Source organism: Episyrphus balteatus, chromosome 2 (assembly GCF_945859705.1).
Source record: "Episyrphus balteatus chromosome 2, idEpiBalt1.1, whole genome shotgun sequence".
In the NCBI taxonomy this organism is placed as follows: domain Eukaryota; kingdom Metazoa; phylum Arthropoda; class Insecta; order Diptera; family Syrphidae; genus Episyrphus; species Episyrphus balteatus.
In genome coordinates this window covers 102,457,266-102,529,354 of record NC_079135.1, presented here as the reverse complement: position 1 = coordinate 102,529,354, position 72,089 = coordinate 102,457,266, and the positions used below count along the sequence as shown (strand labels likewise).

The 72,089-nt window shown below is 34.8% G+C and overlaps 6 protein-coding genes across 6 annotated transcripts; 3 read left to right on the top strand and 3 right to left on the bottom strand.

Moving 5' to 3' along the window:
• Positions 1-25,167: 25,167 nt before the first annotated feature.
• Positions 25,168-25,998, top strand: LOC129908766 (uncharacterized). Its single transcript, XM_055985519.1, has 3 exons — positions 25,168-25,479; positions 25,556-25,720; positions 25,784-25,998. The coding sequence occupies exons 1-3, from the start codon at positions 25,377-25,379 to the stop codon at positions 25,831-25,833; spliced, it is 318 nt and encodes a 105-aa protein (XP_055841494.1). The 5' UTR covers positions 25,168-25,376; the 3' UTR covers positions 25,834-25,998.
• A 2,849-nt stretch (positions 25,999-28,847) lies between these two features.
• On the top strand, positions 28,848-30,085 carry LOC129908761 (DNA excision repair protein ERCC-1). The gene is made up of 3 exons (XM_055985509.1): positions 28,848-29,425; positions 29,481-29,654; positions 29,710-30,085. The coding sequence occupies exons 1-3, from the start codon at positions 28,961-28,963 to the stop codon at positions 29,896-29,898; spliced, it is 828 nt and encodes a 275-aa protein (XP_055841484.1). The 5' UTR covers positions 28,848-28,960; the 3' UTR covers positions 29,899-30,085.
• A 1,398-nt stretch (positions 30,086-31,483) lies between these two features.
• Positions 31,484-32,704, bottom strand: LOC129908760 (probable cytosolic iron-sulfur protein assembly protein Ciao1). Its single transcript, XM_055985508.1, has 2 exons — positions 32,335-32,704; positions 31,484-32,272 (listed from the first exon to the last, which is right to left on the bottom strand). The coding sequence occupies exons 1-2, from the start codon at positions 32,606-32,608 to the stop codon at positions 31,536-31,538; spliced, it is 1,011 nt and encodes a 336-aa protein (XP_055841483.1). The 5' UTR covers positions 32,609-32,704; the 3' UTR covers positions 31,484-31,535.
• Positions 32,705-34,995: 2,291 nt separating this feature from the next.
• LOC129908754 (BLOC-3 complex member HPS1) lies at positions 34,996-37,014 on the top strand. The gene has a single exon (XM_055985502.1). It carries the CDS (start codon positions 35,138-35,140, stop codon positions 36,920-36,922), a length of 1,785 nt encoding a protein of 594 aa, XP_055841477.1. The 5' UTR covers positions 34,996-35,137; the 3' UTR covers positions 36,923-37,014.
• Positions 37,015-37,043: 29 nt separating this feature from the next.
• Positions 37,044-42,259, bottom strand: LOC129908756 (U3 small nucleolar RNA-interacting protein 2). The gene is made up of 5 exons (XM_055985504.1): positions 42,150-42,259; positions 41,325-42,097; positions 41,068-41,265; positions 40,751-40,887; positions 37,044-37,290 (listed from the first exon to the last, which is right to left on the bottom strand). The coding sequence occupies exons 1-5, from the start codon at positions 42,198-42,200 to the stop codon at positions 37,061-37,063; spliced, it is 1,389 nt and encodes a 462-aa protein (XP_055841479.1). The 5' UTR covers positions 42,201-42,259; the 3' UTR covers positions 37,044-37,060.
• Positions 42,260-47,818: 5,559 nt separating this feature from the next.
• LOC129908752 (uncharacterized) lies at positions 47,819-54,752 on the bottom strand. Its single transcript, XM_055985496.1, has 4 exons — positions 54,221-54,752; positions 49,484-49,695; positions 48,937-49,423; positions 47,819-48,871 (listed from the first exon to the last, which is right to left on the bottom strand). Exons 1-4 carry the CDS (start codon positions 54,711-54,713, stop codon positions 47,853-47,855), a joined length of 2,211 nt encoding a protein of 736 aa, XP_055841471.1. The 5' UTR covers positions 54,714-54,752; the 3' UTR covers positions 47,819-47,852.
• Between the last annotated feature and the right edge of the window lie 17,337 nt (positions 54,753-72,089).

Below are 72,089 nucleotides of genomic sequence, written 5' to 3'. Positions count from 1 at the left end.
CATTTCAAATGCCCCACGTGGGTCATTTCCAAATGCCCCACGTGGGGCATTTCCAGATGCCCCACGTGGGGCATTTCAAATGCCCCACGTGGGTCATTTCCAAATGCCCCACGTGGGTCATTTCAAATGCCCCACGTGGGTCATTTCCAAATGCCCCACGTGGGGCATTTCCAGATGCCCCACAAACTACCGTTATCAAAATGATGCCCCACGTGGGTCATTTCAAATGCCCCACGTGGGTCATTTCCAAATGCCCCACGTGGGTCATTTCCAAATGCCCCACGTGGGTCATTTCCAAATGCCCCACGTGGGTCATTTCCAAATGCCCCACGTGGGTCATTTCAAATGCCCCACGTGGGTCATTTCCAAATGCCCCACGTGGGGCATTTCCAGATGCCCCACGTGGGGCATTTCAAATGCCCCACGTGGGTCATTTCCAAATGCCCCACGTGGGTCATTTCAAATGCCCCACGTGGGTCATTTCCAAATGCCCCACGTGGGGCATTTCCAGATGCCCCACAAACTACCGTTATCAAAATGATGCCCCACGTGGGTCATTTCAAATGCCCCACGTGGGTCATTTCCAAATGCCCCACGTGGGTCATTTCCAAATGCCCCACGTGGGTCATTTCCAAATGCCCCACGTGGGTCATTTCCAAATGCCCCACGTGGGTCATTTCCAAATGCCCCACGTGGGTCATTTCAAATGCCCCACGTGGGTCATTTCAAATGCCCCACGTGGGTCATTTCAAATGCCCCACGTGGGTCATTTCCAAATGCCCCACGTGGGGCATTTCCAGATGCCCCACGTGGGCCATTTCAAATGCCCCACGTGGGTCATTTCCAAATGCCCCACGTGGGTCATTTCAAATGCCCCACGTGGGTCATTTCCAAATGCCCCACGTGGGGCATTTCCAGATGCCCCACGTGGGTCATTTCCAAATGCCCCACGTGGGTCATTTCAAATGCCCCACGTGGGTCATTTCCAAATGCCCCACGTGGGGCATTTCCAGATGCCCCACGTGGGGCATTTCAAATGCCCCACGTGGGTCATTTCCAAATGCCCCACGTGGGTCATTTCAAATGCCCCACGTGGGTCATTTCCAAATGCCCCACGTGGGGCATTTCCAGATGCCCCACAAACTACCGTTATCAAAATGATGCCCCACGTGGGTCATTTCAAATGCCCCACGTGGGTCATTTCCAAATGCCCCACGTGGGTCATTTCCAAATGCCCCACGTGGGTCATTTCCAAATGCCCCACGTGGGTCATTTCCAAATGCCCCACGGGGGTCATTTCCAAATGCCCCACGTGGGTCATTTCAAATGCCCCACGTGGGTCATTTCAAATGCCCCACGTGGGTCATTTCAAATGCCCCACGTGGGTCATTTCCAAATGCCCCACGTGGGGCATTTCCAGATGCCCCACGTGGGGCATTTCAAATGCCCCACGTGGGTCATTTCCAAATGCCCCACGTGGGTCATTTCAAATGCCCCACGTGGGTCATTTCCAAATGCCCCACGTGGGGCATTTCCAGATGCCCCACGTGGGTCATTTCCAAATGCCCCACGTGGGTCATTTCAAATGCCCCACGTGGGTCATTTCCAAATGCCCCACGTGGGTCATTTCAAATGCCCCACGTGGGTCATTTCCAAATGCCCCACGTGGGGCATTTCCAAATGCCCCACGTGGGTCATTTCAAATGCCCCACGTGGGTCATTTCCAAATGCCCCACGTGGGTCATTTCAAATGCCCCACGTGGGTCATTTCCAAATGCCCCACGTGGGTCATTTCAAATGCCCCACGTGGGTCATTTCAAATGCCCCACGTGGGTCATTTCCAAATGCCCCACGTGGGGCATTTCCAAATGCCCCACGTGGGGCATTTCCAGATGCCCCACGTGGGGCATTTCAAATGCCCCACGTGGGTCATTTCCAAATGCCCCACGTGGGTCATTTCAAATGCCCCACGTGGGTCATTTCCAAATGCCCCACGTGGGGCATTTCCAGATGCCCCACAAACTACCGTTATCAAAATGATGCCCCACGTGGGTCATTTCAAATGCCCCACGTGGGTCATTTCCAAATGCCCCACGTGGGTCATTTCCAAATGCCCCACGTGGGTCATTTCAAATGCCCCACGTGGGTCATTTCCAAATGCCCCACGTGGGGCATTTCCAGATGCCCCACGTGGGGCATTTCAAATGCCCCACGTGGGTCATTTCCAAATGCCCCACGTGGGTCATTTCAAATGCCCCACGTGGGTCATTTCCAAATGCCCCACGTGGGGCATTTCCAGATGCCCCACAAACTACCGTTATCAAAATGATGCCCCACGTGGGTCATTTCAAATGCCCCACGTGGGTCATTTCCAAATGCCCCACGTGGGTCATTTCCAAATGCCCCACGTGGGTCATTTCCAAATGCCCCACGTGGGTCATTTCCAAATGCCCCACGTGGGTCATTTCCAAATGCCCCACGTGGGTCATTTCAAATGCCCCACGTGGGTCATTTCAAATGCCCCACGTGGGTCATTTCAAATGCCCCACGTGGGTCATTTCAAATGCCCCACGTGGGTCATTTCCAAATGCCCCACGTGGGGCATTTCCAGATGCCCCACGTGGGGCATTTCAAATGCCCCACGTGGGTCATTTCCAAATGCCCCACGTGGGTCATTTCAAATGCCCCACGTGGGTCATTTCCAAATGCCCCACGTGGGGCATTTCCAGATGCCCCACGTGGGTCATTTCCAAATGCCCCACGTGGGTCATTTCAAATGCCCCACGTGGGTCATTTATAAATGCCCCACGTGGGTCATTTCCAAATGCCCCACGTGGGGCATTTCCAGATGCCCCACGTGGGTCATTTCCAAATGCCCCACGTGGGTCATTTCAAATGCCCCACGTGGGTCATTTCCAAATGCCCCACGTGGGGCATTTCCAGATGCCCCACGTGGGTCATTTCCAAATGCCCCACGTGGGTCATTTCAAAAGCCCCACGTGGGTCATTTCAAATGCCCCACGTGGGTCATTTCCAAATGCCCCACGTGGGTCATTTCAAATGCCCCACGTGGGGCATTTCCAGATGCCCCACGTGGGGCATTTCAAATGCCCCACGTGGGTCATTTCCAAATGCCCCACGTGGGGCATTTCCAGATGCCCCACGTGGGTCCTTTCCAAATGCCCCACGTGGGTCATTTCAAATGCCCCACGTGGGTCATTTCCAAATGCCCCACGTGGGTCATTTCCAAATGCCCCACGTGGGGCATTTCCAGATGCCCCACGTGGGGCATTTCAAATGCCCCACGTGGGGCATTTCAAATGCCCCACGTGGGTCATTTCCAAATGCCCCACGTGGGTCATTTCAAATGCCCCACGTGGGTCATTTCCAAATGCCCCACGTGGGTCATTTCCAGATGCCCCACGTGGGGCATTTCCAGATGCCCCACGTGGGTCATTTCCAAATGCCCCACGTGGGTCATTTCAAATGCCCCACGTGGGTCATTTCCAAATGCCCCACGTGGGTCATTTCCAAATGCCCCACGTGGGTCATTTCCAAATGCCCCACGTGGGTCATTTCAAATGCCCCACGTGGGTCATTTCAAATGCCCCACGTGGGTCATTTCCAAATGCCCCACGTGGGGCATTTCCAGATGCCCCACGTGGGTCATTTCCAAATGCCCCACGTGGGTCATTTCAAATGCCCCACGTGGGTCATTTCCAAATGCCCCACGTGGGGCATTTGGAAATGACCCACGTGGGGCATTTCCAAATGCCCCACGTGGGTCATTTCCAAATGCCCCACGTGGGTCATTTCCAAATGCCCCACGTGGGTCATTTCAAATGCCCCACGTGGGTCATTTCCAAATGCCCCACGTGGGTCATTTCCAAATGCCCCACGTGGGGCATTTCCAGATGCCCCACGTGGGGCATTTCAAATGCCCCACGTGGGTCATTTCCAAATGCCCCACGTGGGTCATTTCCAAATGCCCCACGTGGGGCATTTCCAGATGCCCCACGTGTGTCATTTCCAAATGCCCCACGTGGGTCATTTCAAATGCCCCACGTGGGTCATTTCCAAATGCCCCACGTGGGTCATTTCAAATGCCCCACGTGGGTCATTTCCAAATGCCCCACGTGGGTCATTTCCAAATGCCCCACGTGGGGCATTTCCAGATGCCCCACGTGTGTCATTTCCAAATGCCCCACGTGGGTCATTTCCAAATGCCCCACGTGGGTCATTTCAAATGCCCCACGTGGGTCATTTCCAAATGCCCCACGTGGGGCATTTCCAGATGCCCCACGTGGGTCATTTCCAAATGCCCCACGTGGGTCATTTCAAATGCCCCACGTGGGTCATTTCCAAATGCCCCACGTGGGTCATTTCCAAATGCCCCACGTGGGTCATTTCCAAATGCCCCACGTGGGTCATTTCCAAATGCCCCACGTGGGTCATTTCAAATGCCCCACGTGGGTCATTTCAAATGCCCCACGTGGGTCATTTCCAAATGCCCCACGTGGGTCATTTCAAATGCCCCACGTGGGTCATTTCCAAATGCCCCACGTGGGTCATTTCCAAATGCCCCACGTGGGTCATTTCCAAATGCCCCACGTGGGTCATTTCAAATGCCCCACGTGGGTCATTTCCAAATGCCCCACGTGGGTCATTTCCAAATGCCCCACGTGGGTCATTTCCAAATGCCCCACGTGGGTCATTTCCAAATGCCCCACGTGGGTCATTTCCAAATGCCCCACGTGGGGCATTTCAAATGCCCCACGTGGGTCATTTCCAAATGCCCCACGTGGGGCATTTCCAGATGCCCCACGTGGGGCATTTCCAGATGCCCCACGTGGGTCATTTCCAAATGCCCCACGTGGGTCATTTCAAATGCCCCACGTGGGTCATTTCCAAATGCCCCACGTGGGTCATTTCCAAATGCCCCACGTGGGTCATTTCCAAATGCCCCACGTGGGTCATTTCAAATGCCCCACGTGGGTCATTTCAAATGCCCCACGTGGGTCATTTCCAAATGCCCCACGTGGGGCATTTCCAGATGCCCCACGTGGGTCATTTCCAAATGCCCCACGTGGGTCATTTCAAATGCCCACGTGGGGCATTTCAAATGCCCCACGTGGGTCATTTCCAAATGCCCCACGTGGGGCATTTCCAGATGCCCCACGTGGGGCATTTCCAGATGCCCCACGTGGGTCATTTCCAAATGCCCCACGTGGGTCATTTCCAAATGCCCCACGTGGGTCATTTCCAAATGCCCCACGTGGGTCATTTCAAATGCCCCACGTGGGTCATTTCAAATGCCCCACGTGGGTCATTTCAAATGCCCCACGTGGGTCATTTCCAAATGCCCCACGTGGGTCATTTCCAAATGCCCCACGTGGGTCATTTCAAATGCCCCACGTGGGTCATTTCCAAATGCCCCACGTGGGTCATTTCCAAATGCCCCACGTGGGGCATTTCCAGATGCCCCACGTGGGGCATTTCAAATGCCCCACGTGGGTCATTTCCAAATGCCCCACGTGGGTCATTTCAAATGCCCCACGTGGGTCATTTCCAAATGCCCCACGTGGGTCATTTCCAGATGCCCCACGTGGGGCATTTCCAGATGCCCCACGTGGGTCATTTCCAAATGCCCCACGTGGGTCATTTCAAATGCCCCACGTGGGTCATTTCCAAATGCCCCACGTGGGTCATTTCAAAATGCCCCACGTGGGTCATTTCCAAATGCCCCACGTGGGTCATTTCCAAATGCCCCACGTGGGTCATTTCAAATGCCCCACGTGGGTCATTTCAAATGCCACACGTGGGTCATTTCCAAATGCCCCACGTGGGGCATTTCCAGATGCCCCACGTGGGTCATTTCCAAATGCCCCACGTGGGTCATTTCAAATGCCCCACGTGGGTCATTTCCAAATGCCCCACGTGGGTCATTTCCAAATGCCCCACGTGGGTCATTTCCAAATGCCCCACGTGGGTCATTTCCAAATGCCCCACGTGGGTCATTTCCAAATGCCCCACGTGGGTCATTTCCAAATGCCCCACGTGGGTCATTTCCAAATGCCCCACGTGGGTCATTTCAAATGCCCCACGTGGGTCATTTCCAAATGCCCCACGTGGGTCATTTCCAAATGCCCCACGTGGGTCATTTCCAAATGCCCCACGTGGGTCATTTCAAATGCCCCACGTGGGTCATTTCAAATGCCCCACGTGGGTCATTTCAAATGCCCCACGTGGGTCATTTCAAATGCCCCACGTGGGTCATTTCAAATGCCCCACGTGGGTCATTTCCAAATGCCCCACGTGGGTCATTTCCAAATGCCCCACCTGGGTCATTTCAAATGCCCCACGTGGGGCATTTCCAGATGCCCCACGTGGGTCATTTCAAATGCCCCACGTGGGTCATTTCCAAATGCCCCACGTGGGTCATTTCAAATGCCCCACGTGGGTCATTTCCAAATGCCCCACGTGGGTCATTTCCAAATGCCCCACGTGGGTCATTTCCAAATGCCCCACGTGGGTCATTTCAAATGCCCCACGTGGGTCATTTCCAAATGCCCCACGTGGGGCATTTCCAGATGCCCCACGTGGGGCATTTCAAATGCCCCACGTGGGTCATTTCCAAATGCCCCACGTGGGTCATTTCAAATGCCCCACGTGGGTCATTTCCAAATGCCCCACGTGGGGCATTTCCAGATGCCCCACGTGGGTCATTTCAAATGCCCCACGTGGGTCATTTCCAAATGCCCCACGTGGGGCATTTCCAGATGCCCCACGTGGGGCATTTCAAATGCCCCACGTGGGTCATTTCAAATGCCCCACGTGGGTCATTTCAAATGCCCCACGTGGGTCATTTCCAAATGCCCCACGTGGGGCATTTCCAGATGCCCCACGTGGGTCATTTCCAAATGCCCCACGTGGGTCATTTCCAAATGCCCCACGTGGGTCATTTCCAAATGCCCCACGTGGGTCATTTCAAATGCCCCACGTGGGTCATTTCAAATGCCCCACGTGGGTCATTTCCAAATGCCCCACGTGGGGCATTTCCAGATGCCCCACGTGGGTCATTTGGAAATGCCCCACGTGGGTCATTTCAAATGCCCCACGTGGGTCATTTCCAAATGCCCCACGTGGGTCATTTCAAATGCCCCACGTGGGTCATTTCCAAATGCCCCACGTGGGTCATTTCCAGATGCCCCACGTGGGGCATTTCCAGATGCCCCACGTGGGTCATTTCCAAATGCCCCACGTGGGTCATTTCAAATGCCCCACGGGGGTCATTTCAAATGCCCCACGTGGGTCATTTCCAAATGCCCCACGTGGGTCATTTCCAAATGCCCCACGTGGGTCATTTCAAATGCCCCACGTGGGTCATTTCAAATGCCCCACGTGGGTCATTTCCAAATGCCCCACGTGGGGCATTTCCAGATGCCCCACGTGGGTCATTTCCAAATGCCCCACGTGGGTCATTTCAAATGCCCCACGTGGGTCATTTCCAAATGCCCCACGTGGGTCATTTCCAAATGCCCCACGTGGGTCATTTCAAATGCCCCACGTGGGTCATTTCAAATGCCCCACGTGGGTCATTTCAAATGCCCCACGTGGGTCATTTCCAAATGCCCCACGTGGGTCATTTCCAAATGCCCCACGTGGGGCATTTCCAGATGCCCCACGTGGGGCATTTAAATGACCCACGTGGGGCATTTGGAAATGACCCACGTGGGGCATCTGGAAATGCCCCACGTGGGTCATTTCCAAATGCCCCACGTGGGGCATTTCCAGATGCCCCACGTGGGTCATTTCCAAATGCCCCACGTGGGTCATTTCCAAATGCCCCACGTGGGTCATTTCAAATGCCCCACGTGGGTCATTTCCAAATGCCCCACGTAGGTCATTTCAAATGCCCCACGTGGGTCATTTCCAAATGCCCCACGTGGGTCATTTCCAAATGCCCCACGTGGGGCATTTCCAGATGCCCCACGTGGGGCATTTCAAATGCCCCACGTGGGTCATTTCAAATGCCCCACGTGGGTCATTTCAAATGCCCCACGTGGGTCATTTCCAAATGCCCCACGTGGGTCATTTCCAAATGCCCCACGTGGGTCATTTCCAAATGCCCCACGTGGGTCATTTCAAATGCCCCACGTGGGTCATTTCCAAATGCCCCACGTGGGTCATTTCAAATGCCCCACGTGGGTCATTTCCAAATGCCCCGCGTGGGGCATTTCCAAATGCCCCACGTGGGTCATTTCCAAATGCCCCACGTGGGTCATTTCAAATGCCCCACGTGGGTCATTTCAAATGCCCCACGTGGGTCATTTCCAAATGCCCCACGTGGGTCATTTCCAAATGCCCCACGTGGGTCATTTCAAATGCCCCACGTGGGTCATTTCCAAATGCCCCACGTGGGTCATTTTAAATGCCCCACGTGGGTCATTTCCAAATGCCCCACGTGGGTCATTTCCAAATGCCCCACGTGGGGCATTTCCAGATGCCACACGTGGGGCATTTCCAGATGCCACACGTGGGTCATTTCCAAATGCCCCACGTGGGTCATTTCAAATGCCCCACGTGGGTCATTTCAAATGCCCCACGTGGGTCATTTCCAAATGCCCCACGTGGGTCATTTCAAATGCCCCACGTGGGTCATTTCCAAATGCCCCACGTGGGTCATTTCCAAATGCCCCACGTGGGTCATTTCAAATGCCCCACGTGGGTCATTTCAAATGCCCCACGTGGGTCATTTCCAAATGCCCCCCGTGGGGCATTTCCAGATGCCCCACGTGGGTCATTTCCAAATGCCCCACGTGGGTCATTTCCAAATGCCCCACGTGGGGCATTTCAAATGCCCCACGTGGGTCATTTCCACGTGGGTCATTTCCAAATGCCCCATGTGGGGCATTTCCAGATGCCGCACGTGGGTCATTTCCAAATGCCCCACGTGGATCATTTCAAATGCCCCACGTGGGTCATTTCCAAATGCCCCACGTGGGTCATTTCAAATGCCCCACGTGGGTCATTTCCAAATGCCCCACGTGGGTCATTTCCAAATGCCCCACGTGGGTCATTTCCAAATGCCCCACGTGGGTCATTTCAAATGCCCCACGTGGGTCATTTCCAAATGCCCCACGTGGGTCATTTCCAAATGCCCCACGTGGGTCATTTCCAAATGCCCCACGTGGGTCATTTCCAAATGCCCCACGTGGGTCATTTCAAATGCCCCACGTGGGTCATTTCAAATGCCCCACGTGGGTCATTTCAAATGCCCCACGTGGGGCATTTCCAGATGCCCCACGTGGGGCATTTCCAGATGCCCCACGTGGGGCATTTCAAATGCCCCACGTGGGTCATTTCAAATGCCCCACGTGGGTCATTTCAAATGCCCCACGTGGGTCATTTCCAAATGCCCCACGTGGGGCATTTCCAGATGCCCCACGTGGGGCATTTCAAATGCCCCACGTGGGTCATTTCCAAATGCCCCACGTGGGTCATTTCAAATGCCCCACGTGGGTCATTTCCAAATGCCCCACGTGGGTCATTTCCAAATGCCCCACGTGGGTCATTTCAAATGCCCCACGTGGGTCATTTCAAATGCCCCACGTGGGTCATTTCCAAATGCCCCCCGTGGGGCATTTCCAGATGCCCCACGTGGGGCATTTCAAATGCCCCACGTGGGGCATTTCAAATGCCCCACGTGGGTCATTTCCAAATGCCCCACGTGGGTCATTTCAAATGCCCCACGTGGGTCATTTCCAAATGCCCCACGTGGGTCATTTCCAAATGCCCCACGTGGGTCATTTCAAATGCCCCACGTGGGTCATTTCCAAATGCCCCACGTGGGTCATTTCCAAATGCCCCACGTGGGTCATTTCCAAATGCCCCACGTGGGTCATTTCCAAATGCCCCACGTGGGTCATTTCAAATGCCCCACGTGGGTCATTTCCAAATGCCCCACGTGGGTCATTTCCAAATGCCCCACGTGGGTCATTTCCAAATGCCCCACGTGGGTCATTTCAAATGCCCCACGTGGGTCATTTCAAATGCCCCACGTGGGTCATTTCCAAATGCCCCACGTGGGGCATTTCCAGATGCCCCACGTGGGGCATTTCAAATGCCCCACGTGGGGCATTTCAAATGCCCCACGTGGGTCATTTCAAATGCCCCACGTGGGTCATTTCAAATGCCCCACGTGGGTCATTTCCAAATGCCCCACGTGGGGCATTTCCAGATGCCCCACGTGGGGCATTTCAAATGCCCCACGTGGGTCATTTCCAAATGCCCCACGTGGGTCATTTCAAATGCCCCACGTGGGTCATTTCCAAATGCCCCACGTGGGTCATTTCCAAATGCCCCACGTGGGTCATTTCAAATGCCCCACGTGGGTCATTTCAAATGCCCCACGTGGGTCATTTCAAATGCCCCACGTGGGTCATTTCCAAATGCCCCACGTGGGGCATTTCCAGATGCCCCACGTGGGTCATTTCCAAATGCCCCACGTGGGTCATTTCAAATGCCCCACGTGGGTCATTTCCAAATGCCCCACGTGGGGCATTTCAAATGCCCCACGTGGGTCATTTCCAAATGCCCCACGTGGGTCAATTCAAATGCCCCACGTGGGTCATTTCCAAATGCCCCACGAGGGGCATTTCCAGATGCCCCACGTGGGTCATTTCCAAATGCCCCACGTGGGTCATTTCAAATGCCCCACGTGGGTCATTTCCAAATGCCCCACGTGGGTCATTTCAAATGCCCCACGTGGGTCATTTCCAAATGCCCCACGTGGGTCATTTCCAAATGCCCCACGTGGGTCATTTCCAAATGCCCCACGTGGGTCATTTCAAATGCCCCACGTGGGTCATTTCCAAATGCCCCACGTGGGTCATTTCAAATGCCCCACGTGGGTCATTTCAAATGCCCCACGTGGGTCATTTCCAAATGCCCCACGTGGGGCATTTCCAGATGCCCCACGTGGGGCATTTCAAATGCCCCACATGGGTCATTTCCAAATGCCCCACGTGGGTCATTTTAAATGCCCCACGTGGGTCATTTCCAAATGCCCCACGTGGGGCATTTCCAGATGCCCCACGTGGGGCATTTCAAATGCCCCACGTGGGTCATTTCCAAATGCCCCACGTGGGTCATTTCAAATGCCCCACGTGGGTCATTTCCAAATGCCCCACGTGGGGCATTTCCAGATGCCCCACGTGGGTCATTTCCAAATGCCCCACGTGGGTCATTTCAAATGCCCCACGTGGGTCATTTCCAAATGCCCCACGTGGGTCATTTCAAATGCCCCACGTGGGTCATTTCCAAATGCCCCACGTGGGTCATTTCCAAATGCCCCACGTGGGTCATTTCCAAATGCCCCACGTGGGTCATTTCCAAATGCCCCACGTGGGTCATTTCCAAATGCCCCACGTGGGTCATTGCAAATGCCCCACGTGGGTCATTTCCAAATGCCCCACGTGGGGCATTTCCAGATGCCCCACGTGGGGCATTTCAAATGCCCCACGTGGGTCATTTCCAAATGCCCCACGTGGGTCATTTCAAATGCCCCACGTGGGTCATTTCCAAATGCCCCACGTGGGTCATTTCCAAATGCCCCACGTGGGGCGTTTCCAGATGCCCCACGTGGGGCATTTCCAAATGCCCCACGTGGGTCATTTCCAAATGCCCCACGTGGGTCATTTCCAAATGCCCCACGTGGGTCATTTTCAAATGCCCCACGTGGGTCATTTCCAAATGCCCCACGTGGGTCATTTCCAAATGCCCCACGTGGGGCATTTCCAGATGCCCCACGTGGGGCATTTCAAATGCCCCACGTGGGTCATTTCCAAATGCCCCACGTGGGTCATTTCCAAATGCCCCACGTGGGGCGTTTCCAGATGCCCCACGTGGGGCATTTCCAAATGCCCCACGTGGGTCATTTCCAAATGCCCCACGTGGGTCATTTCCAAATGCCCCACGTGGGTCATTTCCAAATGCCCCACGTGGGGCATTTCCAGATGCCCCACGTGGGGCATTTCCAGATGCCCCACGTGGGGCATTTCAAATGCCCCACGTGGGTCATTTCCAAATGCCCCACGTGGGTCATTTCAAATGCCCCACGTGGGTCATTTCCAAATGCCCCACGTGGGTCATTGCCAAATGCCCCACGTGGGTCATTTCCAAATGCCCCACGTGGGTCATTTCCAAATGCCCCACGTGGGGCATTTCCAGATGCCCCACGTGGGTCATTTCCAAATGCCCCACGTGGGTCATTTCAAATGCCCCACGTGGGTCATTTCCAAATGCCCCACGTGGGGCATTTCCAGATGCCCCACGTGGGGCATTTCAAATGCCCCACGTGGGTCATTTCCAAATGCCCCACGTGGGTCATTTCAAATGCCCCACGTGGGTCATTTCCAAATGCCCCACGTGGGTCATTTCCAAATGCCCCACGTGGGTCATTGCCAAATGCCCCACGTGGGTCATTTCCAAATGCCCCACGTGGGTCATTTCCAAATGCCCCACGTGGGTCATATCAAATGCCCCACGTGGGTCATTTCCAAATGCCCCACGTGGGGCATTTCCAGATGCCCCACCTGGGGCATTTCAAATGCCCCACGTGGGTCATTTCCAAATGCCCCACGTGGGTCATTTCAAATGCCCCACGTGGGTCATTTCCAAATGCCCCACGTGGGGCATTTCCAGATGCCCCACGTGGGGCATTTCAAATGCCCCACGTGGGTCATTTCCAAATGCCCCACGTGAGGCATTTCCAGATGCCCCACGTGGGGCATTTCAAATGCCCCACGTGGGTCATTTCAAATGCCCCACGTGGGTCATTTCCAAATGCCCCACGTGGGGCATTTCCAGATGCCCCACGTGGGGCATTTCAAATGCCCCACGTGGGGCATTTCAAATGCCCCACGTGGGTCATTTCCAAATGCCCACATTTATCTATCCACATATATCTATCCACATTTATCTATCCACATTAATCTATCGACATTTATCTATCGACATTTATCTATCCACATTTATCTATCCACATTAATCTATCGACATTTATCTATCGACATTTATCTATCCACATTTATCTATCCACATATATCTATCCACATTTATCTATCCACATTAATCTATCGACATTTATCGATCGACATTTATATATCGACATTTATCGATCGACATTTATGTATCGACATTTATCTATCAACATTTATCTATCCACATATATCTATCGACATTTATCGATCCACATTAATCTATCGACATTTATCTGTCGACATTTATCTATCCACATTTATCTATCCACATTAATCTATCGACATTTATCTATCGACATTTATCTATCGACATTTATCGATCGACATTTATCTATCGACATTTATCTATCGACATTTATCTATCCACATTTATGTATCCACATTTATCTATCCACATATATCTATCGACATTTATCTATCCACATTAATCTATCGACATTTATCTGTCAACATTTATCTGTCGACATTTATCTATCCACATTTATTTATCCACATTTATCTATCCACATTTATCTATCCACATTAATCTATCCACATTTATCTATCCACATTAATCTATCGACATTTATCTATCGACATTTATCTATCGACATTTATCTATCCACATTAATCTATCGACATTTATCTATCCACATTAATCTATCGACATTTATCTATCGACATTTATTTATCCACATTTATCTATCCACATATATCTATCCACATTTATCTATCCACATTAATCTATCGACATTTATCGATCGACATTTATATATCGACATTTATCGATCGACATTTATGTATCGACATTTATCTATCAACATTTATCTATCCACATATATCTATCGACATTTATCTATCCACATTAATCTATCGACATTTATCTGTCGACATTTATCTGTCGACATTTATCTATCCACATTTATTTATCCACATTTATCTATCCACATTTATCTATCCACATTAATCTATCCACATTTATCTATCCACATATATCTATCCACATTTATCTATCCACATTTATCTATCCACATATATCTATCCACATTTATCTATCCACATTAATCTATCGACATTTATCTGTCGACATTTATCTATCCACATTTATCTATCCACATTTATCTATCCACATTAATCTATCGACATTTATCTATCCACATTTATCTATCCACATTAATCTATCGACATTCATCTATCCACATTTATCTATCCACATATATCTATCCACATTTATCTATCCACATTAATCTATCGACATTTATCTGTCGACATTTATCTATCCACATTTATCTATCCACATTTATCTATCCACATTAATCTATCGACATTTATCTATCCACATTAATCTATCCACATTAATCTATCGACATTTATCTATCGACATTTATCTATCCACATTTATCTATCCACATTAATCTATCGACATTTATCTATCGACATTTATCTATCCACATTTATGTATCCACATATATCTATCCACATTTATCTATCCACATTAATCTATCGACATTTATCTGTCGACATTTATCTATCCACATTTATCTATCCACATTAATCTATCGACATTTATCTATCGACATTTATCTATCGACATTTATCGATCGACATTTATCTATCGACATTTATCTATCGACATTTATCTATCCACATTTATGTATCCACATTTATCTATCCACATATATCTATCCACATTTATCTATCCACATTTATCTATCCACATTAATCTATCCACATTTATCTATCCACATTTATCTATCCACATATATCTATCCACATTTATCTATCCACATTAATTTATCGACATTTATCTGTCGACATTTATCTGTCGACATTTATCTATCCACATTTATTTATCCACATTTATCTATCCACATTTATCTATCCACATAAATCTATCCACATTAATCTACCGACATTTATCTGTCGACATTTATCTGTCGACATTTATCTATCGACATTTATCTATCCACATTTATCTATCGACATTTATCTAGAGACATTTATCTAGAGACATTTATGTATCGACATTTATCTATCGACATTTATCTATCGACATTTATCTAGATACATTTATCTGGAGACATTTATCTAGACATTTATCTATCGAAATTTATCTATCCACATTTATCTATCCACATTTATCTATCCACATTTATCTATCCACATTTATCTATCCACATTTATCTATCGACATTTATCGATCGACATTTATCTATCCACATTTATCTATCGACATTTATCTAGAGACATTTATCTATCCACATTTATCTATCGACATTTATCTATCGACATTTATCTATTGACATTTATCTATCCACATTTATATATCGACATTTATCTATCCACATTTATCTATCGACATTTATCTAGAGACATTTATCTAGAGACATTTATCTAGAGACATTTATCTATCCACATTTATCTATCGACATTTATCTATCGACATTTATCTAGAGACATTTATCTATCGACATTTATCTTGAGACATTTATCTAGACATTTATCTATCGAAATTTATCTATCCACATTTATCTATCCACATTTATCTATCGACATTTATCTATCCACATTTATCTATCGACATTTATCAATCCACATTTATCTATCGACATTCTACCAAATTTCAAGGTTCTACGATAATCAGAAGTGCTCTATAATATTTTATGAAAATTCAGCGGAAATGGGCGGATACCACGCCCCCTGAATTGAAAATCTCAAGTTTTCAATTTTTTCCTTTGTATACCCCACAAGTCCTATCACCGTGTAAAATTTCAAGTTTCTACGATATCGGGAAGTTCTCCATAATTTTGATGATCTGTCAGTGAGTCAGTTACGGTTTTTGCGATTTTTAAAGCCCTATATCTCAGAAACTACTCATCGTAGGAGGCTGAAATTTTGCGAGGTGTTTGGTTTTGACCAGCTCAACAAATGTAGCGAGTTTGAAATTTCTAGCATCTTTGGTGTGGAAGTTAGAGGGGGGTCGAAAATGGCCTGAGTTGTTTCCTGTAAATAAGGGTGTAGTGCCAAAGTAGCTAGAGAACTTGGCTGGGCACTACCGTGCCCCTCGATCGCGAGACATTTATCGTGAGACATTAATCGTGAGACATTTATCGCGAGACATTTATCGTGAGACATTTATCGAGAGACATTTATCGTGAGACATTTATCGAGAGAAATTTATGGCGAGACATTTATCGAGAAACATTTATCGTGAGACATTTATCGAGAGACATTTATCGAGAGACATTTATCGAAAGACATTTATCGAGAGACATTTATCGAGAGACATTTATCGAGAGACATTTATAGCGTGACATTTATCGAAAGACATTTATCGAGAGACATTTATCGCGAGACATTTATCGTGAGACATTTATCGAGAGACATTTATCGTGAGACATTTATCGAGAGACATTTATCGAGAGACATTTATCGAAAGACATTTATCGAGAGACATTTATCGAGAGACATTTATCGTGAGACATTTATCGAGAGACATTTATCGAGAGACATTTATCGAAAGACATTTATCGAGAGACATTTATCGCGAGACATTTATCGTGAGACATTTATCGAGAGACATTTATCGAGAGACATTTATCGAGAGACATTTATCGCGAGACATTTATCGTGAGACATTTGTCTCGAGACATTTATCATGAGACATTTATCATGAGACATTTATCATGAGACATTTATCTCGAGACATTTATCTCGAGACATTTAACTCGAGTTATTTATCATGAGACATTTATCATGAGACATTTATCATGTGACATTTATCATGAGACATTTATCATGAGACATTTATCTCTAGACATTTCTCTCGAGACATTTCTCTCGAGACATTTATCATGAGGCATTTATCATGAGACATTTATCATGAGACATGTCCCATGAGATATTTCTCAAGAGACATTTCTCATGAGACATTACTCATAAGACATTTGTCATTGGACTTGTCTCATGGAAGTGAGACATGTTTTCAGAAATAAAAGCAGGAACATAACGAAGCGCTCTTTTGATGAGTTGACACAAGTAATTAAATAAGAATTTCAAATCCAGAATCTTACTGTAAATTCAACGTATACATATTTCGATGGGTTAAATTTAACAAGGATTTTAGCGTTTTGCAAAATTTAAATTTTTTTTTGCAGATTTTGAAGTAACCTAGACCGAAATGAATCGCTTACATTCCCGATTTTGTAGAAAACTAATCCAGCTGCAAAATCGAGGTTTCAGCATTGCATTTCCGTCTGGTTTACTTCAAATTTCTGCAAAACAGTCCGGAAAACTATACAAAAATGCGCTTGCAAATTTTCGCTTTTCGAACAGTGGGTACCACCATAGGTCAAAAATAAAAAAATTAAATATCAGTTTTTTAAAATCCAATGATTAAACAACATTCTACAATCTCCCATCGAACCAAAACCAAAAAAAGTTTTACGGTTACCCCTTTTTTCATTTTTTAATAGCCATTCAAAGTCGGTATATAAAAAAGGTACAGTTTTCTTATCGCTGCAGATATAAGGTGTGAACTTGCGGTAGTGATACCAGGTGTTAAAAAGTTGTTAATAGTATTAAATTGTTATGGATATTAAACAAGAAGGTTAATACTTCCTAAAAACATTAATTATATTGTTAAATAACATTAAGGCTAATTGTAATGGGGCTCGTTAGCGAAGCAATTTTAATCATTTGTATTTAGCTTAATTTTCACTAAATTGGAGATTTAGTTGGTTTGCCTTCGAGTGCCCTCTACAATTTAAGTTCTCAAATGAAGAATACTGTCCTGCCTCTTGAAATAATATCGCAGTTTTTTCCCTTTTTTTCCCCCTTTCCGAGTAATACGAATATATGACGATACACGAAGAAAAAAAATTACAACGTAAATCTAAAAAATTTACTTTTTGGAACTATTATTTTTTTAAAAGACTGAACTAGAGGGTAAGGGTAAGGTGCTCGACTGATAGTCAGGTTCCATTTCCGGCATTAACCATTTTTTTTTACCTTTTTTATTTTTCTTCAAAATGACAAAAATTTAAAAAAAAACTGACTTGATGTATTTTTTTGCAATAATAAATCATATAAAATGATAATACAGGCGTTTCATTAAAAAAAAATGGTCATTATATTTTTGACCACACTTTGTATGGGAGGGTACCCACTGTGCAATGTTGTTAAGGCTTAAGGCTGTATCCAAGTCTAGGAGATGAAGGGGGCCTCCAAGAAAATGTGGATACAGAGCCCCCAAAGGGCTAGTTCTCGGTTGGACAAGCCTTCTTCATTCTATACCTTAAGGGTGCAAAATTTAGTCTTTAAATAATATAATAGAGAGTGAATAAGTGGGGCCATTAAAGTCTATTATTTTTCTATTCAAAATACATTTTCTTAATTTTTTCGTGATAGCGTTTTTGTTATGTCTCAAATATGTATTAAAACGGTGCATTTTTTTTCAAGGACTTTTCTCAATATCAAAAGAACAAAGAGTGCTAATATGCATTTTACTATGTTTATTTTTTCAAAGTTCCAGCTGATTTAACTATTTATTTTAAACATGACCACTCATTTCAACAGCGATTGAATTCTACCTTCAAGTAAAATTTATTATTAAATAGAAAACCAACTTCTTTAGCCAGTTACTCTTAGCCCACTCAGATTTTATGAGAGTCATATTTTATTACACAAATAGAAAAATATTTCCATCTAACAGTTGTTGTGATCAAGTTTTCCAGTCTGAAGGTTGTCGAAGGCGACTAGAAAAGCGGGAAATTGTTCCATTTCGTTGCTCAAATGAAACTGAAAGTTTCGCTCGCTATTGCAGTGCTGCACTACCATTACCACTGCGCCACCCGCCACTGCATCTTTGTGATCTAATCTGGTTCTGGTGTGGTGTTGGGGCGCATGTTATTGTTCCATGCTGCAAACTATGGTGTATATTGCGCGCAATAAGCACGTCACGATTAGGTACTTTTTTATGCGAGATAATTTGCGCAATCAATGATCACAAAAGAAGGAGGGAAAGAAGGTGATGGAAAGCGGAGGGTGTGTGTGTGTGATATAGTTTTGTTGAAATTGTGGAATGTGGAATAAAGTTGTTGGCTGATCCGTTGATATATGATCATGCGAAATTTCCGTAACCAAAAGTTTCTCATTCTCATATTTTTTTTTTATTCTAAAGAAAATGCGAATGCCTGAGAGTTATTGTTATTTAATGTTGTAATTATTTGGACATAGTTACAATAATTGGAGAATGATAGGCTTTAATATCATGCGAATACAGTTAATCATGCCTATTACCGAAGACGCAGATGCACTGCGGCGGGAGTGAGAGTCACTTTCACAAGATTTCTCATTACCGAAGCCGCCGGTGCGGAAGTGATAGAATGACATTTGGCTATGTAAGTGTCACCAATGACATATGTCGGTAAGCAGTTTAGTGTGTTTTCGTGGATCGATAATACAGTTCATCCCGGGGAGTTCACAGATTGAAATTTGATTCGGTTGCGGATCGAGTAGATTCCCGGGGACTGAGTCACTGCGTCTTCTGTAATAGGCATGAATACTATTTCTGTTAATGTTTATTGTTGTTGTAGTGTGCTTTTACTACTTGTGATGTGCTTTATATAAAAAGATAGCAATTGGCAATGAATAAATTATATAAATTAAGAATTAGACTGCGGCCTTGAAGTCTTTTGTCATCTATTGGATCTTCGATACTTAATAAGAAAAAGTTTACAGCACTAGATCTAATTACATGCCAGAAATAACATTCAGTTTAAGTGTGAAAAAGAAAGTGTTTAATATAGCAAAAAGCTTGTTTTCATCGTTACGGGTGTGACAACCTCAATTTCGAAAACTCATAACACCCATACATCAATTTTGTTTAAATTGTAAGCAAATTTTTTCTCCTCAACTCCAGTTTACTAGTGAATAAATAAATAGTTGAAAATATACTTGATTTAATTTCAATGTCCAGTCTATTAGTTGCGTTACGGGTGTGTTAGTAAAAACCCCTAACTTTTAATAAATCAAATTTCGCAAAAGTATAAATTAGTCTAGATCCGAAAGAATACAAAAAACTTGGTTGCCAGCTCTCAGTCAGCCGTAGAGCTGGGGTTTCCAGGTTTGAATAGGTACACTAACGGCCATATTATTCACTAGTTTAAAAATACATCTGCATGGATTGAAAGAAATTGAAATGTCAAAAATAAATCCAAATCCTTAATATTCACTGTCACACAGAGAAAAAAATAGTCGTTTTTAACTATTTTTCAACTATTTTTATAGTTGAAATCGGGATAACTATTTTGGATTTAGACTTATTTTTGATATTTGACAATTTTACATCCTGATGTATTTTTTAAACTAGTGAATAATATGACGGTTAGTGTTGTTAAAATATCAATTGAAAAAAATCATTTGAGATTAAAAAAAATATTTATTGCAAATAAAAAATGTTTGCATTAAAAAAAATTATATCAAATAAAAAATTTTCTGCATTGAAAAAAAATTCAATTCGAAATGTGTGCATTAGACTGATTAAAAAAAAAAATTGTTTTTTTTTGTTCAAAGCATTCCCGAAAATATTGTTAGAAATGACGAAAAAAAAATACTGTAAAAGTTTCAACCCTTAATATTAACATTAAGTACAGCCGCATCGCAAATTTTTATTTCCCATATGATTTACATGGAAAAGATTGTGTTTTTGAGTTTGGAATTTTATAACTTTTTAATGGTTCATCAAAAAGGCTAGATTTAATAATTTTCTTGTATAAAATTGAACGCTCAACAAAATTGCATTTATAAAATTTAAAAAAAAAAAACGACGCGAAAAATTATTTAAAATAATTTTTAGTTGAAAAAATGAATAATTCGAATTTATTGAAGAAATCTAATATGATAGTATTAGGGGTTTGAGAGTTATATAAAAGGATCTGTGAAACCAAAAGACAACATAGAATACAAATATTCGAAAAGTTTGCCAAATTTTTGAAAAAACCTAATAGTTTCGTCAAAAAATTGAACAAAAATGAAGAAAAAATTACATTTTATATTTTAAAGTTGAATAACTTCGAAACGGGGCAGTTTATCAAAAAAATTAAAAGAGCTTTTTTGTAGAACGTTCAATTTAATACAAGAAATGTATTAAGTCTAGCCTTTTTGATGAACCATTAAAAAGTTATAAAATTCCAAACTCAAAACCACAATCTTTCCCACGTAAATCATATCCATATGGAAATTTGCTATGCGGCGCACAGTGTGTCGTCCCCTTATGATAAATCACTTTTTTTTTTGTTAAAAATTAATATTTTTGCTATTAAAATATAATTTAGAAGTGTCAACTCATATGAAAATATATTTATCTTACAAAATAACCCAGGTTATGTATTCAAAATAAGCTCCGAAACATGAGTACCTCGGAAATCGAAAATATTTTGAGGAATTTATGGGAATCTTTGAGAGTATATATTTCACGTTTGGTAATTGTTTGAAAAATTTTGTTAATGTTATTTTGTTTATTTGAGTGTTGTTGTAAAACGTATAACAAAAAAAATTAAATTTATAAAATTATATATGAGTTATTAAAATTTCTTTGATAAATGGCCAAAAAAAAAAAAATTAATTTTTAAACTTAATTTAAAAAAATACTTATTAAATCATATCGATAATTTTTTTATATTATTTTTCCTTATGCCTATACTTAATATTGGCAAAGTTTGGTCTGCTTCTGTTTGCGATTACCAGAGATATTCACATTTATGTGCTACGAGTCAAGTACTCAAAATAATTCATTTTTTGAGAAACATCTTCAAGGGGATCACAAAAATGAAAAAATCGATGTTTTTAATAATTTTTAGCCATATGCAAGTAACAAAAAGCTGTTTATGTAATTACAAATATTTTAAATATTGTTTTCAACAAAAAAAAAATTATAATTTTCTGCATACTAAATTTTTAATATAATTACTTGACCCGGCCACGCTCTACTGTGTATTATAGCGTATTTACCAACCTCATCGATATAAGAATTTACGAAAATGCAAATAAAACGTTATTTCAAAATTTGAAAGCGATTGACAAAAAACTATTCGAGATTTGCTATGAAACGCAAATAAACATACGATTTTTTTGTATAGAGAAGATAAACAAAACAAGTTGACTTCAACTTAAGATTTCTCAAAGTAGAAAAAAGATATTGAAAAGATTTAAACGGGCTTTAAAAGAAAACATTTAGTTCTTTTAGAAACTGTCACAAATTTATTTGAAATAAATCACCACGTTCAAGAACATAACCTCAAAAACTGTTAAAAAACGACATTTCAGATTTTCTAACGGGAATATTTCAAAAACGCGATATGATAGAATTTTTCTGACTTCGGATTCGAGTTCAGCACACCAAAAACCTTACGAAAAGTATATTTTTGTTTATATATAAAAAAAAAATTAATTCTGCTCACAAGTGGCTTCTTCAATAAATGTTAATTTCATAAATTATACTAAAAAAAATAGTAATAGGTTGTTTAATTTGTTAATTTGTAATTTTTTTTTTCTATTCCTGCCATAAAAACACAAAAAAAGATATTAAAACTCCAAAAACTTAGCTGCAAGTATTTATGATAAACTTTTGTATGGGCTCGACACACTGTGCGGCGGCTGTACTTAATGTTAATATTAAAGGCTGAAACTTTTATAGTATTTTTTTTCCCCATTTCCAACAATATTTTCGGCAATGCTTTGAACAAAAAAAAAAATTTTTTTTTTAATCAGTCTAGTGTGCATAATATTTTTTTTTATATTCGTCGAAATTCTTAAAATTTGGACTGTTTTGCCATACATTCTGTTCAATGTTATAGTTTAAATAGCTTATGTATGGCCGAAAAGCCAAAATTGTAAGAAATCTGCTGAATACTAAAAAAAAAAGTCTTAATGCACACATTTTGCATTGAATTTTTTGTTGCAATGCAGAAAATTTTTATTTGCTATACATTTTTTTTAATGCAAAATATTAAATAGGTATTAAATTTGAAAATTTTATGTCAATGAAAATATATTTCAGTTGTTTTGTTTTCAATTCAAAATTTTTTTTATTACAAGAATTTTTTTTTAATGCATATATTTTTCAGTTGCATTAAAAAAAAATTAGTAAATGCAAATTTTTTTCATTCGCAAAAAATATATTTTTTAAATGCAAAAATTTTTTACTTGGAATAAATATTTTGTTCGAGAAATGAGATCCTGTACTCTGAAGGAGTTAAGTGAGCTAGGAAAGTGTGCATTTAGAATCAGAACGAGCTTTTCAATAAATCCCGCTATATAGTATAAGTGAGAGGCGTTGACATGATTTAATTTTGTAGTTCTACCCTTAAAGTTACTTGAAGTGTACATTTTTGAATTTTTTTTATTCGGACAGAAAAAAATAAAAAACATTAAACTGGTGATTTCGTGGTGTAGTGTAACCACTAGGAATCAATTGGTTAGAGGAAAAATTGGTACATGACTAAACATGGCAACCCTACTCATATGAAAAAACACTATAAAACAAAAAACTACTATTTTGAATACATACATAAGCTTTAATGTGGGTCCCTCTCTTCTATCTTAGTAATCATTTTTATCAAAAAAAACCGACTTACATGGGTTTTATGGTTTTTCTCATAGTTTCTATAGCCAGAACTGAACGAATTATCAAAACTGGTTCACTCAGTCCAAAGTTATGAGGTCACAAACATACCCAAAAAAAAAAAAACAAATACAGACAAATTGAATTCCTATTCCTTTTTGGAAGTCGGTAAAATGTGGTTTGCCATTCCAAAAAACACGAACAAGTTCTCGGACACCCTGCTCAACAATATCGAAAAATAAAATCATTTGAGTGTTGGACTTGACCACCAGAACAACATTTCCATTAATACAGTAATGGAAAAATTTGGACCACTGTGATCTCCATGCAATGGAAAACTACTCCTGAGCTTGACCAAAATCATTTTAGACTATTTAAAAAAAACACGTTGTTTTCCACTATTTTTTTCTTTTTATTTGTCTTTATTTGAAAAGTAGTTCCGATTCAGCATTTGATTTTAGAATATAAAATCAATGGAGCAAATTCATAGTCATTTTAAGACTCGCCGTTTATCATAGACTAGGGTTTATCCAAAGTTATTTGAATAGGATAAGCTCCAGTCTTTTTTAGAAGCGGTTTAGACCGCGTCAAGAAATATGGCCCAATGTTTTCAGTTATTTTCGCCTTAAAAAATTAGAGTTCATTACAAAAATCTAATATTATTTTCGAATTTAGGAGATCATTTTTACTAGAAATCATCATAATGTGTTATTTATTCAAAATAAATTTAAAAATATAGACATTTAAGAATCTTCTCACCATTAAAACATAATAAACCCAACTACATATTATTATCAAATCAAGTCAAAGAAGTATAACTTGCAAAGCTTATTTTTTTAATTAATTCATTAATGAGTTATTTTCAAGTGCAAAAAGTGAATGGCTGTTAAAAACATAACAAATAACCTGCCAAGACGTGCATTTTTATAACGCCATCGCCATACGTTGGCCACAACTTAACGTTTCGCAGTATTCACATAAAGCATCTACTCCACAACCAGAACAATTAAACTAAAAAAAAACACTCACAAACATAATACAACTAAACTCTTAAGCCACTTAAAAAAAAAAATAATAATCATAGCAAAACACAATAATTATGTTGCTCATACACCCCGTAGCCCGCATTCTTTTACAAATTGAAGAAAAATCTTCATATAGTAAGACCGAAGACTAGCTATAAGCTTTCATCTCGCTTTCATCTTCTATTGGACAAATAATAAAAAATGTGCAACAAATACCAAGATCAAGCAAAAAATATAAAAAATGAAAAAAGCTTACAACAAAGTAAAAAACTCATTGAATGGCGATATGGGATAAATTCATGAATTACGAATTGATCAATTCAATAAATTACGCTCACTTCAAAACTTAGACCCAAAAGACTTTGTGTGTATCTAGCAATTTTGTGTGTGTAGGTATGATCGCATTATGGGGAGCTCAAAAGCTTGACTTTACCACTCTAATTTGTTTGGATTTCTTCAACTTGATCAACAAAACTAAAAGTTATAACTATGCTAGTCACTTCATATGCCATGGCACTGTAATCCGCCAAGGTAACGAAACGCCTCTAGACCTGGTTTCCATTTAGTTTGCAATTTCGAGTCGTTACGTGAATACAAGTTTCGTTTTTTTTTCTTATGATTATTTTTTGATCGCTGCTTTTGTGCGGAATAAATGATTTGAAATTTATTCTTTTTATTATTTTTGTTTGTTTGTTAAAAAATAAAATGAATAATCCTTGTGGAGTTTTTGTCCTTGTGCTTTTGGTGGGATCTGCTTTGGCTACCCCAATGCTTTACAAAAAGAACGAACAAGATAAATACGAACCAGGTGCGTTTGTGATTAATAAAATTTAGATTTTTTTGGTGAAGTTATAACTCTGGATGGAATATGGTTTTTCTTACAGATCTAATAGCCGTTTCCTCGACTGTGATTCCTTTAACGGTTTACGAAGTTAGCTATGGTTTGGGAGGCAAACCTAGCGAGGAATATAAAATGGCTTATTTGAAAAAACTACGAAAGAAGGTCAAACATACTGACGAGGAAGAGGATCCTGATACTTTAATAACAAGTGAGTGATATTTTTGTTTAATAATTTTGACAAAGGTTACCATTATTTTTATTACCATTTCAGTTAAGAAGAAATATCAAGATCAAAATAAGGCTAAGGTTAAGGGAATTTAGAAACGAAAAGTTATAATATGCTGTGGAATGCTGAGTGTATTAACGTAGATTAATAAATATTAATTTATTAATGACGTTTATACGGAGCTATGTTAAGTTGATGTACCTACTTTAAAATAAAATTGTTGGACCTGATGAAATATGTGAAAATATATAATTAAGTTAATCCGTGGGAGTTTTTGTTTTTTTCTTTTGGATTTTAACAAGAAATTGATTGTTTCCCAAAATTATTTTTTTTTTTTTCGTATAAGGACAGATTGATGATCGTGACAATTTGCGTGGGAAGAGATGATTGCATGTTAAAAAAGATGATCTAAGAGTTAAATTTCTTTTTTTTTGTGTGTTTTTTTTCATTTGTGTTAACTTTAAAAACCATAAAAAAATTTGGGTTTTTATTCAAAGTCCAGACAAATTGTATTTCAAGTGAAAAGTTCTGATAAGATTACAACTTTATAGTTTTTGAAGTGTTGAACAAAATGAGAAATTAACGACAAGTAAACAAAATGTTATTACTTGAAAAGTGAACATTTCCACAAAAATTGCCTATGTAGAAGAAATGAAGAAAAAAATGCTCGGACGTATTTTTTTTTTTTTTTTTGTAGTTCAATTAATTTGTATAGTTTTTATTATTTATTTAAAACTAAAGCTTTTGGTAAGAGTATCAGAAAAGAGAAAATCGAATGTAAAAAAATATTTAAAAATTTTTTTTTTAAAAGTTCAACTAGTTAAGATGAAAAGAAATATTTTTCTTTAAATTTTGAACAAAACTTGACGTGCAATAGAGAACATGAACTATGTCGTTTTTTAATAAAAGCGATATATAACGCTATATTGTAGTTTTTCGATTTTTTTGAGAAAAACAAAAAACGCAGTTTTTTTAGAATCACTTAGATAATCACGTTCACCAAATTTAATCGAAATAGTTAGATCGATTTTCGAGGAATTCGCAATACCTTGAAACCGTTATATGGGAGATATTTATTCTATTGGAGATTTGAAAAAAAATTAAAAATATGAACCCTATTGGAAATAACAAAAAAAACATCTATGCAAATTTTAAGGGAAATCCATTAACCAGTTTAGGCACTACTTGTTTGGTGTACAAATGGACTCACAGACCAGCAGACCTAAAAGTATACCCTAGCCCAGACCGATGCACGGTGACGGATAGCATGATTAAAACCACTATTTTGGAATTCTCCATCGCTGTAATGGATTTTTTTCACATTAAATGGATACTTACCCCTAAGGGTAAAAAATTACAATTTTCATAAGCCTGTTTTCCATTTCAATGGCTTTAAAATATTTATGAAAACTTCAAAGGTCAGTTTTTAGGCGTTATCAATGAAAAAAAAAGGATATAGGATAGAGTTGCCTATAATTGCGGCCCTCTCCAGTTTCCTTCCACCTTTCGGAAAATCGTTGTAACTAGTGATTTCGTAGAGTTTATTCCTTGCTCTTATGCTATTCTCTTATATGTTAGAATAGCATAGGATTAAAAATTTGGAGAAACTCTACGAAATCTGTCAAATGGCACGAATTTTAAAATTTTTCATTTAAAGTGGCGACAACTAATTTACTATAGGGCCTCACTAATAATCAAATTTAGTGCTTGGGTTGAAAGAAAACCTCAATATTTTAGAAAATCCGCATACCAATAATGAATTCAAATCTCCACTTTAGTTATTAGCATATCAATACGTCAAAATTAAATACACGGAAATCCATGAGTAAAGTCCACGAAATTAGATTACGAAAACAAAAAACGAAAATTTTTTTATTTTTAGTACAAAATGTTAGACACAAAAAAGCCTAGAAACGGAGGTTTGAAAATTAATCTCAATTGAAAAATTAAATGAAAAATTGTTGGACATGGTTGCATTAAATTGTTAATATTTTGAAATTTACACAATGCACATTCCAGATAAAGGCCATAAATGAATATTATTCTGATAATATGAGATAATTACTTAAATTATCTCATTTCGAATGTTAAATTCTATATAAAAAAAATTGAATTTGAAATCTGAACTGACCTCATTTCCGAAATTATATAATTTGGGCTCTAGCGAAAACAGGCTATGATCACTATTAATTATTTTTTTCTCTTGCGTAAAGCCTACGTTGCTGAAGCGAAACGAAAAATTTTGAAGTCTCCAAAGTCAACAGCGAAAATGTTAACAAAAAAATACCATCGGGTATTATAGAATATAGTAAAACTATTAAATATACAAATAAAAAAAATTCAAGAAAAAACATGAGAAAATAAGTTTAAAAGCAAAAACAAAACAAATTTTATTTCGTTCAAGATTTCTCTAACGAAATTTTGTATATGGGAAATTTCGTTTCGCTTCAGCTGCGTACTAGGCTTTAAACTGACACATCAACGTTCAGGTTCTCATTCATTCATTCATTTTTTTAGTACAAATATCGTTACCGCTATACCGCATACCCTCCGGTGTGGCCAAGCCTTTACGCAAATATTTCTTGTGGGGTTTCATGTAAACCATTTGCGGAAATTTATATTTTTGTACAAAGTGGAAAATTATTGTTACATTACTCTGGTAAACGTGGTAAAGGTGGTAAAACTATCAAAATTTTGTGTGGATTTGACAGTTCGTTATCATTTTATCAGGTTTGCCCAGAGTTTGCACCGTTTCATTAATACTCCTAGTACCTTTTTATTGGCACTATTGTTTTTATCGGGACAAAAGTAAACTCCGGAGTCTGGATAGGTAATTATATGGAATTTTCAAATCTCTATACAAATAAAGATGTTGTTGTTTTTATTTGTTTTGATTTGATGTCGTTTTTTCACACAATTTTATACGGACTTTCAAAAAAAAAAAAAAAACAAATCTATTATGTAATTGCCAATCACTTGAATGTGATCCGTCCCTTATGAAAAAATAATTCAAAATTTAACCGGAAACAGACATGATTAATGCATCCTATTTCTCTGAACGCTGCCAATATGGTTTGAATCATGGATAAGTAAACAAATTGTCAAATTAAATGTCAAATATTTTTTGTTGTTATCTCTCCATACGCTATTTATTTCTATTTTTTGTGAAATAAATTTCAAAATTATTTAAAAAAAATAATAACAAATAACCATCACAAAAAAATGGATGATGATGATTTTGATGATTTAGATGATGTTCTAGCCAACATCGAAATACCATCTGCTCCCAAAATACCAAAAATTCAACCAACAACTTTTGCCGCCGCCGATGAACCAAGTACAAGTTCAAGTTCAATTGCACAAAGTCAAACTGCATCAGCTAGTGGAACAAATGCCACTTCTGCTGCTGCTTCTAATGAAGAGAAATCTAAACTACAAGGTCCATTTAATTCACATTGCATTCAAGTTCATCCAAAACAAAGAGGCAATCCTATTTTAAAGACAATTTTAAATTGTCCCTATGAATTCCGAGACATTGTTCCCGATTATATTGTTGGTAAAAATGCATGCATTATCTATTTATCATTGCAATACCACAATCTACATCCCGAATATCTTGTTGGACGTTTAAAAGAACTCGGAAAAGCATTTCAATTAAGAGTTTTACTTGTTCAAGTTGATATTCCAGTAAGTTTATCAAAAATGTTTTCTAAACAGACAAAATGAACAATTCTGTTTTTAGGAACCACACAAAGCCTTAAAGAGTTTGACTAGAATAAGTTTACTAGCTGATCTTACTTTAATGTTGGCTTGGAATGCCGAGGAAGCTGGAAAAATAATTGAAACCTACAAATTGTTTGAGAATAAACCTCCAGATATGATTATGGAGCGCCCTGATGCAGATCCTCATGCGAAGGTAGGTTTAGAATAGAAAAATATTTAAGACTTTGACTAATCTTTGTAGTATTCAGCTTGTGACAGCTTTAACCAACATTAAACCAGTTAACAAAACAGATGCCGTTTCGCTGCTTCAAAACTTTGGCAGTCTAGCAAACATCATTAATGCCAGTCAGGATAGACTGTCGCTGGTAACTGGGCTCGGTCCACGCAAGGCCAAAAAACTTTATGAAACTTTGAATGCTCCGTTTCTTAATGAATAAAACAGAAATATATGTATAAAAAAAACGTTAACTTCTTAATCAATTTAAATCTTATTTTTAACCTTATTGATTACCAGGGAAAGGATTTGTATGACCTAAAAAATCAAAAAAAAGGAAAATAAAAATTGAATAAAAGGCAAAAAAGGCAATGTTATTAAATAAAAAGAATAAAGAGCTTGATATTTAATTATGAAAGTATTGAACTACCAAAAGTTTTTCAAGTTTCAGAAAACAGCCTCCTGCGATTGTCTCTAAGAAGCATCTTATATGAACTGAAAGACCTCTCTCTACTTGAGCAGTAACGAGTAAACTCAATTCAAAACTGTTGGAAGTTATTCAAATAAGAAATTTAATTTATAAAAGAAAAATACCTATTCAATCTTGCGATACTTTCTTTTTCTAATGTGTTCAGTTCAAGCAAATTTATTTTCTTAAGACAAAAAAGGTACTGATGAGTAAAAAATGCAAAAAAGGCACTAACGGGTAAATAGAGTTAAAAAAAAGGCAAAAAAATATACATATTTGGAATCAGGGGGACATCCCTACAAGCAATTTTGCTTCTATAAGGCTTTACAGAAGCATTATAAGCAGCTTTATAGAACCAAAATTGTTTGTCGGCAAAGTTAGGCATACCTGTTCCCTGTTTAACAGGTAGAAATCAAGCTTTAATATAGCTGGTAGGAAATCGTTTGTCTAATTACAAACATACATCCATGGGGGTCCCACAAGGATCAATTTTACGCCCTCCTTTTTTTAATGTTCATTAATGACCTTCCTGATAGTATTTTGTACTGTCCTGTCAATATGTATGCAGCTGATGTGCAGATGTATTTGAATTGCAAAATAGGTCATATTAGGGATGATATCTTTAAAATTAATCACGAAAGCCTCCTTCAGTGGTCAAAAAGTAACGATCTCTCTTTAAACCCAAAAAAGTCCGAGTACATGCTTATATCTAAAAATGGCTTAGATCCCAGTGGTTTTTCACAAGTTTATCTTGGAAACTCAAAAATAGAATTCGTTGACAAGGCTTAAAACCTTGGAATTTGGCTAAAAGTAACAACTCCAATCTTCATGTTCGTATTATTGTTGGAAAAAATTCATAAAATTATGACTTCAGGAAAACCTGAGTATTTATATGATAAATTAACCTTTTCTAATTTGTCTCGCATAAATTGATTAAAATCTTGTTTTTCTTGTTATAATCTTTTTTCCAGAGACCACAAATATCAGTTAACCTTTCTTTTCAATTGGTTTCTCTCTGGGAGTTACCACATTACTTTAAATAGGTTTCGGTTAAAGTATGAGATTTATTTATTAAATTTCAATAATAAAGGTAATTGGTTGAGATTTATTTTTTATTTTTTTATAGTAGGGTAGAGTTGCCTATTTTCGGCCGTCTCCAGTTTCCGGCCACCTTTCGGGAAATCGTTATAACAATTTCGAATATTTCAGGAGACCGATATTCTAATAACATTTTCTAACATTTTCTTTATCTATTGTAATCTTTGTAAATCGTTGTTAAAATCGATTAATAAATATCAAATATTAAATCAAAACAAATAAAACAAAGTACAAATTTTCCCAATAAAAATATATATATTTCCCACTCTCTTTCTCTATTTTGGACAAAAAAACTACTCAACAAAATTCCAAATTTTAATATTACCATCATCACTACACGACAACAACTGACCAGCTACTGACGGATTCCATTTCACACAATTGACATCCTGCAAATGTGCCTTATCCACAGAAGTGACCAGTGAAAAAGTTGGTTCATTCTTTGACGAACCTTCGTCTTCTTTGAATATGCGAATGGAATCATCTCCACACGCTGTCGCAATCAATCCCGTCTGATGACACCAACTTATATCATAAACCGCTCTCGTATGCTCCCCAGAAATGGTACACACACACTTCCAAACGGTTTCATTGTCAGGTGTATGGATGCCTTCTTCGTTGCCGGGGAGGTAAGCTTGCCATATTTTGACTGTCTTGTCATCAGAACAAGAAGCTAGTCGTTTACCAAATTGATCAAATGCAATACTCCAAACTGTCGACGTGTGTGAAGCTAAAGTCGCTGTACATTCCCAGTCACTATCTAAAGTATTCTCTTTGTATAGTTTGATTGTGTTGTCATAGCTTGCCGAAGCTAGGATCTCTTCATACGGATGCCAGACAACTTTTTTAACATCTTGCGAATGTGAATTTAAAACAGCGGCGCATTCGAACTCATCATCGCCAGCGACTTCCCAAATCCAAACGGATTTGTCACGACTGCATGTGGCAAGGAGGGAACCCGAAACAGACCAACTGACACTTTTAACTTCGTTTTCGTGTCCTTCGAGAGTTGCATTGCATTCAAACTCTCCTGGGATTCATAAAATGACTTTAATCGAGATGACATTTGATTTATTGTGACAACACACTTACCTGATGTTTTACTCCAAATGGCAGTTGTAGCATCAAAACTAGCCGAAGCTAGGAATTGTCCACAAGGTGACCATGAGACTTCCCGTATTGTTCGTTGATGTCCATCAGATAGAATTGTTTTTGTTGTCCAATTTTGTCCATTTTGTGACCAAATGCGTATTGTTTTGTCTTCACCGCAGGAAGCGAATGCATTGCCTTTGTGGTGCCAGTCGACGCCCCAGATTCGGCCTTTATGACCTTGTAGGGCGGCGAATTGTTCAATTAATTTTCCCATATTTTACTTTTTTTCTATAAAATTAAAATAATGAGGATTTATCGGAATTTTTTTGGTTTTGATAAAAATGTCAAAGTGTCAGTCAAGTAATTTTTGTAAGATCAAGATGCGGTTACGGTAAAGTTTTTAAATAACAATTCACAATGGTTATCATATGTGTTTCATTTAAACCAGTGATGGTATATTTTTTGAATAAGGAAGTATTTAAGTACACATGTTTTTTTTAAGGCATAGTACGCACTTAAACGAAAAGATCATAACTCGACAGCGAAAATACTAACAAAAAATATCACATCAAAATAAAAATATTCCAAATTTATAATATAATATCAAAAAGAAAGAAATAAATTAATTTAAACTGAAAAAGTCGTCATCACAGCTCTTTGAAGCATGAAAAATGTCTGGGATAATAAAATATTAGTGATTAATGAATGAAAACTCTCCACATAATCTGGAATATTTCACTTCACCTACGTACTAAAATCAACCATGAACAGTTAGCATACATCGCTCGTCGCTCAGCGAATTTAATGAAAGCCATAAAAAATGTGAACTTTTTTTAGAAGTCTCCACTCGGCAACAGAATGCAGTCGCTCGTCGCTCAGTGATTCGCTCAAAGTTGAAAATGTTCAACTCAGTCGTGTGACGAATTTGTCGTTTATATTTTTTAGCTGATTTTTGTTCACGGTTTTCGGTACCATGTTTACCAGGTTAAAGGTATAACTAAGACGGCCACTTTTTGCAAAATGTGAAAATTTTCAAACTTAGTTTTTCCGACCACGAAATAAAAAATAATGGGTGTGTTTTCTATTACAACCGGTCTTAACTGGACAAAAAAAAACGCAGTCGGGGCTAAGCAATTTATAGCATTCGCACTTTTATTTAAACTAAACACAAATTAGTTTCACCTTTCACAAATATATTTCACCTTTTAGCAAATATATTTCACCTTTTAGCAAATATAATTAAACTAAAAGCAATTATAATTAAACTAAAGCAAACTATTTAAACTTTTCGCAAATCTATTAAACCTAAACGCAAAATGATTTAACCTTTTTTAGAAAAGGCTTTTGATATCGTGCTATGAAGAAGGGATAAGAATTTAGAAGGTGAAATAAGTTTGTGTTTTGGTTAAATAGAATTGCTAAAAGTTTAAATAGTTTGCTTTAGTTTAATTATAATTGCTTTTAGTTCAATTATATTTGCTAAAAGGTGAAATATATTTGCTAAAAGGTGAAATATATTTGTGAAAAGGTTAAATAATTTGTGTTTAGTTTAAAAAAAAGTGCGAATGCTATACATGTTAAATGCAACAACACTTTAGCCCCTTGGGCTTAGTTGTTTAGCCCGGAGATTTCTCTGGGGCCGAACCACGGCATACGCGCGTTAAAGTATTGACCCTACTTTTTTCTCCATTATTTTCTTTTTATTAAATAGAGACAGCAATATTATCAAAACGTTAACGTATGATCGTAATCGTATGCCGTTATTCGACCCCTGAATTTTTCATCGAAAGAAAAAAACGATTTTTTATAGGCATTTTTCTTTTATATATGTACTTTGATAGCCCGTCTCGTGACTACTTTCTGTTCTCTCGTTCTTTAGCGATTTAGGAAAACGAATGTTTTGGCAGCTGTTATTTAAAATATCCTGTTTTCACTCCTGTCTAAATGAGATAATTTCGCAAATTAACATCTATATATTCTGGCAAATCTCATTGATACCTCACAATTCACAAGAACCTCACAAGGTGAAGCCGGTTTTGTGACAAATTTCAAATTTATTTTTTTTCTATACCACTCGATATTCGAAACGAAATAATTTGCAAAATTATCTCAATTGGGCTCTAGTGTAAACATGCTATAAGGCTGTCCAACACCAACAACGTTGACGTTTCTAGTTTTCTTTTTCATATTTTGTTCTCTAAAGCTTTACAGGTGCTATAGTTGCTTCTGTAAAGCTTTAGAGAAGCAAAATTGTTTGTAGGGCAGCTGAAGCGAAACGAAATTTTAAATACAAAAATTCGATAATGCCGACTTTTCACGAGTCGATTTTAGCCGCAAGATATGTCGGTCGACGAGGATTTTTCTATGGGGAATGTCACTTTAGTCGCCTGCGACTTGCGTTCACACGAGTCGAAAAGCTTCGCCGCACGGCAAAAATCGGCTCGTGAAAAGTCTCCATAACGAAATCTTGAACGAAATAAAATTTGTTTTGTTTTTGCTTTTGCTTTAAAAACTTATTTTTTGATGTTTTTTCTTGAATTTTTTGATTTTTATTAATTTAGTGTCACACTCCCCTAAAATAAAAATTATAACTCACTGTGAATGGGTCACATTTCCCACCCTCATACCATCCCTGTACTTACCAAAAGTTACGTCAAAATTTTTGTCAAACTCCAAACACGAAAAAAAAACTGTTTACGTGCATAAATTTTCTTATCACTAAAAAAATTATTACAAGAAAAAAAACCAAACAAAAAAATAATGAACTAAACTTCTAAAATCACAAACCAACAAAATCTCCATCATGAACGGCATTATCGTCTTCAACAGCTCAAACGATGTTGTCTTTAAAAAATTCAACCACGAACTTGCTAAAAAAATCCACGAAATCGCTAAAAAACAAGGTCTCATCGATGACAACCCAGACACTCCCATCGATACAAATATTATTTTACAAATTTTCTCACCAATGATAAATTCACAGCGAATTATGTTTTGTCAATTTGATAATACTTACAGCAACATTCAATGTGAAGAAAATTTAAATTTTACATTTGGTGATTTTTTAGGATTTTCATTTATTAAAATCGGACAGGTTCCTATTGAAATAATGCGCAGAAATTGTGACATTGCCATATCATTGGCTAAACATTTATATGGACCAAATTTATTTGCAGCTGACAAAGTTCAAGAAGATTTATTTGATCAATTAATTGAATCTTATGAGACTTTGGCGCAAGATGATCAGGGAATTCATGTTGAAGCTATTCCTCAACTAATGATTAATTCAGAAATTAAGAATTCCATTAAAAGAACTTTAGAGGTGACCACAGAGAAGCTAAACGACGTTGGTTCGAATCGTTCTCATGCTCTTCTTTTTATTAGTAGCAAATTTATCGGTTCGTTCTCTTCTCGCTCAGCTCAGGCTTTGAGTGCTTCTGATATTCTCTTCTTGTCTCTTTTGGGAAGAACCTTGCAGAAAAACAAGAAAACTAAACAACTTAATCGAACTGTTGTGGTCTTTTTGGAAGGTGACCATGTCAGTACGGTATCAGGCTGTATTCCCTGCATTGTTCATTGTTCCGAGTTGGAAAAGGGAGTCATTGTCACCTTTGTCATTGAATTCTGCAATCTTCCTGTTGCCAGTAACATATTCGATACATTCTTTGTCCTGCAAAAGATTCTTAATGTGCAGGTTCAAGGTGACACTGATGCTGTTAAAACATCCTTTGACAATTTGGAAGTCTTTGTCAAACAAACATTGGATGCTTTGAAAAAGGCAAAGCTTCGTGGCGATGAAATTGAAGCAAGTCACAAAAAATTCGCTTCCAAATGGGAGAATATTAAAAAAATGTATAGCGAATATTTTAAAAACTATGATAAGGAAATAGCTGTACGCATTGAATCGAATATTCCACCGTTTTTAGAGGATCTCAAGTCTCTATTTACTTGCACCTGTTGCGACAGTAGTCAAATAGCTCTGGAACAGATTCCAGAAGTTGCTTCGTTTGTCGAAGGGAAGTTACTTGAATTCTCGGAGTTTCTCAGTGTGAAAGCCGAAAGGAATCTTAATATAGAATCTTATTTGGAGGAATTTCCTGGCTTGGTTCACTTTATTTACATCAATCGTACCAAAGGCACAATGATTGCACCAGATTTGCACCAGAAAGAAGAGAAGATGATACCGGTAATTCCAAGAATTTGGTCAATGGTAGAGTTTCCACGATCCTATCTCCAGAAAGGACACACAACAGTTATGTGGAAGGATAAAACATTCAACTATTCATATTTTCTATGGTTTGAAGATCAGAATTCAGTTGCAATGAGACCAATTGATTTGCAGAGTCATTTTTATAATCATTCGGCAGTGAAGCCACAACATGCTCCAGGACTATTGGCATCAGATTTCTATCAGCAATTTACTGAAATTGGATTTCCAAAGACGTCGCCTGGGAAGATTAAATGTTATGAAATATACTGCATGCATTTGGGTTTGGTAACGACAACTTGTGCAATTGAACATTGTCGGCGATTGGTTGCAACTATTGCAGATGTAGTCGGGGAAGGAGGAGGTCCGGATTTTGGATAACCACCTCATATTATAGTTTAAGACATTCCATAATAAATTATTGTAAGCGTATCATGTTTTCTAGTCTCAAGAGTAAAAAGTTTTGAAATAAAAAAAAAATTTAAACAAATTTAAAATCTTGTTTTTTTTTACTTAAAATCAACTTGTATTTGTTTTTAAATCAATAATTAGAATTTGATTTTTTGATTCCTTTATTCGCCACCAACGACCTAGGCGATGTTCTTGACCAACAGCAGCTATTAGTGTAAGGCCATCGGGAGTGAATGTTAGACTATTGATGAAACCAGGCACAGGAATTTGATGGATTTGTGTTAGTTTACGACCATTGTCACTCATTTGCCAGAGTCGAATGAAGCCATCACATGAACCTGAAAGTTAGAAGAAGAAAATATATAATCATGAAATTGTTGAAGATAATTTGGTAACTAGGGTTTTATTTTATTTTTCATGCTATTCATATGCTTATTTTAATGAAAAATGCTTGGTTTGATAAATCCAAAAAAGGCATGCATGTCCTAAAAAAAATGGTTTATACCTTTTTGAAAAGGTGTTTAATATAGATAAGAACCTCATCAAAATGTTTTTTACATTAAGGCTATATCTAAAAAATCGCCATAAGTACACATATACCTTTTTCAAATAGAAAAAATTTTAAACCTTCTTGGGGCGCCATCGTCAAAATGAAAATCTGTAAAAATCAGGGCATTTTTTTTTTATTATTTAGAAACAGTTTTTCCATTTAGGAACTTGATTCAAAAATAACGAACGCCGTAATCCATATAGATGGTTTGTGTTGAGTGTAAATTATTGAGTTTTGACAAAACTACAAGATTTCTTCATCGGGAAAGGTTTAAAGGGGTGTTGGGAAGAGTTGTAATTTTGTCGTTAAAAACAGTCTCCATTCTAACACATTGAGCACACTTTTTATTCGTTCTTTTCTCTTTTGTGCAAGTAGTTCTCACATTGTATGAGCGTCTCAGAATTGTCAACTCAACGGCAGAAAATTGTGGATCTTCACACTGTCACTAGATCTTTGTTTTTAAGAAGTTCTTCGTGGCAAAAAAAATTTATTTTTATCCAACGCTTAAGGTTGGGTCATAAGGAGAAATTAACACTACCATTAATTAAAACGAAAAAAATTGTTTAGCAGTTATATCATTTTAAACCTCAATGTTCTTGAGCTTTTTTATTCAAGTTAACCTATTCAACGTCAAAGAATTCGGCATACAAATCATGTTGCAAAAATTGGAAAAAAGCATTTTCTTTGCTGGAATATATTCTCAACAGATGTCTGATCCTCAATCATATACCCCGGTTGTAGAAAGAGGTTGAAATAGTTTTTATGCTGAAAATTGTAAACCAACAAGACGAATCTGCAAATATTTACGTTCAATCAGCCTAAAATAATTTGGAACCTCAACACTTAACGGTACAAAAAAAAATGTAGACAGTACTTCAAATCATTTTATTTTTAATTTTCAATATTGCACTGCATCTAATGTGATGAATGAAATTGTGTCATTATTTGATGAATGATTGTTTTAATTAGGTTTAATGTCCGAAAGCTGAGGTACCTACCATTGTTTGATATTGGTGGTTTTTATAAGGTTTGATGGTGAAGACATATTTTTGTCCATCTGTAAAACATTCGACTCATCGTGAAGCTCATACAGCCTGAATAAAACTTGTCATATCGAAAGCCATTGAATTTCAGTGCGAAATAGAAGTTTTTTTTATGACTTTCCATATCTTAACGCACCTGCTTGACTGAAGACGACAATTTTTTACGAAATAAACTATTTTTACAGCTTCAACAAAACTCTTTTTTTAATTAGTTTTGCATTCATATTCAGCCCTATTGGCAACACAATTTCCCTGGAAAAATTTCTCTCCGAAAAATCGGTATCGGCAATACTTTTTGAATGGAAAAATTTACTAGGAAAAAATTCCCACACAAAAATACCTATCGGGAATGAAGTTTCTCCCCCGAAGTATTTCTATCATATTTTTTATGGAGAACAGATTTTTTGAAGCCAAAATGTACGTGTTTTTCTTTCAAAATATTCTGTTAAAAATATTTTATTATTTACTTCCTTAATCCAACAAAAAGCAAATGATATTGCAACTGGATAACGCAAAATAGTAGACAAAAATAAAATATAAGAAAACCTTAAAACAAAAGCATGGAACTAAAGGAGACCATTCCGAGAGCATTAGTTTGCTGCTTTGGTCGAAGAAATGATCAAATTATGTGGAATGCCTGAATTTATTTCAGTTATTTGTTTATCATGTCAAAAAAAAACAAAGCTTAAGAAACTTTATTAATTGATTCTTGAATTAAAATTACAAACACAAAACTAATAACATGTCCATCCGAAGAAACAAACAAAGTAATAAGTTGGGCAACAAATTAAAAAAATTATTGAATAAAAATCCACAAATCAACACCAAAGAAAAAAATTATATAAATATTGACTATTAAACATTTTAATTGTTTTTGTGCACAATCATGTGTTCGAAGGTTTTTTTATTTGTTAAGTTGGCTGTACTTCTTTCCCGAAAACGAAATTCCGATGGAGATTGCCGATAAGGAGAAAAATTCCCGGGAGAGAAAACCTACTCCCGGGGAAATTTCTCACATGAGATTGCCGATAGGGCTGATTACAATGATTGTCAAGGGAGTTGGCACCAGTAATTAGTTGCGGAAGCTGTAAAACGAACATCTAACGTCCATACCATAGGGGCAATCAAGTCCTTTTGAATTTATGCCCTTAGTCACCACCTTCTGTCACTAGACTTTTCCTTAAAATTCTTAGTGCGGAATTCAGAATCGTCACTCAAGTAAAAATTTTACTCAAGTGAACATTTACTGTTGGGTTTGGCCCACTTCTTTTACGTGAAGAAAACCTAAGCGTTTGTTTAATTTTAGCTTATGAATACCCACTGAGGAAATTTTGAAGTAACCGCTTGAGCAAACACTCAGAAAATTCATCTCAAACTTGGACTTGAGAAAAAATTTTACTTGAGTCACGACTCTGAATTCCGCCCTTACTCTCCAAACCTTGAATGGAAAATAGCATAGAAGTGACCAGTTTTCGATATCGTCACCGATTGCTTAAAGGTGATTGCTAGAGATTAGTGTTTTTTCTGAAAACTTGAATGTATTCAAACTTGATTTGATAACTTTAATCTATGAACCAGGACACAGTGGTATTGAAGGAAATAAACAAGCTTATGAATTAGGCTGGCAAAGATTAGGACTTCATGAGTCCTTGAAGAAAGGGTAAAATTTTCTCTAAAAATTACGAAGTGCAAAATTTTTCTGCATATTGACAAACGGTGTTATATTTAGGAATACATCCTTCACATTCAACAAGATTCGAAAATATGATCAAAATTATAGCAAACTGTATAGCACACCGGCCGATAGTGGAGCATGCGGTATAACTAGGCATTTTCCTTAACATTATCTGTTGTAGTTATGGAACCGGCATCAAAAAGAAACAATTATTGATTATTAAATATAATAGCGTAATCGTATGGTACTCTTGTTAAAAGCGAACCATTTAATTTGTACAATACAGGGTAATCAGATAAAATAAGATCGTATAAAAGGTCAACTATGTGGCTGTTAGAATGTTAATATGTCGATTTAAATTCAAAACCAACGCTCAAATTTAAGGAAAGGAACCTGAACTTTGCCAGTAGCAGAAATGGCAAATGGTCAAAATTTTCCTAGTTTTGAAAAATGGGAGATATAGAAATAAGAAAACCGAACATAAGTTTGAAATGAATTCTATGAAATATGATTTTCGTAAATAACCTTACCTGACGCAATTAAATCAGCATTAACAACAACAGCCATCGCTGATATCCAATTGGCATCTCCATTTGTTTGCAAACCATGTACAGTGGGTTGAGTAACAAGTGCTTTCTTTTTTAACGCACTCCATAAGCAAAGCGAACTGAAAAGATAAATCTCAAATTAAAAATGTATTCTTTATTAATCTATAGCCCTTTTCCATTGGAGGTGGTCATTTAATACAAACACTAAACATTCATCTTCTCGAGAAGAAGATAAATTGTAGTACTAGACTCATGAGAAAACTACCACCTCCAATGAAAGGGGGCTTCTTTAACCTTACCCATCATTGCCACAAGAAACAAAATTTTCATCGTTGATAAACTTAACTCCTTCTATACTACCTCGATGGCCATTATATATCAATTGGGACTCTTCTGTTATCTTCCATATTCTCAGACTGCAATCGATGCCACCTGAAGTTATAGCTCGTTCTCTTGACAAGGCATCAATTCCTGTCACATGTGCTTGATGACCAAATCTGTTAGAAAAGTATTTTATCAGAACAAATAAGACAAAACTGGGAAAAAACAAACTTACAAACTTTCTATGTATGCCATTTCATCCACCGACCAAATCTTCACCGATCTGTCTTTACTCCCAGAATAAAGGTCATGTGTGTCTTTTCTAAAGACAAGTGCCGTCACAACATCTCGATGTCCCTTAAAAGTTTTCAAATGTTTCAGTTCTTTCGGACACCAAATTTGAATATTATTCCCGCCCTCGGCAAGAGCTAGGAATTTCGAATCTGTCGACAGACAAATCGCAATTACATGCGACCGTCTACTTTTTCCATTATCCGGATCTTCAGTGTGCGGATTGACATCGAAAGTACCAATTGGCCGTAGAGTGGCCAAATCCCATTTAATAACGTATTGTGTTTTAGCGCCGGTAAAAAGAAACTTTCCATCGGAAGACAATGCCAACGCTGTCACTGGAAGATATTGCTTTTTGTGTTTAAGAATTTTATCTTTACTATAGCCAACAATTGAGGCTGCAATTTGACGACGCAACTTGCCAACACTTTCTAAATAATCTTCTTGCAATCGATGTGACACATGGTCATAGACTTCTTTATCTTCTGCTCGAGATTGTTCTTCTTTCTCGATCTCTTCGAGGTATTTTTTAGCCAAACGCAAACGTTTGTCTTGTGCAGTTTCTGGAATTTCTTCATCACTTACATAGTTTTTGTTGGCATGGCCTTCTCCTTCGGCACTATCGAAAGCATCATCGCTGTCGATTTCTTCATCGTCCTTGGAGTGGGTAGATTTTTTTGGTTGTTTGGGATCTTTAGAGGATTTTGGTGTTACTTGCTGGAGGGTAAATGAATTAAAGTTAATTGGATATGTGGAGGATTATAATTACCTTTCGTTTTTTTGATGTTTTTGGTTTGTTTTTAAGAAAAAACGATGACATTGTTGAATAAAATTAGAATTATTAAATAAAAACGCGCTTAATTTTTAATAAACTGTTCTCTGCTCAGTGTACACGTGAGAAATTCGTTTTTGTTTTGACATTTCAAACTAACCTCTTTTAACATCAATTCACAATATGAATAATAAATGACAGTTGAAAAGTGTTAATTCACAATGATATCAAATGTTTATTTTAAGGAAGAGATCACACTATACATACTTTAAGGGCTAGTGGTTGCTATAATAAGATAATTTTTAATTAAATTTTTTTGGTGTGTTGCCATGTAGAGAAAAATAGAGTAATGGCTAAAACAGATGTGCGGCACATTTGCACGCATCGCTGCATGCAGCGCTGCACCCAAAATACAAGTGCATCACTTTTTAAATTATTGATGCCGACTTCTGTAAAAAAAAATTGCTAACCTTGATATTTTTTATAATTTTTTTTTTGTAAGAAAACGATAAAAATGGATTATAAGCGGTTAAAATGGAAGAAATTATTAAATTTATAAAACAAAAAAAAATGGTTATTTTTTTTTATGAATTCAATTAGTTCTTCCATTAAAAACAAAAAAACAAAACGAAAGTTATTTGAATTTTTGAATGATAGATTGTTTCAACTGCCAATATCAGTGATGCCAAATAGCAAGTATTTTGTATTTTTGTTGAAACTTGGAATTTAGAAATAAAGACATGATGCAGCTCTGCGCTGCATGCAGATTTTTCTCCCATAAAAGCCAGAGTTATTTTATTTTGGTGCAGGGAAAAAACTGCACGTCTGTTTTGACCATTACGCACTGGAGAAATTTGAGTGTGAACAAAATTCAAACACTTCCCAACTAACTTCACTAACTAGTGTGATACTATAAGCACTTCCCAACATAATTATAGTGTGAAACTATACAGAGCTCTAGAGAAGCGTTATACAATGCTTACAGAGACTATAAGAGACTTCTAAGAATATTTTTAGAAGAACTATATAAGCGTTTAATGTTAATTTCTTACCGTAGGTAGTATAGCAGCTTTGTAGGTGCGAATAGCACTTTGGGATCAAAATTTTTAGTTGCGATGCTAGTAGTGTGAAAAGTCCATACAAAAGTTGAAAAAAAAAAATGGTTTCACCACTGATCTCAATCAATCGCGATCTGCATGGAGAAAACAGACCACATAAAATTAAGTGGATCCTGCCTTAAATTAAGCGGATTTCTGCATGGTTATTTGCTAAGATGACTTTCACCTTAAATTAAGGTGACAAATCACATTAATTTCTTGAATGCGCAAATAAAAAAAAAAAAAGAACTGGCAGCCACTGGGGATCGAACCTACAATTGAATGTAAGTATGAACTGCAACTAAAGCTAAAGTGTGACTGTAATTTTAAAATTTTAATTTTTGTTCGGTTTTCTTAAGATGAACATTCACATTAAAATAAGATGAAGTTTACATTAAATTTAACCAAGTTTAATTGGAATCATCTTATTTTAGGCGGATATCACCTTATTTTAAGGTGGTGAAATTTAATGTGCGCATCATCTTATTTCAAGGTGGCCTTTTTTTCTCCGTGTACACAGAGAAAAAATAAGGCAGGGATGACTATGCTTCTGGTATATTTAACTTTATTTCTGGTATATTCAACTTTATTCTGATTAAATATACTAGAAGTAAAGTTATCCCTGGCGTTATGTTTTCTCCGTGTAGGTACAAGTAGTGGTACAGTCAATGGGACATCTTCCAAAAGGTAAATCCATTCACTTTTTTGCTTGTTGCTTGAATACTGAGCTAGGAGACCATAAAATAAATCTTTTAAATAAAAACCATGTTGAAAAATATTACGTTCATGCAAAGTTTATCAACTTTAATTTATTTTTTCAAAATCGTATTTTCGAACTATTTTATTCAAAACTGTTAAAATCTTCAAATTAAGTTTGAAAAAAATAATAGAAATCTTTTTAAAAAATCGCTCTTTATCAGAAGATGATGTTAATGTTAAAAACACAAAAAATTTCACGTGGTTTCTCGTATCAATATCGAAGCAGCTGTTTTTGAGATTAATGATTTAAAGAGTAAATACAACATCCATTTAAAGCTTCAACATTTATTTTTTATTGGAATAATAATGATGATATAATTTTTCCATTTATGTCTTAATTTTATTACAAAACATATTATTTTTGAACCAGAATTTTATTTTTTAATGAATAAATTAAAATATTATACATAGTATATAATGCTTATGAAAAAATAGTTACATATTTTATTCTTAACAATGTAGACATATACAATATACATATACTTTAAATCTTATCTATTCTAATCAATTATTTAGGTACGTATAAATAAAACACAATTATGGTTTTACTTACAATCTAAAGTATACTCTACGAAGAAGGTACATTTTACTCTTTTTAATATTTTTTTAATGTGATCCATAGTGTTATGGTTTTATTTTTATATAAATAAAATTAAATATTTTCTATAGATTTTAATACTTGAGCAATTCATTAACTTTAGAAAATCAAAAATGAAATAGGTATGTGATGTAAATATAAGATGTCATAATATGTTCTTTTTATATTTTGGTTTCTGTATTAATAATATTTTTAAAATTTGAATCACATGCTTTTTCTTTGATGTACCTACATAGAAGATAACTAACTTCATATGCACATTTGTAGTATACAATGGTTTTGAAACCTGAGTGTTGAAATTAGAATAATGAAAGTCTGTGTTACTAAATTTTACAAGAAAACAAGATCTATAGCTAACTACTTCTGTTTTGATTTTGATAACCTTGATTTTGAAACCTCGTTGTAACTCAGGTGCCTCTGACCACCTCAAAACTTTCCAAATTTCCTTTTCGCCGTTGTTATTTATCTTCGAAATCACATGTTCTGTAATATCAACTCTTTTGGAAATCGGATTTTTTGCTCCAATTTACTTTTATAGACTACTGCACTCTTTTGAATGTTCAACTTAGTAATTTATTGTCATGAGCCACAGTTCATTTGTGACAAGTTGGCACTCGTTTTAATGATCGTTATAACCTATAAATTCTGTTCCTTTTGAGGTGGTTAAGTATTCTAGTACTTTTCTAACGATTTTTAATGGAAAGTACTTCCCATAGATTAAGTGCAATTCACATGTACTTGGGCATATGAGCATGAGTAGATCTAGTAATAAATGTACTAGTTCATCTACTCATAAGTAATAAATGTACTAGATCATCTACTCATGAGTACCTACCTAGTTTAATAACGGGGCTATAGTTGTACTTATAAAAATTAGTTCTGTTCGTTCGAAGTTGTTAAACTACGTACTCATGATGAACTAGTACATTTACCACAAGATCTAAACATACTCTTCTTCCAGAGTAAATGGGAATTGCATTGATTTCATTAAAAATGCATTCCATTGAAAATCGCTTGTAAAGTATAAGTACCCTTTTAGAAACAGGGCATTCAACTTTAGATAGACCATTCTAGTACCTACTTCCTGTAAGACAGTTTAAATAAATAAGGAATTGTTATCCCCAGTCGTATACGACGAAGTCAAAAGTGCTTAAAACGGCTTTTTAGTTTTCACGTGAGATTTTATACCAGCGGAAAAGCTGAATTTTTAACTAATTGACGGCAACAAAGAGAAATCGGCCTTCGAAAAATAATAAAATGTGGGTAAATGTTGAATAAAAATTCAAATGCGATCATTTTTTGGCATCACACAGGAATATAAAATCAGCAGTGAAAGCCTTGATAAAGGCTCAATAGAACTTATTTTGTATAACATGAATTCGGTAGTTGTTTGTTTTTTTGAGGTAGTTTTTTAATCATGACTAGATCTAGTACTACAATTAACACACGATTTCTACTCGAGGAGATAGGAATGTTGTACTAGATTTCTAGTCACGAGTAAACTACCACCTCCAATGGAACAGGGCTAAACTCTTGAACTATTGAATGGTTTAATTAGACTTATTGGTCTGCAAATCGTCCGAGTCTGAATGAAATGTAAAATAATAAGAATAGTGACCTTTCACTTTAATTTTTTTAGAAACGTAAAAAAGTTTTTTTTTTTTAAGGTGCCACCCCATTAAAAAAGAAAAAAATGGCGGATATTTTTGTCACTTGAAAATACTTGACTTTTTACTGAAGCTTTGATCACAGGTGATTTCAACTTTATCAATCGCCAACAGTGAAAGTAAAATGGCTTTTAACAATGTGTAATTAATTCTCCAATTAATCTTGTACAATCATCAATTTTGGTCTTTGTAGGTGCTTAACTACTCATGAGTAGATGATCTAGTACTACAATTGACACATGACCTTCTCGTCGAGCAGATAGTAGGTATGTCTAGTTGACAGAACCAGATTTCGATCTCCAAAGGAACGCAGTCACGGCTGATGTGTCCTTATATTTCAGAATGTACAAGAAATTGAGAACTTCCAGCAAATGTCATTTCTGTTCTGGTGAAGATGTAAACTAACGTTTTTTTGTACTGAAAAATAGCTTTTTTGTTGTAATTAACATTGGAAAAAATGATTGTTTACCTCTTCACCAGTGGAGGTTGACCAATGAGTAATAAGAAAGAAGTTCTCATTGTACTTTTCCACTTGGAAAAGCCCCATTAAAATGTCTTTTCTAGTACAGTTGACAGTTGTTAAGTACAAGATTACTTGCAGAAAACTTGATGTCACTTTCAGCCAGAGATCAGAAATAAATCTCAACCTTTTGAAAAGTTCCTTTAATAACTGTTATTTGTCGCCATTTTCAATAAAGGTCATAAAATAACCTTTATTTTTTAAAATGAAAAATTTCGGTCAAGGTCTGAGAGAAATCTTTATTTAGTATTTTTTTATGTTTCGGTCAACCAGTGAGATTTATCGCTGAGAGAAAAAAATAAGTCTCATCTGCAAATGTATCAATTCCTAGAGACATGGGAGTGGTATGAAAGCTTATATTCTCAGCTACCCGATAGTGGTATAATCGGGTTTTTGGATTTTTTTTTCAAAATTCCGAGAAAATCGCGTTTGAAAGTTGGGGTACATTTTTTTTTTGAAAAATCCCCAAATCTTTGAACGCTCCTGGAAGCTAAACCGCTTGAAAGCAATTTTTGGGAGTGATGCTAAATGATAGCTTGTGTCATGGGCCTACGCTTTGCACATTGTCAGATTTAAAAAAAATCATTTCCATGTTAAACCGCCACATCATGCCTATTTTTTCAGAATCGGGCTTAACTTTTTTTTTACCTTTAAGTTCTCCCGTTTTGAGAACGCGTGCACCTACAGGGATGGGAGTTGTACCCAAATGTAGATTAGAGTCCCCTCCACCTTTTGGCATCAAAAAAAAATTTATTTTTGATTTTTAAAAATAAATCTTAAACCTTAACCGAAACTATTTAAAATAAAAATAAAATAAAGAAAATAAAGGTTGACTGTTATTTCTGGTCTCTGCTTTCAGCTACGCACTAGAGCTAATTTAAAAAAAATGCTATGTACCTTATTACTGAGTTATTTTTTCATGTCGAATAACTAATTTCTTATCGCAATATTTTGTATGTGAAAAAATTCTTAATACTAACTTAAACAAAATATAAATCTCTTTTTTATAACTTTGAATCTGAGTATTCTTTGGAATCACTTATACACCAAAAACCTCCTTTAACTATCAGAAGTTGGCCTTTGTCTAACTATTTTACAATTACCACTATTCGAAGCACAACTCTCCACTATTTGTTGTTCTTGATGATTTTCATCTTGCCCAGCAGTACTTCCAGTAAAAATATGAACAAAACTAGAATTGGAATGTTTAACTGGTGGAAATATAAAATTGCTCATCGATTTTAGTGGACTAAATCTCTCTCCAAAACTATTACTAGTATTGTTATTTGTATTACTACTACTTAAAATATTTATACTATTATTACTATTTGACGATATTAGTTCTGTGTCACCGGTACAGCTGCATGATCGAGTTATTCTACATTTAGCACGCGTCCCTACCAAACCCACCGACAAACGTGGTGATTTTCTAAATTTCGGCTTATGTCCCGGCGATAGCGGATTTGTATCATTTTCTATCACAAAGATATTTGGCGAATGTCTGCTATCAGTGTTCATAGTTAAAGGTGGGCAGTTTTCGAAATCAACATTCGATGGGCTATAACTGACTGTTGTTTCACTGGAAGCAGGTATCAAATGACTTCGGGGAATTTCAAAGTCACTTATCGACGAATCGGTTAGAGCACTTTGTGCTAGTTTGTACTTTTCATTGATGGAATCATCATCCGAACGAAATCTGTCACGAATTGATGTGGCAGTTGTTGTTGTAGGTTGACAATCATTTCGTTCAGCGTTAAGGAAGACTTCATCGTATTCTAGGTCGTCGGGACTGGATGAGTAGTTGTGATTATCATAGGAATATGGACTTTCACGTCCTTCGATTGAGGATGATGGATGTTTTTGGTGATGGTTTTCATCTTTTTCTGCACCGCTAGAAGCTTCGATAATATTCCAAACACCGCGATCTATTTCAGCTGTAGCCGATGCTACTGCAGCAACAGTTTGATGGACCCCAGCAAGACTGTTGGTAATGATGGAAGGACTTCGGGGACACTTTTTAACTGTGAGATCGTTTTTCAAAGTTTGTTGTTGTTGTTGACGAAGCCATATTGGAGAATCTTTAAAAAAAAAGAAGAAAAACTTACAAAATTTTTTAAGACCTTAGAGACATTTTAGGACCTACCAATATAAATCCTCGCTTGCAAAGAAGACCTTTTAGTATCAAGCGATTGCAGGCGATGTTGACTAGCCAACGAAAATCGATGCGCTACTTCTGCCGGCTGCTCAATTTCCACCCCAATAACTTTCAAAATTAGGGTCTTTAGAGCTGCCCTAAAGTCTTTTAAATGATAAGCATACAATACCGGATTGACAGCCGAATTCAAATGCGATAAAATTATACAAAAGAACGTTAACTTTGGATGAACAAAACAATCAGGACAGAAAGCTTTTATACAATTGATCGTATACAGAGGAATCCAACAGATCATAAAGAATAAAACGATAATTGAGAGATTTTGTGTAGCTTTAACATCTCTTTTTCTAGCTGCACCCAGGACTCGCAGCATTGTCCCACCATGACATATTCGATGATGTACTGAATGCATTTGTGTTGAGGAAGATCTTCGGCTACAATCACCAACTGGATTCATTGTTACAATTTGTCTTAGCTGTAAATATATAGCATCTGGTAAAAATAACATGATTTTTTGGTTAATTTTAATACACACCTGTTTGATTATAACTCGGTATATATGAGCATAGAATGCCAACATTAGGAGAGCTGGAGTTATTATTGTGGCAAAATATAGAAAAACGAGATAATTGTAGTCCATAACTTTTACAAAGAGGCAGGATGCATTGTGTTCTACATCAGCGTGCCAGCCAAAAAGTGGTAGGAATCCGACAATCGTTCCAGCCATCCAGCACATTGAAATTATACCTGAAAAAAAAATGAAGGAAGCTTTAGGTTTGTGTATCAGATAAAAATAGGCTTCTAAGCTATTTATGTCATTGATGTAAAGAAGGCTAATAGGAAAATGAAAATATTAATAATTTTTTAATCACTTAAAAGGTTTTCCAGAATTTTCTTTCTTTTTTCCCTTTTTTTAATGAAAGAAACTTACCTACTCTTTCTATAATTACGACTAAAGTGTTCATTTGGTTTTTCTAATTTAGAACTTTAAAGCTCACGCTGTGTGTGCTGTTTTCGCTTTTTCTTACAAATTAATTAATATTTTCAACATGCGACTAAAAAAGTTTTTTTTGCAAAATAATGAAAATTGCAACTGCTCCTCTAAATTAACTTTCTCTCTTTGCTTTATTAACGACACTAGTGCACGTAATATAATAATGACCAGAGCCGGCAAAGACCTTCCTAATCATTCATTGAAAATATAGCAGCCACACACCCCTAAAGTTACACCCATGTTATACTATGAGTTAACTATTTTCTAACGTATTCTCGTAAACTGTACATTCCCAGACGAAAAAAGTTGATTTATAAAAAGACGATGTCCTTAATAATATTCCAATATCCAATAAGCATAGATATTGTAGATATAATTATCATGGAAATAGTACGCAACTAGTGTAACTTTTTCTTGTATGAATGTAATTGCTTCCGTCAGTAAAGAGTAAAGTGGTTTCTTGGAAGGAAAGGAGGCTTGGCTATATTTGACGTAATTCTCCGATGTGAATAGAAAACTAATTACTTAAAGTCAAGGGCCTGCAATGAGGTTTTTCGATATTTCATTGGTTATAATAGTAAGGACGTCATGTTTCAGTTTCATGTGATGTTTAGCTTGGGGAATACTTCTAAGTATTCATCTGTATAAGGCTTTATAAATAAAACGAAAAGTATTTTTAGAAATGATATGGAGCATTTTTTTGTATATAATTGCGAAGTAATTTTATTTGCGTTTCTAAATTCCAAGCAAATATGTTTGTATTTTAAGGAGTCATTGCATTCATTTATTGAAGCTAGACAGGGTTAAAAAACTATTTAAATAACTGTTTTTTTTTTTAAGACATCAATACTTCGACAGTTGTAGAGTGTTATTTTTTTGTTATTAAATTTTCATTAAATAAAATACTATCATCATCTGGTATTGAAATCATGTTTGTGGAAGTGTCGAAGTGTTGAAATTTTCAAATATAAAACGATTATATATTAAAGAATATTTCACTTAAAGTTAATTTCCTTGTGGGGGCAACCAAATTGGCAGGCGATTGCTTCCAACTGAGATTGGGAGAAATTGTTAATTTATTTGTGAAATAAGCATTTTTCTCAGCATGAGGTTTGAATATTATTGGCAGAATACCCTTGTAACGAATCAAGAATCGAATCGATAACAGCAATACCAATTAAAAAGAAGTAATGGTTAATATCGTTACTTTGTCTGGAGAAAAAAAAATAGTTTACTGGGTCAAATTTGGATGAAACAAAAAGTGATACATAAATGTTAATATTTTCAATAACCAACATAAAAGTTCATTTAAATCTTGATGTGAGAATGAAAAATTCAACGGTCGTTTTTCAGGCATCATCATTGAAAAAAATGAAAATTTTTGTTGGTATCAGAAAATTTTTGTTTTTAAATGATTTTTTTTCTGCAACCCTTGACAATTTTATTTTTAAAACAAGTAATAGAAATAGTTTTTCTATTATTTTGAATTAGTTATAAATTAAAATCAATGAGAAGTCTTGTTGGATATTGGACAATGGCATATGAAGTGACAAAAAGTTATCAAAATATGTTGGATGTTGAACAAAAAAAACTCAATACTGAACACATAGAAGAAAAAAAAACTAAAAAGGAACATAAAGTGGATTGAGTACCTAATATAGAACAAATAATGGTTTTATGGTTTAAAACTAAAAAGAATTTCGAGAATACTTAAAAGTCAAACACTGTTTTCTTTTGGTTCGAATCAAATAATATGTTTTTAAATAAAAGGGATATTTCTGAATTCAAATCTTTATTTTTTCAAAAAGTTAAAAAAGAAAAAACTATACATTAATTTTTTAGGAACGTTAAACAAACCAAAAATCCGGTTTCTATAGCTTAAGTTCTTATTTTGAACTTTATAACAGCAAATACATTAAAAATAACAGTAATAAAAATTAACAAAATAGACATGAGGGAAGTTCATACGCATAGTGAACAAAACATCAAAAAAAGTGGATATTGGACAAGATAGAAATTATGAAATTCTTTTTTCAAATATACTTCCATTTGTTCAATGTAATACAATAAAAGTTAAAAAGGAGTTTATTGAACAAAAATGACATGATAAACCGTTAGAAAAGTGTCCTAAACAAAAAAGTTCTCTGTAACTTGAAAACTAAAAGAGATAGAACAAAATGGTTTGCGCTAAACGAAAGAGCGTCCCATACTGCATACTTAACTCAATTTCGTAAGAAATGGCCTTTAGAACAAGATAGCATCCAAATGACTAATTGAGTCATGACAAAACAAAAAGCATGTGAAAGCGTCATTCTTCTTGTTTTTGATTTTGAAAATGTTAGTATATACACTGTGGTGTATGCGTACTTTTGGGAATTTTCAGTACAACAATTTCTTTTTTGAATGTCTTCTAATCTGGACAAACTATGAATTTTGGTATAATGTAACTCATGGTCGACAAACGACAGCAGTTTTGAAAAAAAGTTGATTTTTTGGCGATTTTAGGGGAATTTTAATTTTTCAGTGCAAAATTTGTTTTTTGAATTGCTCCATAACAGAGGGTGGAAAAATAATAATATATTTGGTATGTATCTACTATATAGAACTTTAGGTGGATAAACAATTTCATTTCTTTCATTTACTGCATAGTCGATAATTTCAGTATCGTAATACTATTTTCACAAAATTTGTGCTTTGTATTTAGAAAATTGGAACTTTGTTGGTTTTAAACAAATATGTAACAAACAAGTTCATTTATTAGTAGGAGATCCCGGCTACCCTCATCGTGATACCAGTTGAGAGTTATATTTTCTGAAAGGTATTGTGTAAGGAAATAAATTACACATGGGTTGCCTAGCGATATCCTGCGAAGACATAGGGTTGCCAAGCCTTAAAAATTATTTTTGGGTATACGCAACGATCTATTACAATCATTTGAAGTTAAGTTTAGGCCTTACTTTGCAGCAAAAAAGTTACCATTGCACTTGGGGTAGAATTAATTTACTTTCGGTGATGTTTTCAGTGCAAATACCAGATTGGGTTAAAATATGAATATTTTTCAAAATGAAAGAAGATATCTAAAAAATAAATTTAAAATATCTGAAAATTAAAAAAATTAAGCATCATCATCACAATAATCACTCCATCAACACTGTCATCATTATCTACATCGCCAAATAAATTAAAAGCTAGGAGATGAATTCTCTTAGCATTTTTCCAAACACTGTCGGGTTGCTTATAGAAGATTTTTCATTGTTCAGGCTTCCAATGAAAAAAATTTGCTCTAAAATTTTTTTGAACGGTGAACAAACAAAAATTTCGGGTGGACAAACATTAGATAAGTTTGGTTGAAAAAATTTGGGGTCACAATTCTGGCTTCACGTAGGTAATTATAACGACTGACCTTATAAAGTTAAAAGCACTCATGAAAGATATAACTTTACGAAATAAAAAATCTTTATGAAGGATGAGGACTTCATCCAGTAAAAAGTGTGTTTTTGCACCCATTTGTTGATAAAACTTTTTCGAAACGATATTCAGTTAAAAGTTATTAAGAATAAGGTATCGAGATTTTTCAAAAACTTTCCATTCGCATTCGCTTTAAGTAGGTTGACAGACCGAACCAATTGCAATTTCAAGAGATATATTCATATATCCTAGAACCTAGAAGACAATCGATTTAAAATAAATCAACTTTAGTTTTTAGAAAAAAATTAAAACATATCTATGAACTATTATTTTTGAAACAAGTACTTTTATTTTTCCAAAAAAAACTAAAAGACTTAAATAAAAAACTAAAATCTTTTCGTATACTAAAACATTTTTAAAATCTATTTCCGTTTATTTCAGCACTCTACATCAAATTGCCATCAGCAGATTTAAACACTCATACGACTTATTTTTTTGTTGTTTTTCTCTGTTTTTGATGGAAGCTTATTGACAAAAAAGCGGACCAACTATAAAATGTAAATTCTAGAAACAATAAGATATGTAAATAATAAACAAACTAAAAACGTGCTGTGTGTGCGGAAGAGCATTTTCCTATGCGAAAAACCACTCGTATATTTACTCGTAAATGGAATGAAAAAAAAAAAATCCTGAATGAAGTACATTAATTTTCCTGTTCATTGAAAAGGACATAAATGCCCATATACTAGACTTTTTTCACTGCGTCGAAAAACCTTCACATAACAACAAAAATGACAAAAAAAACGAATCCCCCCGAAAAAGATAAATAGAAGCGCCTGGTAAATTGAAAACAAAGAGACACACACTCACCAATTGCTGTCTTCGTCCTGACATTCCTCGAATATGCCATCGGATACAATATGGCCCAATATCTGTCCACAGACACAGCTACCAAACAAAAGATCGATATCGTACACAATACAACCAGCAACGAAACTGTAAATAAGCAGGCGTGTAAATTCCGTGGCAATCCCACCGACGCCAAAACCGCGAAAGGCACCCCCAACAATCCTACCAGGAAGTCAGCAATTGCCAGCGAAACAATGTAGTAGTTCGTTCGTCTACGCAACTTCCGTTCGCGATGGAAGACAACAATAACCATCAGATTGCCAACAATGGCAAATACGGCAACGAGAATTTCAAAAACGGCATATGGAATGTTGAGCTCGGTGGAAACCTCTTCGTCATCGAAAGTAAAGCTATAAGGACGTGGTGATGGCTGGCTGAAGGGTAGACTCAGTAGGCTTTCCGAGATATTTGTGTGGTAATCGTTATCAAAGGAATAAAATCGAATATCGGACATTGCTGGACCGCGCGAGTTTTTGAGTTGATATGATTCGAAATTATCCTTATTCCTCTTGTCAAATTTTTGGTTTTACTATGCTTTTTCCAATCAAAGATCCAAAACCGTAAATTTCCGTTCAATTAAGTATAATTCAATTATCCTTATGTTGGTTGATTTCAATCACCGCAGACACACACACAAAATTTCCAGTTATGTATGTGTGCTAATTTCTTCTTCGTTTATCCTTTTTGTTTAATTGGATGCGATGATTAGTCTATCTTGACTTAAAAAAAAAAGCCTTTTTGAGATTCAAAAATGTTTCGAAACAGCTTGTTTCATGTGTAATTCTTAGCTGGAAAATTGACAAGTAATTTTCTCATGGGGCGCAAGGCTGTATTTGTGTTAAAATAATGTTCAATGGCGATAGGAGGGATGAAGGACATTATTGAATTATAAATGTATTTGTCGTTCACGTATGAATCCATTCGTTTAAAATTGAAAATTTAAATTTTCAGGGTTTTTTACGGAGTTATACGTATCTTTTTGTTTAAGTTTTACAAGGACCACACATCAACATGATTAGGGTGATAAATTTCGTATTATGCTTCTGAAAATATAGAAAAGAGGAAAGGAAATAGTTTTAGTGAATTGAATATTAATTATATATTTTGAAATTGTATAAAAGTGTCACATATTTTATCTAACATGGGTTTAATGATAATGCGTGTCAATCATAATTAGATATAAGAGACAGCAGCTGTTTATTGCAAATTAATTAACCTATTTTTGGGGGAAAATGGAAAAAGTGGGACATGAACTTTGAGTGTTTGTTAGGTTACGTCAGAGTAAGATTGTACACTGTTTGGTTAAAATGAATATTCAGGAAATTTCCATATAATTTTTTAATAAGTAAAAAATTACGGAATAACAAATGTACTTATTTACACTAGAGCGCAGTACAATAAGACAAGAATTCGAGGTTACATTAAAAACTATTATTGTTTCTTGATGTTTAGGGTATACAAATCTAAATAAGCTTATTTTCCCTCCCTTCTTATTAGTTATTCAGAGTTCAAATTTCCAGTTAATTTTTTGGCTATATGACTTTTTCCTAAACGAACATATAGCGATTTTCAGTTTTTTTTTTCTAAAAATGCGTCTAAATGAAAAAGATTGAGTTGGGTATTTTTTTTTTGAATATAAATTTATTTTTGAATTTGTTTTTTTCTTTTCTTTTTTTTTAATTTACATTTACCAATTTTGTGTTTAAAAAGTTGTAAAAATTTCAAGAATCCAATCCATCAAAAACTACCTACCATTTAATTTATAAAATACATACATTTTAATACATAGTTTGAACAAAAAACTTTACTTAATTTCAATTTAATTTTAAAACCTAGAAAAAGCAGACGTTGGAAAACCAACAGTGTTAAAAATAAAATGCACGACTGGATCGCTTGTTCTTGTGATAGAATATCAAAACTATTAAAAATTCGCATGAGAACATATTTCTGATTTTTAATTAAAAAATAATATAAAAATTTCAAATAAATTTTAGCTCCAAAGCCAGTGCATGTGAATTTTAATTTCTTGTATAACAAATAATTTGTTTTATTTTTTTTTAAATTGTTGTTAAAAAAATATTTTTCTTATATACTCGTACTTAAATGTACATAAACATTTTAAAAGTAAAACGCACGACAAACGTCAAACATCTTGCATATCAAAGAATTTTTGTAATTTTTTTTTCGAAAATTGAAGGAACCGTTTTTTTTTTTTTAATAACGGATACGAATATCTAAACGGTTAAAGCAATCAATTTGATACCCAGGACTTTTTTGTAGAACGTTTAAGCCACTACAAGAATACATCTTGCTTATTTGATAATAAAGACTTTTCAGTGAATTTGAAAATTTTGAAAAGTAAAAAAATGATGTTATATTTTTTTTTTACTTTGAATGTCTTATAAACTTATAAACTTGTTTTGTTAATCTAACCATTTGAAGATATTCGAGCTTCAAGTGTTTAGATTAATAAAAAAAGTTTATAAGTTTATAAGACATTTTTTGTGTAGCATTCTGTGCTACAAGAATATGTCGCCCGTTTGATTTATTTTAATTTTTCAATTTAGTACAAAATTAATAACAAAAAACTTATTTTTTAAAGATTTTTTCAAACCTTGGACCTCAAATATATTTTAAACGGTTAGATAAACGAACAAATTTTAAAAGACCATTTTTTTGAACGTTCAATTTCCTACAAGAATATGTAAAGAAATTTGCTCAAAAGTCGATATATAAAAAAATAATTTTGTTTTGGTAGAAGCTCATATTTGATGACGATGAGTATATCTTGTATTCGATTTTTCGAAGTATATAATAAAAAAAAAACGAATTTCGATTTTTTTTACCCACCCTAATGGTTACATTCTTTTTATTTGTAAAAAATCACTTAGATTCTTCATAAGGCTAAAAATTGGCTTAATTACTGTTAGTGAAACAATTAGCTTGGTATTTTGTTTGGGAAAAAGTGCAAGAATCTCTAACGAGTAGAAAACATATTCATGCATTTGTCTTTTTAAGGCAATTTTTCTAAATTTAGAATTATTCTATTTAAACCTAAAAGTCATTACACTTGTCATTTTATATGCAAATTTGTAAACAAGAAACATTTTGTTTTAAAATATCTCCTTAGTTCTGTATTCAATGATAATTTCATTATCAATCAAATTAATTCACACAAAACAACATGTTAACCATCATCATTGATTGAATTGCTTTAAAATTGATTATACAATTCGTTCCCCTTTTTTTAAATGTATTTATATATTCAATCGAAGCAATTTTATGTCTGCACAAGTTCACTTGCCACACTTTACAAACAAAAGAAGAAATAAAATTCATGATTGCAACTGGGTTGTATGAACTTGTTCAGCAAAATATTAAATTACATAATATGTTAAATTTTTGTAAAAATAAGTATTCAAGAAACTTTTTTTATTTCTTAAAAAAAAAAAAAATATGAACGGAATTTTCAAATACTAGGTACTTTAACATTGCAATAATTCTCTGTCCTAATTTATTAGTTTGTTCACTAAGTTTTATTTCGTATTTATTTTGTTATGAATCCAATACTATCCCATAGCTTATGAATATGAATACTGTAAATAAAAACAACTCTAACACCATTAACATCAACATACAATTTTCAGAAAAACAAGGTTGAAATCGGTTGATGTCAATACCGGAGTAAAATTGTTATTATTCAATTAATATTTTTGTTTCTTTGTTGTTCGTATTTTAAAAGAAAATATTTAGTTTTGTCAGTGAATGAATAAACAACATTTGTAGACGAAATTGTAAAAATCAATAACAATGTGCAAAAACTTTTCTTTAAAAACTTAATATTAATGAACAACCAACATTGATTAAAAATTAAAAACGAAAAACTGAAAAAAAAACGATCTTATGGAAGCTTTTGTTAAAAAAAAAATATTTTTTTCGAAAAAAAACACTCTCTTTAACCTTTTATGACATTTAATGAAAATCCCTTAGTTTGGTTTGTACTTAACTGTTTTAATAACCAATAAGTTTTAAGACTTTAATCACTTCCAAATTAAAATATTACAATTCTGTTAAGCAAAATTAACTTTTTCTTTATTTTTTTTCCATTTTATTCCACATCAAGGTATTAAAAACTTTTACATCTCTAAGCAAGCATATCAATTACAACCTGGCTCTTAACTTTCAACAAAACAAACAAATTTCTACAACACTGCTTCAAGGCTAAAATGTAATTGTTATACTTTTTTAATCCTTTTGTGTTTTGTTTTCATTCATGTGAACTCACATGGAGGATTATTAAAATAAAAGTTATGTTACTCATGCGTCACAACACAATAAACGGGGAGTCTCTTTCATAGTGAAGTATATTAATCTATAATTTAAATATGAACTTAAAAAAAAAGAGTTATTCTGTTTTGAAATCAATTAGTCCTCCTACGACAAAATATAAATTAAAAATGAAAAAAAAAAAAACACAATCAAAACACAAGGAATAATTTATGAAACTGATTTGCTATCGATAGATGAACTCATTTCTATCAAATATTCATAATGCTCTTACACAATTGGCCTTTTCTAATCGGCTTTTATTAAAATATTAAAATACATATTTTTGCCAAGGGTTAAGAGAGAAAGAGCTCCTTACTCAATCTTTTTTTTTTTGATAACTTTGTACAATTTATTATATTTTCAGCCATTTAACATATTTCAAACATATCTGATTGTTTGTTTTTGTAACTATGTACTTGTGAATTGAATAAAGAAAAAGTATACATTTTTTCAGAATATAAGTGCTACATTCACTCAATAAAATATTGTTTTATTATTCAAAATCAGACAATAATTTTAAAGTTACGTATACGCCGTAGTGAACATATATCTACATACTATTTCAGTAGATGGTATATTTCATGAATCTAACATGTTTGTTGTTCTTTTATCCCAAGAAAAATAAATGGAAAATGTAAAGTATTTCAACACAAAATTTTTTTAGAAGAAATAAACAGTAGTGGCTTAAGCCTTTTTCTCCAAGATAAAAAAAATCAGCTAACATAAAGACAGAATTTTTTAAAATAATAAAATAATAAAATGAAAAATGAACCTAATGTTCAGTAACTTGCCTGAGATAGCTTTTCAACTTAAATTTTGCTGTATTTTCTTTGAGAAATCATTTTGTTAAATAAAATAATATTTTTTTAGAAAATTTTTTGCAGGTATGAGCTCTTTAAGAAAAAACTAATTTTACTTAGGTAACGATGAATGTATTTTCATCCCCTTTAAAAACTTGAAAACTTTTAATACTTGTACAAAATGTCGTCCAAGTAGAATAATTTCGTACGCTTCAATGGATGATAAAATAACTTACACTTCACTGGCAGTTTTTATATTATGGTTTAAGATTTAAAAAGTAAATTCTTCCGCACAAAACGCTTGAAAATCTTATAGCCGATTAGGTAAGTACAAAAACTTAAAGAAACCATAGTAATTGGTCTTGAACAATAGATTCCAATTGATAGAAGTTAAATTAAATCTGTGTTCAAGTTTTTCTGTCTTGTGGGAAAAAATCTTTTTTAGGGCCTGTTAATTTCGTTTGGCCAGTAATAAGTAACAATCGCTGTTGTGGTTTTTGTTCGATTTTTTTTTTGAAAATTTCAACTTTTGTTTAGGAACAACTTATCACTTATGTTACGTTTTGTTGATCTATAAAAAAACACAATTGTTTGAGATAAATTTTATGAATGAATCCAAGAAAAAATTAAATAAGTACCTACTGAAATAATTTTTAAAAATTGAATTTCAAGCAAATTGAAACAAAAATATGCATTAAATTATTTCAAATATGAAAACAAACAAAATATTTCCTTCTCACATCTTCGCCTCTCTTCCTCATTTAGTTGTGTTTAACAAATAAGCATTGAAACTCAAGTCCAGAAGCTGAGTTGGAAAAATTAAGTAAATGTAACTATTTCACACATATTAGCATTGCATTAAGGAAAGATGTGGTTACATTTTGTAACTTTTTTCTCATTTATTGTCAACAATAGTTAATATCGGCGAATACTGTTATACTTTTTTGCCGCGCTGGGTTGAAATGGCGCTACTAGTTAATCCTTTTGAAATGTTCTTGTCAAAAAGTAATTTTTCGTATCCAACGCCGCAAAAGAGGTATAACTTCAAAAATAAGTTTTAAAATAATTTTCTTATGCCATTTTGTGCAAATTATAATCAACATCTTAAACCAAAATTTAAAAAAAAAAAAAAAATAAATGTTCCGTTTTCAAAAAATTGATTTATCAAAAAAAAAAAAAAATCGTCAAAGTTTTTTTTAAAAATTAAAATAAATATATTTTTTTTAAAAATTTTGTTTTTGGTGTAAAATTTTTGTACAAAAAAAAATCGTTCAAATTGAAAAAATTATTATTTATGAGATATTCAGAAATTAAAAAAAGCGGTTCCATAGGAGTTAGCGTTAACAACTTTTTTCGCTAAAGTATAGACCTTGTCTTAAAAGCTCACAACTAGTATTTGAATTTTTTGATCAAAATCGTAGGAGGCGTGTTTGAGAAAATTTAATTTTTCCAAAATTGCTGTACTTGACAAGTACCGTTATTTTTGGCCCAAAAAAATGCAAGAACTGCATGAAGGGGCGCTCATAATGTAAAGTTACTAACGTTAAAATCGTATTTCGTCCCGTTTCTGCGTGAACCACGTATCTACACAGTAAATTTTCTGTTCTTAAAAGAAATGTACATTTTTCTTGAAATTAAATATGTTGAAAACATTTTGATTGAGTTTTTTCTAAATCCTTTTATCTATTCTTTCTGTAAGTTTTAGAGCAATGCTTAAGAGAAAAATCATATCTTTAAAAAAATGTACTTAAGAGGTTCAAGCAGAAACGGGACGCTTTGTGTCATTTCATTTCTTACAAAATTGTTAAAATTAATTTGGAAAAGTATAATTTTTCCATATTTTTGTTGTGTCGCAATTCTCCTCTAGGGAATTGTCAATAAACCTTTTACTATCATTTATGTATGTAGTGATTTGAAATTCGTAAAAAAAAATCTATTTTTAAATGAGGCAAGATAACTGCCTGTTGGTCTATATCGTTCTTCAACTGAAGCCTAAACTACTGAGATGATTTTTTTTTGTTACCTGGTAGTTCAGATTTTAAACCGCAAGCCATAGGAAAAAAATAGAAAAGCTTGTTTTTTCTGAAAAACAATTCTTGTGATTTATATTTAAAAAAAGAAAAACTTTGGCAAATAAGGTCTTCCTTTTAAATGTTTAAGAAAGAAAAAGAGGCAGCAGGAAATTGTTGAAAATGTCTTCTATCTAAAACTGTTATCTGAAAATCTAACATGGATATGAATTTGACGAGGCTAAATTTTTTTCAATGGATGAAGGTCTAAAAAACCCGTTTTTCGCCCCTAACTCCAGATTTTGGGGGTGTTACGGAGTTTTTAAATACCGTTTCGTAATCAGTTGAACTAGCTCTAAGTCTCACAATGTTTTCAAATCTTATTTTTAAATGGCTTGTGATTTCGTGTTGTTATTTACCTACGTCAGCAGATATGAAAAGCATACCTTAAAATTCGCAACTTTTCAATCAAAATATAAATAAGCAACACAAATGTTTGTTTAAAAAGAAATCAGCAACGAATAAAAATATAAAACATTTATTTTGGAATTAAAACACTTTTTTTTATCTAACACGATCCTAAGCCATAAAATCTAATTAGAGTTTGGTTATCAAATATGGTTTATCTTGTCACAGTTAATTTATTTAAACAGTTAATTTATTTAAAGAAGATGCACAAAATGTTTGATATGTCACTCCCACATGATCAAGTCAAAAAAATAAAAAAAAACCACAGTTTTGGATTCTTAAAAATATATATTTGAAACACAAAAAACTTTCAAAATGGCCACTCCAAAATGGTGGACAAAAAAATAAAAATACAATTTCTCTGTTCATACTAATGGTAGAAAATTTGTTATGGTCTCAATTTTTAGAAAAAATCGAATTCTTTGTAAATACGTTTGAAAAATTTTGATATCGTTTTTGGTTGCTCAGATATAAATTTTTAAAACTGCAAAAAAAAAAGTGCCAATATTTTTGACCGGACTTGTCTATCTTTATGTAGTTTGACGTGCTGAATCCGAATCTGAAGTCAGTTTTGCCCAAGCACCCTTAAAATTTTGAGTAAATTGCAAAAAACAATGAAAACCGTATTCAAATTGGGTATTTCTGCAATTTACTCATAATTTTGAGGGTATTTGAAAAAAAAAAAAACTGACTTCAGATACGGATTCAACACATTAAAGTACATAAAGATTGGCAGGTCCGGTCAAAAATATTCCTATTTTGTTTTTGGCCTGTGTTGTCATAGGCAAGAAAAAATTAACAGTTTTAAAAATTTATAGATGAACAGTTTTTTAAATACGTTTTTTTTTGAACAAAGAGGATTTCTGGATGATTTTTTTCTAAGACGACTTCCGTTTTAAATTAAGCGGATAAATCTTCTAAATGTGTAAATTTAAAAGAAATCAATTTAAGGTAAGCGGAAAATCTAGTTATTTTTACGTGGAAATATTTTAATTAAAAAAAAAAAAAAATAAAATGGCAGCCACTGGGAATCAATCCTACTACTGTTGGATCAATAAAGGCGAGTGTTTTAACATCAGCCTATTTCACTATTGGAAATAATTATGATTTATTGCAACTTAAGCTGAAGTCCGTCTATAATTTTTAAATTTTTATTTCTATCGGTTTTTTAAGATAAAAATTCTAATTAAAATAAAATGAGTTTTCCTTGTTAAATTAAACAGAATTTAAGCTGATTCTTTATGTGGAAATCAACTTCTTTACAGAGAGTGGGATTTAAGATGGATAATAATCTTATTTTAAGAACCTCTTTTTTTTTCCTTCGTGTGGAGTTTTTGAAAAATAAATTCTTAACTAAAACTCAATTAGGTATATAGTTAAAGCAAGTGCGTGCGACCCAAGCAAGTGTTTTTTCATTATTTATTTATTTTTATAATTTTTTTTTATGATTAACACAATCAAAGATAAACACTTAAACGTGCTAAAAAAAATTTTATCAAAAATTTCGAATAAAAGCTGTTGAATTTCAAAAATCATTCCAAATCGTTTCAATTTATCTTGCACAATAGTTATCATCACGATGAAATATTTAGCCGGAGTTATTTTCCTTGTGGCCATTGTTTTTCCCCAGAACAATGGTTTTGAAATTAAGAATGGAATTGTTGGAGGAAATACAGCAAGTATTGAAAGCTCAAACTACCAAGTATCGATTCGTGAAGATGGTCAACATATATGTACAGGTCAAATGTTATATTCCACATTAAATTTTGTTATATCTTCTGCCAAATGTTTCTCTGAATTTGTGGAGGCTCCAAGAATGACAATTATTAGTCTTGGACCAAGCATTTATAAGAGAACTATACATCAAGTTGAGGAAATTACTCAAGATCCCAACGATAATGATATCAGTATCCTGAAGATCAATCCACCGATGGAACTCACAAATATGGTTTGAAGTTATTAGTTTGAAGATTTTTTTCAAACTTTTTACCATTTTTATGTCATTTTAATAAATTCTTAAAGCTCATAAACCGTGTTTTCTTGTTTTACTAATTTTTGTGTATTTCTGCATTAAAATTGAAAATTTGTGGATGATAAAGTGGAGACCCAATATTCAAGCAGACTATAAAAACTTGATTAAAACGACTTGATTTAAAGTTAGAATTAAGTCTACAATTCTGACTTTTGAACAAGGTTTAATTCATAAATGTAAGTGTTGTGCTGTGTTGTGTTTTTTATATATTTTATATTTATTTTAAATCAGTTTTTAAAAACTTGCAATTCGCGCCTAAATGGGGGGGGGGGGATAGACCCCCCTTCCACGGTTCCCCTTTCTAGGAGAAACGTTGTTCGTATTAGAAAATGAATTAGCTAAAAAATTTAAATAATTGAAATCTCTAACTTTTTTTCTTTAGAAATTTTTCAATTAAAGTGGCAGAAAAAAAGTTAAGACCAATAGGAAAAAAATTAATCCCTACTTTTTTGACGTGATAACGTCTACGAAAAAGTGACAGTTGTTATTAATAGATAAATTTATTTTTAGGCCGACAAAGGTATTGAAAGAGTTCTTTAAAAAATTTCAAAACCAAATAATGGACGGTATTTATTTGGGTAGGGAAAATTTTGTATACATTTTGAAAAATGCCAAAAGTGCCAAAAGTTCTTTAGTCGTTTTTTATTTTTCTCTATTTTTCTTCAACAAATAAATAAATGTAATTTATACTGTAGATAGATAAATGAACAGGACTATATTTCTACAAAAGTTCACCACTCAGATCCACTTAATTGCAACGGGTTCTTGGTTTATGTGCATTTTCCCTAAAAACAAGAAAACAGCTTTAAAAAATAGTAATGTTATGAGCTCTGACACATGATCTTAGGGTATTTCTCGAAGCTGGATTTCATGGAGTTAAAATTAACACAATCGCATTTCTTTAAAAATAGTTTTGCATGAGACTTTATAATTTTTCAGCGACCCCAAAAAAACATATAATTTGTTTAACTTAAATTGTTGTGTCAAAAAAAATCGTTGTTTGTTAGAAAATTTCAACTTTTTTTTTAGGAACGACTTATGTTACATTTTGTTGATCTGTCAAAACACAATTGTTTGAGATCAATTTTATGAATGAATAAACAAGAATGAATTATTATAGTACCTACTGAAATCATTTTCAAAAATTGAATTTCAAGCAAATTGAAATAAAAATATGCATTACCTAAATAATTTCAAATATGAAAACAAACAAAAAATTCCCTTCTCACTTCTTCCCCTCTCTTCATCATTTAGTTGTGTTTAACAAATTAACATTGAAACTCAAAAAAACCATAAAAATTGGTTACTATACGTTCTACTGAATCTAGTGTCAAAAAATCGAATTAATTACAAAACTGTAAAAAGAAAGAGAAGATAAGGACAAATATTCGAACTTCCCAAATTGTCAATAATATATTTTACATCGGCGAATTATGTTACACTTTTTTGCCGCCCTAGGTTGAAATGGCGCTGGTAGTTATTCCCTTTAACGGTTTTTGTCAAAAAGTAATTTTTACTACCCAACGCTGCAAAAGAAGTATAACTTAAAAAAAAAGATAAAAAATTCTGTATATTAAATAACTTTCTTCTTTTTCAAGACTATAATAATAATTGAAATAATTAAAAAATGCTAATAAATATGAAATAAATACTTATCTTTAATCGTAAAAGGTTTCTTATGATTCTCAGTTAAATTCTTATAAGAAACCTCTTACGATTAAAGATAAGTATTTATTTCATATTTATTTGCATTTTTTAACTATTTCAATTTGTATAGTCTTGAAAAAGCGTGTAAACACACGCGAAACGTCGACGAAAATATAGAAAAATCATCAAAGATGATATAATGAAAAGTTTTCTAATATTTATTTAAAAACATAGTTGGCAACCAACTTAACAACCCAAATATTTTCAATTTTCTTATGAAACATAAATAGAAGAGATCTGAAAATTGTGCTAATTTAAAAAAAAAATCCATGAAATAGCGTAATAAGGAGTCTTAAAGAGTGATTTACTAATTTGGCATTTGTTGGACTTTGTTTTTAAAATGTTTGTTTTCTTTTTTTTTAAGAATATGAATTTATGAATTCTAAATCTAAGATCTGACACCTTTTTGACATGAATTTAGGCCAATTACTAGCTTATATACTGTTTTAAAAATGAAAACTCTATTTAACGCTCATTATTTCCGTCATTTTGGAACCGCCATTTCGGAAACGTCATTTTGAATTTAAAAAAAAAAGTTGGAAGCCTATTCGTATTCTCCATTCTATTATCATTCAGTGTGCCAAATTTCATGACTTTTGGACAAGAAATGGCCGTGCAAATGAATTTTGACGCCAAAAAGCACCGAAGGCACCACTGTGCGGCGGTTTTTTAGACCATAGAGGTCAAAGTATTTGTAATTACCGACGTTAAAAAAATGATAATCAGAGCAATATGGCCATAATAATTTGCTTTAGTTTCTCCACTAATTGGTTTGGATAATTTTCTTTAACTGTATCAAAAATATTTCTGAATGAATTCTTTTGTTATAATTTGTTTTTACACATTTTCATGAATTTTGTATTGATGACTCTATTTTTATAGTGAAATTTTTTTACATCTCATTTCATCAAAGTCAATTCATTATTATAAAAAAATATTTAAACTTTCGTGCTGAAAACTCAAATCATCCCAATATTATCTCTATATCGATCAAAGCCAAAGAAAATATCATCGTCTTACATAAAACAACTTAAAGAAAATCTATTTTCTTTGATTCCTTTATTTTCCAAAAGAAACATAAAAAGACACATATTATGTCCTTTTTGTCACACAATATACACAAAAAAAACACTACAAAATCCGGTTTACTATATAGATACTTACTTACAAATCCATGCTATCAACAACACATAAGCCCCAGAGATTCCTCATACCAAATTGAGATTCACACTTAAGACCGTTCCCCGACAAATCAGATCCTTTAAAGAAAGATATCTGAAAAAGATATCCTCCCCAATCTAATCCTTTTTTCATACACACATTTTTTTTTTTTAAGAAATGAAATTGTCACTTCTTGGCTGAAAATAATATTATTTTTTTTCAATGTGTTAGAAGTTTGTCCTTTTCAAGGATAATACAAAAAAAATAAACTTTCCTATCACATCATTAGTATTCTTAAAGAAGAGGTAAAGTTATCAGAACTTTATTAACCAAAAGGTTATTCGCTCAATAAAGTAAAAGTATATTTTCTCCTTTTTCCTACGAAGAAAATTCATTAAACAAAATGTACGCCACGCCTTTTCTATACCGTAACGTTGGTGTATCCGATATCATTAAGTGCTTTATCGAAAGTGCAAAAAATATAATATATTTCAAGCTCAAGTGCTTGGTTTTTAAAAGTATAAACTTAACTCATAAAAATCGAGACGAGCCAAGTGGTGATTAAACCAGCGAATAAACGATAGATTTTTATTGCACACTTATTTCGTGTCTATAAACATTTCACTGATTCGCTATTTAGAACGAGTTGTTTGTAGAAGGATATACCAAAAAGATCCAAAAGTGTTCATATTTAATAAAAAGGACATTTAGTATTCAAGGACAATAATTTTGTTTCTTGGTGTTAAAATCTCAAATTCTTAGCAAACAAGGTTGCTGCTATTGCGTGAGCTCGCACATTACTTTCAATTTAAATTTGAATATTTTGTCGAAATTGTGGTGTAAAAGGAAACTGTGAATACTGATTTAAGTGTCCATATTTTTAACTTAAATATTCTTCAGAGAACTAAGAGGTGACAACACGAAGTAAAGCTGAGGGTTTGTGTAGAAGAAGATAGGACTATAGCCCAACATATGGGAAGGATTTTGTGTAATGGTATTTTAGTAGCCTTTTAAGTAACATTAAGGACTATTTAATGTTTTCAGACCATTTGGCTATGTGAGTGGTTTTACAAAAAGGCGGCAGGCGACACGACACTTGACACCAGTTGCTTTTTGTTATGGAAATGAAAACTTTCAAGGTTTTTTTTTTACAAAGTTTAATTTAGGTTTAGGTTGGTAAATATTTGACTTTGAATGGAAATTTGAATAGAAATGAGGTGTTGTTATATCGTAGAATTTATTTAAGTTGTATTGAAGAGTTACCTAAATAAACATACTTACCCATTACAATATTACAAATTTTAATACATAAGGGGGAGAATTGTGTGACATAGGGTTTTTCTCATTCAAATTTAGTTAATGAAGAAGTTGCGAAAATTTAGGAACTAGGGCATGTTTAGGATTAGTAAAATAATCGAACTCGAAATAACAATCAATGAGGCATGACATTACGAGAATGCGATTCTGTCTCTTTCTCGGGTTACAATAATTTAGGTTAACTGTTGGTCATAAGGTTCTTTTTTTTTTCAATAAAAAACATATAACCGATTCAGAAGATATTTCTTATACAAAAGCTTCAGAGTATATCTATATATAGGAGTAACTAAAGCAAAAAAGAAAATGGCAATTTTAGGGAACCCGGCCAAACAGCTCTGATTTTGATGATCTTTTTTTCAACGTCGGTAATTAAAAATACTATAGATTAAAAGTTGCCGCTGTTGCCGTTTTAATTTTTTAAATTTAATTGAAGATTTTTCTGAACAAAAATTAAATTTCATAAATTTACTAATGCCAAAAGCTTGTCTAGTCAATTAAAGGAAAACAACTATTCGGGAGTGAAGGACAATCTTCCATCCTTAAGCCGATAAATGCAATTTTCTCACAAATTGACTTCAAACACAAAAACAATATTTGAACACAACGGCAACACCTACAATATTTTAATTAACCTTTTTTAAAAAGCTAGAAGCTTATTCATATTTGTAAAATTAAAATTAAGTAAATTGAATAAATAAATTTTGAAAAAAATTGTAATTAAACTCAGGTTTTTGAAAAAAAGTTGTTGAAAAAATGTCCTTTTTAAAACTTTTTCGTATTATAAAATGCGTTTATTTTCAAATTTTTTTTGGCCACATTTATTATGATTTGAAATTATAAAAGGAAAATGTCAATATGTATTTCATTTTCGAAGAACTTTTTATTATAGAAGTTTTGAAAAAAAATTAACTTATTTTTTTTTTAAAGTTCAACATTTAAATATAAAGTTATTTTTTATTCATTCAATAGCCCATATTGTTAAAAGTTAAATAGCAAAAGTTTAAAGTTCTTATATGCCAAAATCTTTGAGAAAATCAATTATTTCAATGCAAAAATTCTGTTTTTATCAAAAAAACCCATTGAAATTGAAGTACCTAATTTAAAATTTTTTTATAAATATTACCTTTTCGTCTTCGGAATTCATCTGATAATATTTATGGCCAAAATTTTTTAACATAAATTCATATTTTACTAAGAAAAAGTTGAAAAAAAGTCATTTAAAAATTTTTAGTTACGTTTTTTTTTCTTCAAAATTCTAAGTTGAGGACCATTCTTTCAAAAACTCTTGATTAAATTTAGTGGATTTAAATTTTACAGATAGAAATGAGATTCTGGGTTTTTTAAAACGTGTTTGCAAATATTGTAAATGTTGCGTTCAAAATATTTTATATGGGTTTGAAGTTAGTTTGTGAGAAAATTGCATTTATATCGATATCGCTTAAACGATGGAAGATTGTCCCTTACTCCCTTATACTTTTTTTTTCTTAAATTACCTAGAGAATCTTTTGCTATTATATGTTTTATGAAATTTAAGCAAAAAAACGGTTTTGTTCAAAAAAAAATGTAATTTTAATTTTAAAAAACAATACGGCAATATCGGCAATTTTTAATTTATAGACTTTAAAGTATTTTAAATTACCTACGTTTGAAAAAAATATCGTCAAAATCAGAGCTGTTCGGCCGGGTTCCCTAATAATTTGCTTTAGTTACTCCACTAAAATACAAATTAGACACATATGAAAAATGAAGCTTTGAGAACGAGAAGGGGTTAAGTGAAAAATCTCTAGTTTTGACTAATCGTCGTTTAAAGTTTTTGGTTATACCTATCTTTCTGTATGAAAATGAGAGAGATTTAGAAAAAAGGTCTTGAGTTAACTTCTTAACAAATGACACTAAATAAAAGGCAATAACACCAAAATTTAAGTTTTAGTTTGATACCTTTATCCACCGGAAAAAAATAAAAAATAGTATTAAACAATATATGAAATTGTATGTAATAACATTATAACACCACTTTACTTTTCAGCTAGTGAAATATTTTTTTGTTTTTTTATTTCTGCTTCAGTAAGTATTTTTAAACATTTTATTGAAAAGGATGCACAATTCACAACCACACAACAATCTTTAACTGTCAGAAAGAAACTACCTAAATGAATTTCTAAACACTCTACACACTTTTTCTTTTTATTTTTACTTACCTGAATCAGGTAATTTTATCAAAGATACAAAATTGATGCCTACGTATATTGCATCCCTATTTTTTATCCATGCAAGCATATAGGAGGACAGTCTTCTAACATTGAAGAGGAGGAATAGAATAAAATCTGTCTACGGTTTAATAGATACTGTAGATTTATTTCATTGCTTGGGTATTTTTGTTTTTTCTTTTTTTTTTTCTTATTGAACGGATGGATATGGAAACCTCATAAAAAAATGTTGTTAAACAGGGATCGATTGTTAATGTAATCGATTCTTAACCGTACACCCTAAGTCATAAGAATAGATCTTTTACCATTTTTTTTACCTGGAAAATGTAATTTCAAACTGTACTTTGTTGACTTTATTCAAATTCAAAATCTGTAAAAATTTGTTGTATATACACATACATAAAAAAAAACAATGACAGATGCTCAAGTATTGTGATCTTGGAAGAAATAGCGAAGGAAGCATAATAACCGAGGTAGGTACTTACAGTTCAAAGATAAATAATTTATATAAGCAGAATTTCCATCGTCCCTTTTTATAAAAGGTTCAAAAACATTTTAAAAAGTTTTATAAGTGATTTCGTTGAAACCGCAAATTTTACATTTAAAACACTAATACTTTCTCTACTAAAAACACAGGCTCTATAGACTGAAAAAATAAAAACAAAAAAATAAAAAAAAGTCCATTTTCTATTAGGAAATAGGAAGTACTTCTGTTTCCGTTTTGATTTCCAGTAAAATCTACTGTATCTGCTGATATAAAAATCATTTAAAGCGAACAAGAACAAAAGAAAAAAAAAAGAACATTTAAACGATAGAAAAAGCATGTTACTAAAACCAATTGAAAAAGCAACTTTAGAAACTTATATAAAGACTAAATGGTGTGAAAAATTGCAAATAAATGGCACCTAGAACTCATTTGTGTCTGTGCGAATTTGCATTTAAATTCCTTTTTTTTCTCTGTTATTTCTAGAGCTATAGTAACCATCATGTCCTTGCTGGAAAGTGTATAATATATCCTTGATGCCCTTTTTCTAAGAATAAATTAACGCGGTTTTGACTTTAATTCATTTTTTGTGTTGTCTTCGTATCCAGTTGAGTGCCTTTTTCATGTTTTCCCTATCTTCTAGTCACTTTTTATCTAATTAATTTATATGCCATCCCATCACCCTCTATCTACACATAGTTTTCCCAAGGACGAAGATGTTAAAAAAATATAGAGTTGCCACAGTATAAAGTTAAAAAAAAGTAATTAAAAAAATACCTGAAATGAAAAGTTAACGGTTAGGTCCACGAGACGTAAACGGAATAAATATAGTTTGAAGTGAAACATATTTGAATACTTAATATCCCATGACAATTTTCTTTAGTTTAAGGATATATTTGGCAACAGGGTAATGGCCTAATGTAAATAGAAAGAGGTTTTATATCTCTGGTTATGAAGTAAAAACAAGGCTTGAGTTTAGTACAGTAAAATGTTGACTACCTCAAAAACCTAAAAAAATTTAACACCGAATTTGGATTTGTAAATAGCAAGTGGAATGTTGGCACCTTAAAGGACCTTTAGTTATTTTTTGATGCTGATTCTAGTGACATAAAAAAAAGTCAAAACGATTGCTCTAAGAAAAGTTATTGCGATTGAACGCGCTATGTGTGAGAGAGGTTTCATAAGAGCTGATATAAATTTTGTCAATTTTTTAAACTAAGAATTTAAAGAGTCCTACAAAATTATATTTTGTGAAAGTGTGTTTTTTTTGTTCAAATAAATGACAAAACGCAGAATTAGCACCACAAAAACTGCGA

Excerpts from the sequence above, each read along its gene's own strand:
- LOC129908766 (XM_055985519.1), top strand. The coding sequence starts at position 25,377 with ATGAATAATCCTTGTGGAGTTTTTGTCCTTGTGCTTTTGGTGGGATCT. Across the intron at positions 25,480-25,555 it reads ACAAGATAAATACGAACCAG|ATCTAATAGCCGTTTCCTCG; the intron begins GTGCGTTTGTGA and ends TTTTTCTTACAG. Across the intron at positions 25,721-25,783 it reads TCCTGATACTTTAATAACAA|TTAAGAAGAAATATCAAGAT; the intron begins GTGAGTGATATT and ends TTACCATTTCAG.
- LOC129908761 (XM_055985509.1), top strand. The coding sequence starts at position 28,961 with ATGGATGATGATGATTTTGATGATTTAGATGATGTTCTAGCCAACATC. Across the intron at positions 29,426-29,480 it reads TTGTTCAAGTTGATATTCCA|GAACCACACAAAGCCTTAAA; the intron begins GTAAGTTTATCA and ends TTCTGTTTTTAG. Across the intron at positions 29,655-29,709 it reads ATGCAGATCCTCATGCGAAG|CTTGTGACAGCTTTAACCAA; the intron begins GTAGGTTTAGAA and ends TGTAGTATTCAG.
- LOC129908760 (XM_055985508.1), bottom strand. The coding sequence starts at position 32,608 with ATGGGAAAATTAATTGAACAATTCGCCGCCCTACAAGGTCATAAAGGC. Across the intron at positions 32,273-32,334 it reads CATTTGGAGTAAAACATCAG|GAGAGTTTGAATGCAATGCA; the intron begins GTAAGTGTGTTG and ends TATGAATCCCAG.
- LOC129908754 (XM_055985502.1), top strand. The coding sequence starts at position 35,138 with ATGAACGGCATTATCGTCTTCAACAGCTCAAACGATGTTGTCTTTAAA.
- LOC129908756 (XM_055985504.1), bottom strand. The coding sequence starts at position 42,200 with ATGTCATCGTTTTTTCTTAAAAACAAACCAAAAACATCAAAAAAACGA. Across the intron at positions 40,888-41,067 it reads GTTTCTTGTGGCAATGATGG|TTCGCTTTGCTTATGGAGTG; the intron begins GTAAGGTTAAAG and ends TTATCTTTTCAG. Across the intron at positions 37,291-40,750 it reads TGCTGATTTAATTGCGTCAG|GTTCATGTGATGGCTTCATT; the intron begins GTAAGGTTATTT and ends TCTAACTTTCAG.
- LOC129908752 (XM_055985496.1), bottom strand. The coding sequence starts at position 54,713 with ATGTCCGATATTCGATTTTATTCCTTTGATAACGATTACCACACAAAT. Across the intron at positions 49,424-49,483 it reads ACCGAGTTATAATCAAACAG|CTAAGACAAATTGTAACAAT; the intron begins GTGTGTATTAAA and ends ATATATTTACAG. Across the intron at positions 48,872-48,936 it reads GCAAGCGAGGATTTATATTG|ATTCTCCAATATGGCTTCGT; the intron begins GTAGGTCCTAAA and ends TTTTTTTTAAAG.